Below are 72,089 nucleotides of genomic sequence, written 5' to 3' on the forward strand. Positions count from 1 at the left end.
AGAAATAATAAAAAGATCAGGGATTATCAGGGGTTCCAGTGGATGGAGAGGTGAACAGGTGGGACACAAAGAATTTTAAGGGCAGTGATCCACTCTACATGATATTATAATGAAGGATATACGGCATTATGCACTGGTCAACATGTACTCAACTGACATTATCAGTTGTCACAATGTTTGGACTCATTTAGCAATGCTTATTAGTGAATAATATGTGGTGTAAATATTGATTATGATGACTCTTTAAACCTTAATAAAAATTTCTGAAAGCATCCTAGAGTTTTGCTACTATCTGTGATTTTTATAGGGAAAGCAAGCCAGTGTGCATTAGAGGAGGAAATATTTAGCTAGGAATCAGGAGACAAAACTTGTTGTCCTGATTCTGACCCTGGTTTGATAATTTTGAATAAGTCATTTTCCCATCCTCAATTCCAGTTCCTGAATCAATAAAACAATGGATTGGATCAGGTCATTTCAACAGTATTTTGCAGCTTTATCACTGAATATAAATCATCTATTTCACCACTGCTGAATGAAAATGAAGCGGTGATCAATAGACTCATGAATTTATTACACAGTGGAAATCAGCACACCCAAATGCGCTGCATGACCTGTTCAAGGTTATGCAGTGACTTAGTGGCTGAATAGAGACAAGGGCCGAGGTTTCCTCAATCCTAGTGTTGTGTCCCTCTCCATGTCACACTCTTGGAATATAGTCATTTAATATTCATCTAAGTAAAAGATGGTGGTGGTTTAGCCGTTAAGTGGTTTCCGACTCTGACCCATTGGACTGTAGCCCACCAGGCTCCTTTGTCCTCTGTCCATGGAATTTCCCAGGCAAGAATACTGGAATAGATGGTCATTTCCTTCTCCAGGGGAACCTTCCCAACCCAGGGGTTGAACCTAGATTTCCTGCATTGCAGGCAGATTTTTTTCTGGCTGAGCCACCGGGGAAGCCCAAGTAAGAAATGAAATTATCAAAAAGTACTAGCCTCTGATGGATAATCTTCAGATTGGGGCATTTTGTAACTGCAGAAACACTTGGATTTCCACAAAAGAATAATACATAGAAATTTCTAGTAAAGAGTAAAATTTAAATGAGTAACATGTATTTGATTCTCTCAGCCAGGCATGATGGGAAATAAGGGGACAGAATGGATGAGCACTGACTCTGGTGACAGCGTCACTTTCCCCCTCTGTGCTTCAGGTTTTCCACCTGACTAATGGAAAGAATGATACTGTGTTTGGTGTCAGGTTATGGGAAGTAAGGACTAGACCGTGGAAGGCACTTAGCACAGTAGCCTGGCGAGATCATGCTTAGTAAGTATTAGCTATTACTAACCCAAGTTTACACATGAGAAAACAGCCTCACAGTGGGCCTATGAGTACAGGAACTCTGAGTGAAGTAAATAGGAATTCTTTCTCTCCAGAACTTTCTACTCGGTCACAGAAAAATAAGGATACATGAAGAAAGCATACAGTTTGGATCCAGAAGACCCAGGTATGAATCCCTTTTCTGCTCTGTCCTCAACTTGTAACACTGAACACATTACTTCAGTGCTCTGATCCTTGTTTGATTCATCTATAAAGAGTTGATGGTGATATCTGTGCTACAAGTTGCCTATGAGGACCAAACTGTAAGTTTTCTATTACAGTGTCAGTTATTGTTGTCATCACTATTAATAGTTTAACTGGCTTATGGAGTCAGACTTGGTGAAGTGAGGGTGCGCCCTGACCTGGTGGCCATGGAGATGACTCAGTAGAATAGTCATGCCAGTGCCTCTGGGTACAGAGGGTCCACAGTCACCCAGTACAGTCCCTTGTGTGAGAGAGCTCTTCAAAGCACAGGGGAAGGGCAGCTCTGTTAGGCAGGGAGAGGGACTCACACAGACAGATAAGTTATAAGAGATCTTTCAGTGGCTTTAAAGTAGCTCAAACTACCCAGCCTTGATGAAAGACATCTGAGGCTTGTGTGATCGGGCTGCTGAATTCCTAGGGTAGGTCCTTAAAGATTTATAGACAGTAGCAGGGTCTCCAGTTAGTTCTCTAAGATATAGAATGATTTTTATGTAAATTTGCCCAAACACCCCTTCAAAGAACTCTTCAATGGCATGTAGGGGATGAAGGGATAAAGACAAAGCTCTTTCACAAGGAGTGCACAATTGACTTTTTCAGCATGTTGGAAGCCCTGCCTGCCTTTCCCCTTCATCTGGCATCTTCCTTCCCTTACAGTCTCCAGACAGTCTGTCTTAGCGCTTCCTCCATCACAGCCCCTTTCATGTTCTGCTTTCTCTGAAACGCAACTCTCCTTTCCTGCCCTCTTGCTGGTTCGCTTCTGCATAACCCTGACAACTCAGGTGGATCATTACTTTGTCACTAAATGTTCATTTTTTTCTGAGTTACAGAATTATGGATGGTTTGTGGCTTTCTTATTTTTACATTAATGTATTTATTTTTAAAAATAAATGATACAGTCAGTTATTTATTCAATTTTATACAGTAAATATTCATTGTACACCTTCTATGGGATAACATTATTCTAAAGAGTAAGTATCAGTTCAGTTCAGTCGCTCAGTCGTGTCCAACTCTTTGCGACTCCATGAATCGCAGCATGCTAGACCTCCCTATCCATCACCAATTCCCGGAGTTCACTCAGACTCACATCCATTGAGTCAGTGATGCCATCCAGCCATCTCATCCTCTGTCATCCCCTTCTCCTCCTGCCCCCAATTCCTCCCAGCATCAGAGTCTTTTCCAATGAGTCAACTCTTCACATGAGGTGGCCAAAGTACTGGAGTTTCAGCTTTAGCATTATTCCTTCTAAAGAAATCCCAGAGCTTATCTCCTTCAGAATGGACTGGTTGGATCTCCTTGCATATAGAAAGGGACAAAACAAATATTTGCTTTTATGACACTTATATCCTAGTGGAAGAAACAGACAGCAAACAGTTAAAGGAACTAAAATATCAGGCAGTGAGAATCAGGAATTTAAATACTAATTTATTACTGAAACCAGAAGAGAAAGGCCACTGAACAACTAACACATTTCGGCTTCCCTGATAGCTCAGCTGGTAAAGAATCCACCTGCAGCACAGGAGATCCTGGCTCAATTCCTGAGTCAGGAAGATCCCCTGGAGAAGGCAAAGGGTACACTCCAGTATTCTTGGGCTTCCCTGGTGGCTCAGATAATAAAGAATCTGCCTGCAGTGGAGGAGACCCAGATTTGATCCCTGGGTTGGGAAGATCCCCTGGAAATGGAAAGGCTACCCACTCCAGTATTTTTGCCTGGAGAATTCCATGGACAGAGGAGACTGATGGGCTACAGTCCATGGGGTTGCAAAGAGTTAGACATGACTGAAAGACTTTCACTTTCAGAACATATTTAAAAGATAGTCGTACAAGACAGTTTACTTGAATTAAGAGTTTTTATGAAGCAGTTCAAAGATCTGAGAAGGTTTATCTTGCCAAAGAAGAAATATGTTGTTTAGTTGCTTAGTCACGTTCAGCTCTCTGCAGTCCCATGTACTGTAGCCTGCCAGGTTCCTCTGTCCATAGAATTCTCCAGGCAAGAATACAGGAGTGGGTTGCTATTTCCTTCTGCAGGGGATATTCCTGACCCAATACTAACTGAAGAGTCATCATTTCAAGAAGTAGAAGCTGATCTTCGCAAATCCAAAGAGCAGATTTCAAACCATGGGTTCCAAGTTGCAGGGAGACAATATTTGATTCACAATTTAGAACAGCACAGTGATTACAGCTGTTGGAATATATAACATACTGCCTTAGTAACGGGGGAACTTAGTCATAAATGGAATCAACACTGAGGGCAAAGTGGTACAGGAACTCACATGTCTTTTGGACACTCACCTGGATAATACACCACATTTATTTTCATAAGAATCTACCCTTCCATCAAGTAAATCCACGTCCTGTCACATAAGAATTCATGGGCATGATGACAAGAGAAAGATATTGATTAGATATCCATAATGTTCTATCTAAGATGTATTATGCTACAAGTGTTGCACATATACCTAGGATTTATGTGTATTTCTTTTAGAATTAACAGCAACAAATATGTATTTTTCTGTTTAAAATTGAATTAGAGTAAAAATCCAGCCCACAGCTGAACTGCTTCTTGTTTTCCTATTAATTAAGGGGGTGTAAGGAAGGAGGCAGAAAGTGAAGAGGAACTAAAAAGCCTCTTGATGAAAGTGAAAGAGGAGAGTGAAAAAGTTGGCTTAAAGCTCAACATTCAGAAAATTAAGATCATGGCATCTGGTCCCATCACTTCATGGCAGATAGATGGGGAAACAGTGGAAAAAGTGTCAGACTTTATTTTTTCAGGCTCCAAAATCACTGCAGATGGTGATTGCAGCCATGAAATTAAAAGACGCTTATTCCTTGGAAGGAAAGTTATGACATACCTAGATAGCATATTGAAAAGCACAGCTATTACTTTGCCAACAAAAGTCCATCTAGTCAAGGCTATGGTTTTTCTAGTGGTCATGTATGGATGTGAGAATTGGACTGTGAAGAAAGCTGAGCACCAAAGAACTGATGCTTTTGAACTGTGGTGTTGGAGAAGACTCTTGAGAGCCCCTTGGACTGCAAGGGGATCCAACCAGTCCATCCTAAAAGAGATCAGTCTTGGGTGTTCATTGGAGGGACTGATATTGAAGCTGAAACTCCAATATTTTGGCCACCTCATGCGAAGAGTTGACTCATTGGAAAAGACTCTGATGCTGGGAGGGATTGGGGGAAGGAGGAGAAGGGGATGACAGAGGATGAGATGGCTGGATGGCATCACTGACTCAATGGAGAAGAGTTTGGGTGAACTCCGGGAGTTGGTGACGGACAGGGAGGCCTGGCATGCTGTGATTCATGGTGTCACAAAGAGTCAGACATGACTGAGTGACTGAACTGAACTGAAGGAAACCAGAATTGAAAGAGACATGTGTACCCCAATGTTCATCACAGCACTGTTTATAACAGCCAGGACATGGAAGCAACCTAGATGTCCATCAGCAGATGAATAGATAAGAAAGCTGTGGTACATATACACAATGGAATATTACTCAGCCATTAAAAAGAATACATTTGAATCAGTTCTAATGAGGTGGATGAAACTGGAGCCTCTTATACAGAGTGAAGTAAGCCAGAGAGAAAAACACCAATACAGTATACTAATGCATATATATGGAATTTAGAAAGATGGTAACGATAATCCTGTATGCGGGACAGAAAAAGAGACACAGATGTATAGAACAGTCTTTTGGACTCTGGGAGAGGGTGAGGGTGGGATGCTTTGGGAGAATGGCCTTGAAATATGTATATTATCATATGTGAAATGAATTGCCAGTCCAGGGTTGATGCATGATACAGGGTGCTTGGGGCTGGAGCACTGGGATGACCCAGAGGGATGGGATGGGGAGGGAGGTGGGAGGGGGGTTCAGGATGGGGAACACATGTACACCCATGGCAGATTCATGTCAATGTATGGCAAAACCAATACAATATTGTAAAGTAATTAGCCTCCAATTAAAATAAATAAATTTGTATTAAAGAAGGGGGGTGTAAAACTACTTTGATTTTCACCAATAATTTAAATGATTTAGAGTTTGCTAAGAATTTTTTTCTTTTTTATTTCTAACTGTAGATTTCAAGGGAAAGGTTTTTTTTAATAATGAAAGTAGCTTAATTATTAAAACAGCTCTTTGCCACAAATAGATCTTCAGCCTTGGAAATAATTGCCTTTATTCTTTTTAGTCCTCCCAAACAAACTCAGAGAAATGCCCTACAGATTATAGAGAATTTAGATTGTTGTATTCAGACCCAGTTATGCTTTTTTAAAAAAACTAAATTTATTTTTCGTTGGAAGATAACTTCTATACAATGTTGTGTTGGTTTCTGCCATACATCAACATGAATCAGCATAGGTGTACATATGTTCCCTCCCTCTTGAACTTTCCTCCCTCCTCACACCCCATCCCACCCCTCCACGTTGTCACAGAGCTCCAGGTTGAGCTCTTGGTGTTATACAACAACTTCCCAGTAGCTATCTATTTTACATTTGGTAATGTGTCTATTTCAGTGCTACTCTCTCAATTTGTCCATAATCGTGTTCTCCTTCCCCTGCTGTGTCCAAAGTCTGTTCTCTATGCCCGAGTCTCTATTTTTCCCCTGCAGATAGGTTCATCAGTACCATTTGTCTAGATTTCATATGTATATGTTAATGCGCGATATTTGTTTTTCCCTTTCTGACTTACTTCATTCTGTGTATTGGCTCTGTCGACAGACATAGACTTAGTCATTCTTGAAACCAGAGAAAAATAACTTATAGCATTCCATCCTGTCCATCTTCTCACATATACTAAGTGGTGGGCTTAAGAGTTGGAGTCTTATAGCCTGGCTTCCTGGCCAGGATGTTGCCCATTTTACTTGGCCAAGAATCTTAAGGTGGCTAAAGGCTGTTGAGTTTAGGGTACATGAGAGGAAGCTTTGGGGTTATCTCATTCAGTGCTTGGAGGGTCAGCCTATAGCTCATCTTTTCTCTCCTCCAAGGTGCTAGCAGGGGGAGGTTACAATCAAGGAAAACTAGTAGGTATCAGCCCCACTCCAGTACTCTTGCCTGGAAAATCCCATGGATGGAGGTGCCTGGTAGGCTGCACTCCATGGGGTCGCTGGGAGTTGAACACGACTGAGTGATTTCACTTTCACTTTTCACTTTCATGCATTGGAGGAGGAAATGGCAACCCACTCAGTGTTCTTGCCTGGAGAATCCCAGGGATGGGGGAGCCTGGTGGGCTGCCGTCTATGGGGTCGCACGGAGTTGGACATGACTGAAGTGACTTAGCAGCAGCAGCAGCAGTAGGTATCAGAAACCATCTATATTGATGGTTGGTAATACAAGATAGTCCATAAATGTTTGGCTCTCTGGCAAAAGCTGAAGTGGAAAATAGTAGTTTTCCTGGGATTGATGTGGATTCCTCTTCTGTACATTGGAACATGCAGTCCTTCATACAAGGGTAATGAGAGGTCCATCTGGGTCCAGAGCCCAAATGCAGTTACCATATTGCTGCATGGACTAAGACAGAAGTCGGCTTCACACCAGTCATTGTCAGGGCAGAGGCAGGAGGAATGGTAACCTCATTCCAAAAAGAGCCACTGCCTGAGCTGTGGGCAAACGTGGTCAATGTCAGTGACCCTCCCCACCTTGAAAGGAGACTGTGAAAGGGAAGAAAACTTGAGTGTGGTATGTGAAATGAAATATTGTCTGCTCTACACTCTACCCATAAACAAGTCTATTCCAAATGCAAATTTCTGAGCCCAGGTGAAACAAAGCAGGCTATCTGGAAGTCATCAGCTACTTCCTCCCCTTAAGTGCCAAGGAGCTGGGGGGATATGAGAAGCTGCCATTCACCACAACTGTCATTTCTTATGGTGATGAGAAATTAGTATGTAAACAATAAAGAAAGCAGGATTGGCCCCAGATAGCTAGATGGGAAAAATTTTCAGCAAGCCTAGGGGCTTGCATCTTCCCCATACATAGAATATCATTAAGTCTCTTCATGTGAGAGATTGTTTTCTCTTAATTAGCAGTAATCTTTTCATATTCAGATTACCTGCCCCTTGCTGCAAATTTTTATGTAGCCTGGCTCCTTCCCTGCTTCCTAGGAGTTTTCTTGGGGTCACTTGAGATACTGTCCTGACCTCTAGTCCTAACATTCCCACTGAATATAAACTAACCCTCAACTTTTAGGCTGTGCGTATTTTTCAGTGGTCAGGTAAGAGCAAACCTAGAGAGGGAAGGACTGACCCTTTCCTTACATCGCTGTTCCAGCACTGAACGGATTATTGGTCTGAGAAATTATCTTTTTTAGGGAAAGAAAAAAGAAATGCTAACTTTTCAGTAACAGACTTTTGAATCCCACCAACGTGAAAAATTTCCATCTGAATAGATGCATTAAAAAAAAATGTTTTGTTCTGGCTGGAAAGAAAAGCTTATACATCGCAAAAAGGTACACAATGAAGCTTTAAAGGAAAGAAGCTTAAAAATATTTATTTGAATTTGCCTTCTTTGCCCTCCTGGCATTTTAAAAATGAGGAAACTTGTCTAGAAGGAAAGCAACCTGCCCAATGTAACCAGTCAATTAACATCAGAGCTGGATCTAGACCTGGGTTCTTTCTGGACAAAATTCGTAAGCTCTGGATGAAAACTTTTCATTAGAGAATACCTAAATTCACATTGATCCTGATGACACTGACCTCCACTTGTCATTTTAAACGATGCTTTTCTTATTCCACTGCAAAATTTCTCATTTCCATAATAAATAATTTATTAACTTGTTAGGACCAAACGGGACAGACTCAGGGGGAGGCTAGGCCTGAGAAAAGCTGAGGCTCTGGGAACTCCCGCAGGCAGTGTAGCTCGACCAATCAGAAAAAATCCCCATAGCCCCGGGCTGCGCCAGACCCGAGCCAATCCAGATAGGGATGCGAGGTTTAAAAGTCCCCCGCGCGCGTATGGTTTAACCAATCAGCTATGCTGTTACAGAAACAACCGTCTGTATAAAAGTATATGTGATTCAGAGCTCAGGGCCTTTGTCAGATTCCACTGTGCTGGATGAAACCTAGGCCCGGGCTCGAGCTTGTAATAAACCCCTTTATGCTTTTGCATTGCTGTGGACATCTTATTCTCTCAGTTTTGGGGACTCGGACTCTGGGCACAACAAACTAAGCAGAGCCAAAACAAAATCCTCCCTGATTTAAATGCTGGCATGACAGTGACCAGCAGATAGACTGGGTTTCCATTGAAGGATTGGGTTTCCTTTTCCAACTATAAATTCCCTTTTTTCCCAAGACTATTTCATTGCTCAGTCCAGAAGTTTAGATGACAGAGTTTATAAGAAATATGGCTCTGGGGTGTAATCTAGTGAAGCTTTTTTTCTCAAGGAGAACTGAAACCTGTTATTAAGCTGTGAGAAGACTTATGTTGAAAGGACTTACTTTTTCCCCTACTGAGATCAGGAGCTTCTGTTAGGGGCCCGAGTTTCCCCTAACATAAAACTTCAAAGGAATCAATTACTGATACTCAGATCTTCTATCTCTTTTTTGTTGTTTAAGACTGAGTATTTTTAGCTTTGGGATGCCCTTTTTCTTTTCTTTTCCCTCTTCAAGCTATCAGAGAGTAGGGAATGGGAAGCCCCACAGTAACCACTGTAGACACATCAATCAAGAGAGGGCTGCATGGACTCTTTCCTACCATCAAACCATTTTTTCTCCCAGGTTACTTATGCCTCGGTTGTCAATCTTTACATTATGCAATGAAATTCAGCATTGTATGTTGAAAGTAAAAGAGATTGTCTGTATTTTCCCACTTATTTTTGAATCCCAAGCATCTTTACTACATTTACAATAATGTAATGAGGATGTTCAGGATTACAAAGAAAATGGCAACACAACTAACATTTCCATAACTTTTGTGTATTTGGGGACCAGGAAAAGGCTTTTATTCATTCATTTCATAGATGTGTGGTGAGGACTGGATGGGTGCCAGGCAGGGTCTAGAACTGAAAGTAAAGCAGCAAATAAAATAAAAAAGACCCTTCCTTTTTTGTGGCACTTACATTCCAATGAAATCTGTTACATGTATGACCTTGTTTATTTGAATGAATATACTCATTTAGGAAAAGAATCTTCCTCCAATGCGGGAGACCCAGGTTCCACCCCTGGGTCGGGAAGACGCCCTGGAGAAGAGAATGGCTACCCACTCCAGTATTCTTGCCTGGAAAATTCCATGGACAGAGGAGCCTGGTGGGCTTCAGTCTATGGGGTCACAAAGAGTTGGACACGACTGAACAACTAACTTTTTCACTTTTTTTTCATTCATCTAGTCCCTACTAGAAAGTTCAGGTGCAGGTATGACTATTTCTTCAGTTTTATAGAAGAGGAAACTAAGACTCAAAGAAGTTAAATACTGTGTCCAAGATTCCAAAGTTAAAATGAGATCAAGCTGAGATTTGAACCCAGAAATAGGATTTTACAGCCTGTGCTTTGAACCACATTATCTCCTTGAATCCTCAGTATCATCTTCCCTGTGATTGCCTAATCACTACATTTTACATATGACAAAATGAGAGGTTACTATCACAAAATGCCACATCTGGGATTTGACTACTATAGATTTGTAGTACAGTCTAAAGTCAGGAAATATTGTTCTTTTTTTTCTCAAGATTGCTTTGGCTATTTGGGGCCTTTTATGTTTCCATGTAAACTGCCAGATAGTTTGTTCTCATTCCGTGAAAAATGTCATGAGTATTTTGATAAGGATTGCATTAAATCTGTCTGTAGATTGCTTTCTGTAGTATGGATATTTTAGCAATATTAATTCTCCCAATCAAGACTAGAGATCTCTTCAAGAAAATTAGAGATATCAAGGGAATGTTTCACGCAAAGATGGGCTCAATAAAGGACAGAAATGGTATGGACATAACAGAAGCAGAAGATATTAAGAAGAGATGGCAAGAATACACAGAAGAACTGTACAAAAAAGATCTTCACCCAGATAATCATGATGGTGTGATCACTCATCTATAACCAGACATCTTGGAATGTGAAGTCAAGTGGGCCTTAGAAAGCATCACTATGAACAAAGCTAGTAGAGGTGATGGAATTCCAGTAGAGCTATTTCAAATCCTGACAGATGATGCTGTGAAAGTGCTGAACTCAATATGCCAGCATATTTGGAAAACTCAGCAATGGCCACAGGACTGGAAAATGTCAGTTTTCATTCCAATTCCAAAGAAAGGCAATGCCAAAGAATGCTCAAACTACCACACAATTGCACTCATCTCACACACTAGTAAAGTAATGCTCAAAATTCTCCAAGTTAGGCTTCAGCAATATGTGAACTGTGAAATTCCAGATGTTCAAGCTGGTTTTAGAAAAGGCAGAGGAACCAGAGATCAAATGGCCAACATCCACTGGATCATGGAAAAAGCAAGAAAGAGTTCCAGAAAAACATCTATTTCTGCTTTATTGACTATGCCAAAGCCTTTGACTGTGTGGATCACAATAAACTGTGGAAAATTCTGAGAGAGATGGGAATACCAGACCACCTGACCTGCCTCTTGAGAAATCTGTAGGCAGGCCAGGAAGCAACAGTTAGAACTGGACATGGAACAACAGACTGGTTCCAAATAGGAAAAGGAGTACGTCAAGGCTGTATATTGTCACCTTGCTTATTTAACTTCTATGCAGAGCACATCATGAGAAACGCTGGACTGGAAGAAACATAAGCTGGAATCAAGATTGCTGGGAGAAATATCAATCACCTCAGATATGCAGATGACACCACCCTTATGGCACAAAGTGAAGAGGAACTAAAAAGCCTCTTGATGAAATTAAAAGAGGAGAGTGAAAAAGTTGGCTTAAAGCTCAACATTCAGAAAACGAAGATCATGGCATCCGGTCCCATCACTCCATGGGAAATAAATGGAGAAACAGTGGAAACAGTGTCTGACTTTATTTTCGGGGGGCTCCAAAATCACTGCAGATAGTGATTGCAGCCATGAAATTAAAGACACTTACTCCTTGGAAGAAAAGTTATGACCAACCTAGATAGCATATTCAAAAGCGGAGATATTACTTTGCCGACTAAGGTCCGTCTAGTCAAGGCTATGGTTTTTCCAGTAGTCATGTACGGATGTGAGAAATGGACTGTGAAGAAGGCTGAGCACTGAAGAATTGCTGCTTTTGAATTGTGGTGTTGGAGAAGACTCTTGAGAGTCCCTTGGACTGCAAGGATATCCAACCAGTCCATTCTGAAGGAGATCAGCCCTGGGATTTCTTTGGAAGGAGTGATGCTAAAGCTGAAACTCCAGTACTTTGGCCACCTCATGCGAAGAGTTGACTCATTGGAAAAGACTTTGATGCTGGGAGGGATTGGGGGCAGGAGGAGAAGGGGCCGACAGAGGATGAGATGACTGGACGGCATCACTGACTCGATGGACGTGAGTCTGAGTGAACTCCGGGAGTTGGTGATGGTCAGGGAGGCCTGGCGTGCTGCGATTCATGGGGTCGCAGAGTCGGACACGACTGAGCGACTGAACTGAACTAAACTGATGAACACAAGGTATCTTTCTATTTATTCATATGATCTTCAATTTCTTTTATCAATATTTTATAGTTTTCAAAGTATAGATCTTTAATCTCCTTAGTTAAGTTTATTCTTAGGTATTTATTCTTTTTGATATGATTTTGAAGGGGATTTGTTTTTGTTGTTTTCTCTTTCCAGTAGTTCATCATTAGTGCGGATTTGAATTTAGGACTTCCGTGGTTTAATCCACTCATTATTCCATCAGATATGTAGGGGAACACATACACATGGGCACACACACACACAAACAGCTTCTACCTCTAATATGCTTTTAACATATGAATGATAGGGATCAGGAGGGACATAAATTCTTTGTGAAAATGGTTGGGGCTACCATTTATAAATGAAGAAAATCTCCCTCTCCCATTTTTCATATCAGAGATGTCATTTCTGTGTATTATATTATGTATTTGAAATACAGCAGGATTCATTTGCTTATGTTCACATTTTTAGATTTTTTTCTTTCATTCCAACTGTGTTGATTTCACTGTATATATGTTTTAATCTATAGAGCATTAACATGTTCTAAAAGGCAAAACTATGCAAAAAATGTATTCAGATAAACTCTTCCACTTAGTTTTTCTTTCATCTCCTGCAGATAACCAATTTGCTTTTTGGGTTTTTGTTTATTTATTTGTTTGTTTATTCTTCTTATATTTCATCTTGCAACAGTAAGCAGATATGTGATCTTATTTTATTTTACCATCTTTTTACCCCAAAGTTATCACATTATACATACGTTGTGCTTTTTCACTTAAGAATATATCCCAGAAGTCACTCCATATCAGTTCATAGATTCCTTCCTCACTCATCTTTACAGCTGTGTAGCCCTCCATTCTGTAAATGGAGCAATGTATTTAATCAGTATCCTATACGTGAGCATTTAGGTTAATTCTAACATCTTGCAATTACCAATGATATTGCCAATAATAGCCATGTGTGTGTGCTCAGTCCCTCAGTTATGTCTGACTGTTTGCAACCCCATGGACTGTAGCCCACCAGGTTTCCCTGTCCATGGGTTTTTCCAGGTAAGAATACTGGAATAGGTTGCCATTTCCTCTCCAGGAGATCTTCCTGACCCAGAGATCAAATCTGTGACTCCTACTTGGCAGATGGATTCTTTTCCCCTGAGCCACCAGGGAAGCCAAAATAATAGCCACATGCAAATTTATTTTCATAATGTTGGACATTTATCATCATTTAAATCCTTAGAAGATTTTTAGGTTAAGACGAAAATTCTTAGTGGATCTTGTGATAAAGAAGTAAATAAATGTGTAGTTGTGTTAGATATTGCTAAATTTCTTTCCACTGTTACATCAGTTTTTATTTTCATCAACATTTTATTGTCAACTCTTTTTCTACAGTTTTTTAGAGTGGATTTTTATCAAGCTTTTGAATGTCTTGCCAATCAAATTGGTTAGAAATGATATTTTCATGTAGATTTTAATTTGCACTTCTTATACTATGAAAGGTATTGAATACTTTTTCATATGTTTCAGTTCAGGTCAGTTGCTCAGTCGTGTTTGACTCTTTGCAACCCCATGGACTGCAGCATGCCAAGCTTCCTTGTCCATCACCACTCCCGGAGCTTGCTCAAACTCATGTCCATCGAGTCAGTGATGCCATCCAACCATCTCATCCTCTGTTGTCCCTTTCTCCTCCTGTCTTCACTCTTTCCCAGCATCAGGCTCTTTTCTAATGAATCAGTTCTTCACATCAGGTGGCCAAAGTATTGGAGCTTCAGCTTTAGCATAGTCCTTCCAATGAATATTCAGGGTTGATTTCCTTTAGGATTGACTGATTTGATCTTCTTGCCATCCAAGGGACTCTCAAGAGTCTTCTCCAGCATCACAGTTCAAAAGAATTAATTCTGTGGTGCTCAATCTTCCTTATGGTCCAACTCTTACAGCCATACACGACTACTGGAAAAACCATAGTCTTGACTATACAGACATTTGTTGGCAAAGTAACATTTCTGCTTTTTAATATGCTGTCTATGTTTGTCACAGCTTTTATTCCAAGGAGCAAGCATCTTTTAAAAGCCATGTAATATATTTTGGGGCTTTTTAAACGTATCTTGCAATTTTTGGTTTTTCGCCTCACAATTAAAAATAAACTCTTTATATGTACTGATTACATTAAAAAAGAAACAATGTCTTTGTTTCAGTGTTACTAGTCATCTAGAATATTCACTACAACTTTTTTTCTCCCAATCCATTCATTTTCTTGTGACTTTATTTTATTTACCATGATTTTTCACATTTTAAAAATTTTAATGGCAAATTTATCTTTTAAAAAAATAGTGATGGATTTAGTGTCATGGACAGCCTTTCCTTTTACTCAGGTTATTAAAGAATTTTCTTCTAATACTTGGATAGTTGTATATTTGGTACATTTGTTTGTTCTAATAGGAATTTACTCTTACATATGATGTGAGAAAATGATATAATTTATACTTTTCAAAAGGATATTCAGTTATTTTAAAACAATCTATTAAAAACTTCTTTCCCCATTAATATGAGATACTACCTTTTTATATGCTAAGTTTTCATATATAATTCAATGTGTTTCTAGACTTGTTTCATTCCATTGGCATTCTGTCTATTCATACATTAGCATGGGTTAGTAGGCATGGCTGTATGTTTCAGTTGTCCCACAACTTCTTTAGCCATTCATCTGTCAATGGACATCAAAGTTGCTTCCATGTCTTCTCTATTGTAAATAGTGCTGCTATGAACATTGTGGGTACATACATCTTTTTCAGTTATGGTTTTCTCAGCGTATATGCCCAGTAGTGAGGTCATATGGTAGTTTATTCCTAGTTCTTTAAAGAGTCTTCATACTTTGCTCCATAGAGGCTGTATCAATTTACAGTACATGTGAATGATGGAATATTACTCAGACACAAAAAGGAACACATTTGAGTCTGTTCTAGTGACATGGATGAACCTAGAGCCAGTTATACAGAGTGAAGAAAGTCAGAAAAAGAAAAACAAATATCATATATTAACACACACATATATGATGTTCAAGTTGATTTTAGAAAAGGCAGAGGAACCAGAGATTAAATTGCCAATATCCGCTGGATCATGGAAAAAGCAAGAGAGTTCCAGAAAAACATCTATTTCTGCTTTATTGACTATGCCAAAGCCTTTGACTGTGTGGATCACAATAAACTGTGGAAAATTCTGAAAGAGATGGGAATACCAGACCACCTGACCTGCCTCTTGAGAAATCTGTATGCACGTCAGGAAGCAACAGTTAGAACTGGACATGGAACAACAGACTGGTTCCAAATGGGAAAAGGAGTACATCAAGGCTGTATATTGTCACCCTGCTTATTTAACATCAATGCAGAGTACATCATGAGAAACGCTGGACTGGAAGAAACATAAGCTGGAATCAAGATTGCTGGGAGAAATATCAATCACCTCAGATATGCAGATGACACCACCCTTATGGCACAAAGTGAAGAGGAACTAAAAAGCCTCTTGATGAAATTAAAAGAGGAGAGTGAAAAAGTTGGCTTAAAGCTCAACATTCAGAAAACAAAGATCATGGCATCCGGTCCCATCATTGCATGGGTAATAGACGGGAAAACAGTGGAAACAGTGTCAGACTTTATTTTTTTGGGCTCCAAAATCACTGCAGATGGTGACTGCAGCCATGAAATTAAAAGACGCTTACTCCTTGGAAGAAAAGCTATGACCAACCTAGATAGCATATTCAAAAGCAGAGACATTACTTTGCCTACTAAGGTCTGTCTAGTCAAGGTTTTCCGGTAGTCATGTACGGATGTGAGAGTTGGACTGTGAAGAAGGCTGAGCGCTGAAGAATTGATGCTTTTGAACTGTGGTGTTGGAGAAGACTCTTGAGAGTCCCTTGGACTGCAAGGAGATCCAACCAGTCCATTCTGAAGGAGTTGAGCCCTGGGATTTCTTTGGAAAGAATGATGCTGAAGCTGAAACTCCAGTACTTTGGCCACCTCATGCGAAGTGTTGACTCATTGGAAAAAACTCTGATGCTAGGAGGGATTGGGGGCAGGAGGAGAAGGGGACGACCAAGGATGAGATGGCTGGATGGCATCACTGACTCGATGGGCGTGAGTCTGAGTGAACTCCGGGAGTTGGTGATGGACAGGGAGGCCTGGCATGCTGCAATTCATGGGGTCGCAAAGAGTCGGACATGACTGAGCAACTGAACTGAACTGAACTGATATGTGTGTGTATGTATATATATATATCGAACCTAGAAAAAATGGTGCTAATGAACCTATTTACAAGACAGAAATAGATAGGCAGATATAGAGAGCAAAGTTTCAACACAGAAGAGAAAGGAGAGGGTGGAATAAATTTAGAGAGTAGCATTGACACATATACGTTATCATACAGACAATATATAGTTAATGGGAGTTGCTATCTATAATGGGAATTATAGGAAGTTGCCCTGTAATATAGGGAGCTCAACCTAGTGTTCTTTTACAATCTAGAGGGGTAAGATTGGGTGGGTAGTGGGGAACAGGTTCAAGAAGGAGTAGATGTATGTATACTTATGGCTGATTCACATTGTTGTATGGCAGAAGCCAACACAATATTGTAAGGCAATTATCCTCCAATTAAAAATAAAGTTAAAAAAGAAACTAAAAAAAAAAAAAAAAACTTAGGAAAAAAACTGGTTCTCCCTCTGCATGGTCTTTCTTTTACAATATTGTTATAACTATTACAATATGTTTACTTTCTCCATATGGATTTTAGTATCAACTTGCCCAATTATAGTAAAAGAAAAGAAAAAAGAAAAAAATGTATAGTTGCTAATTATATCTGACTTTTTGCAATTCCATGGACTGTAGCCCACCAGGCTCCTCTGGGTTTCCATTCCCTTCTCCAGGGAATCTTCCCAACCCAGGGATCAAACCCGGGTCTTCTGCATTGCAGGCGGATTCTTTACCATCTGAGCTACCAGGAAAACCCATAGTAAAAGAGTTTATGTCTTTATTGGAATAAATTAAACTTTCTCCCAGTCAATCTTTAGTTTCTTAGAGCCCATCTTTTAATATATTCTTCAGAAAGAGCTCAAGAATATGATATTCCTTGAGTTCTTATTAATACATGTTCAAAACCAGCCTTGTTACTTGAATAATGGTTTGTCCTATGTCCTTGAGTTATTTATAAAATTCCCACTGAAGCATTGCTTTATATTTGTTCTTGAGAAGTCTGAGGAATAGATATCATAGACTTGTCCAAACCCACAGAATGTACAAACCAGGAATGAACTATAATATAAAGTGTGGGCTTTGGGTGATTATTTGTGTCAGAACAGTTTCATTAATTGTAATAAGTATACCACTCTGGTGAAAATGTTAGTGTTAGTCACTCAGTTGTGTCTGACTCTTTGTGACCCCGTGAACTGTAGCCCGCCAGTCCTCTGTCCATGGAATTCTCCAGGCAAGAATACTGGAGTGTGCAGCCACTCCCTTCTCCAGTGGGTCTTCCTGACCCAGGGATCAAACCCAGATCTCCCACATTGCAGGCAGATTCTTTACCGTCTGAGCCACAGGTGGGGGATATTAATTATGGGAAAGGCTAGGCATGCATGGTGGAGAAGGCAATGGCACCCCACTCCAGTACTCTTGCCTGGAAAATCCCATGGATGGAGGAGCCTGGTAGGCTGCAGTCCATGGGGTCACTGAGTCGCACACGACTGCTCGACTTCACTTTCACTTTTTACTTTCATGCATTGGAGAAGGCAATGGCAGCCCACTCCAGTGTTCTTGCCTGGAGAATCCCAGGGACGGGGGAGCCTGGTGGGCTACCATCTCTGGGGTTGCGCAGAGTCGGACACAACTGAAGCGACTTAGCAGTAGCAGCAGGCATGCATGGAGGTGGTGGTATATGGGAAATCTGTATAACCTCTTTTAAATGTTGCTGTGAACCTAAAACGGCCCTAAACAAACAAAGTGTTAATCTAAAAAATCACTCTGGTTACTAGAATTAGGGTGGAGGCAGATATCCCAGCGAGGATGCTGTTACTGTAGTAACCCAAGAGATGACGGAGGTTTAGACAAGTATGTAGTTAAGAATACAGTGAGAGGAATATTTTCAGATGCTTGATTTAGAAATCTGGCACATTCTATGCATCAAGCTTTTGAAACAACCATAAAATAAGTTAGTGTTAGTCATCTGTCTCAGGGGGATACCTGTACTTTCATCTTATATTTAATTTTCAAGTAATATTTTTGTATGAATTACATATCAGAGCTGGAGAGACTCTTAGTGGTTCAGACTTTATAACTGAAATCAGTCATCTTTAGTAGAACTTGGAAAGGAGAGGGACCTGGTAAAACTCATCATGAATCTGAACAGTTCAGTCATAAGCTAATTATCAGGTTACACAGAGCTTCTCGAAGAAGCAGCCTGACAGTTTCAGAACAAATTGTGCCTGTCTTGAAATTCTAATAGTGCTTCTGCTTCCTCCAATTCTGCCTCCTTCGTTCTAGATAAATGCCGGAACTCGCACTATGCAATATAGAATAATGCTCCATAAAATTTTGTCAAATCCCTACTTGGAGCTAGAGAGCTGGAATAACTAAGTTTGAAACTGTGTACAGTCTGTTCAGGCTTGTCTTGGTGGAAGGAATTGAAAAATAAGAGCTACTTTATGAGATTATTTTCTCTTCCTTATTTTTAACTGGAGACTCAAATCATTCTCTAGAGTAATCACTTGCAGTTTAGTGTCCACCAGCAACTTTTGGTTTTTCCCTGTTATTTGTAGGCATGTTTGATAAACAGACACAGTAAAGTGTCTTAATACTTAGAGATGTATGATGATGAGTAAGGGAGATGAAAAGAAACTGAAAATGCAATGTACAATATAAGCAAAGGTATAATAAAACTGGAATATTCATGTATGTCCTGCCCATGGTGTTGGACATTGGCAATTCATTCTAGAAGTCATGAAAATTGATCCATATCCAGATTTACCTAGTAAATTTGTTTCTGGGACTTTAGCCTAAGGAAATAACTTAAAGCTAGAAAATAGAGGGAAAATAGTACTATAAGCCTGGGCATATTTAATTATAAGCTTTTATGAAGGAAGCAGCCCAAACTCCATATTGTCCCAGTCAGAAATGGATGTGTAGGGTATGGTGAAGAAAGGAAGCCATTCCTAGCACTTCCTTTTTGTCTAATCATCAGGGACTCCTACTGGGTTTTTGTTTGTTTGTTTGTTTGATTTTTCTTGGTTTGTCCAACTATGTAAATTTCATGTGTGCCATATTATGTTTAGAATTCTGTAGTGCTACAGTCCATAGGGTCACAAAGAGTCTAACATGGCAAAAGTGAATTGCTTAGCAAGCACGCACAGTACTCTATAGCATGCTCACCTTCAATGGTTCAGTTTCCACCTGTAACCATATTGTCCACCTCTTTTCCCTATTGACCGCACTCCCCTTCCCTTCTGGTCACCGCTACTTTCTTCTCTTCTTCTGTGCGTTTGTTTTTATTTGGTTTGGTTTGTTAATATATGATGTTTCTTTTATTTTCCATATTCCAGATATGAGTGAAATCATATGGCATTTGTCTCTCTCCATCTGACTCATTTCATTTAGCATAATACCCTCAAAGTCCATCTATGTTGTAACAAGTGGCAAGCTTTCTTCTTTTATTGTGGCTGAGCACCCCACTCCAGTACTCTTGCCTGGAAAATCCCATGGATGGAGGATCCTGGTAGGCTGCAGTCCATGGGGTCGCTAAGAGTCAGATACGACTGAATGACTTCACTTTCACTTTTCACTTTCATGCATTGGAGAAGGAAATGGCAACCCACTCCAGTGTTCTTGCCTGGAGAATCCCAGGGATGGGGGAACCTGCTGGGCTGCCGTCTATGGGGTCGCACCGAGTCAGACACGACTGAAGCAACTTAGCAGCAGCAGTATTCAGATATATATATATATATATACACATATATTTTCATCCATTCATATATTGAGGGGCACTTAAGTTGTTTCCACATCTTGGCTAATGTAAACAATGTTGTAGTAAACATAGGGGTGCATGTATATGTATACATATATATTTTATTTTAAACTTTTTATTTTATATTGGAGTATAGTTGATTAACAATGTTCTGATGGTTTCAGGTGGACAGCAAAGAGACTCAGCCATACATATACATGTATCTGCGTGCGTGCGTGCTCAGTCGTGTCTGACTCTTTGCAACCCTATGGACTGTAGCCCACCAGGCTCTTCTGTCCATGGGGATTCTCCAGGCAAGAACACCGGAGTGGATTCCCATGACATCCTCCAGGGGATCTTCCCGACCCAGGGATCTTCGTGACCCAGGGATTGAACCTGCGTCTCCTATGTCACCTGCATTGGCAGGTGGGTTCTCTACCACTAGCTCCACTTGGGAAACCCTTACATATATTGATTCTCCCCCAAACCCTACTCCCATTCAGTCTGCCATGTTACACTGAGCAGAGTTTCATGTGCTATACAGTAGGTGTTTGTTGGTTATCCATTTTAAATATAGCAGTGTGTAATTTGATCCCATACTCCCCAACTAACCCTTCGCATCATCTTTCCACCCCAGTAACCATAAGTTTGTTCTTTAAGTCTGTGAGTCTGTTTGGTTTTATAAATAATTTCATCTGTATCACTTCACTTTAGATTCCATATATAAGCATGTCATGATATTTCTCCTTCTCTGTCTTACGTCACTCTAGGCCCATCCTTGGATGACAATCTCTAGGCCCATCCATGTTGCTGCAAATGGCATTATTTTATTCTCTTTAATTGCTGAGTAATATTCCATTTTATATATGTGCTACTTTACCCATTCCTCTGTTGATGGACATTTAGGCTGCTTCCATATCTTGGCTATTGTGAACAGCGCTACCATGAACAGTGGGGTGCATGTGTTCTTTGGACTGCATTTTCTTCTTGATATATGCTCAGGAGTGGTGATGCAGGCTCATATGGTAGCTTTATTTTTAATTTTTTAAGGAACCTCCATACTCTTCTCCATAGTGCCTGTACCAATTTACATTCCCAACAACAATGTAGGAGGGTTCCCTTCTCTCTACATCCTCTCCAGCATTTTATATTTTTGAATTAGTGTTTTCATATTCTTTGGATAAATACCCAGAAATGGAATAGCTTGGATTGTATAGTAGTTCTATTCTTGATTTTTTGAAAAATCTCCATACTGTTTTCCATATGATACAGTGGCTTTCTGTATGTGAAGTAGCTGCACAAATTTACACTCCCACCAACAGTGTATGAGAGTTCCCTTTTCTCCAGATACTCTCTGCTATTTGTTATTTCTTGCCTTTTTGATAACACTTAAACAGGTGTGAGGTAATATTCCATTGTAGTTTGACTTGCATTTCCCTAATTATTAGTTATATTGGATATCTCTTCATATGTCTTTGGCCATCTGTACATCATCTTTGGAAAAATAAATGTCTAACAAATCCTCTTTCCATTTTTTAATCAGGTAGTTTGTATGTTTGATGCTGATTTGTATGAGTTCTTTATACATTTTGTATATGAATCCCTTATTAGATATGTGATTTGTAGATATCTTCTCCAAAAGGTTGCCTTTTCATTTTGTTGATGGTTTTCTTTGCTGTGCAAAAGCTTTTTAGTTTGACGTAGTCTCATTTGATTATTTTTTACTTTTGTTTCCCTTGCCTGAGAAGATGTATCCAGAAAGATATTGGTAAGATTCATGTCAAAGAGCATATACCTAAGTTTTCTTCTAGGGGTCTTCTGGTTTTAGATCTTACTTTCAAGTCTTCAATCAATTTTGAGTTGATTTTTGTGCATGGTATGAGATAGTGGTCTAGTTTTATTCTCTTACATGTGGCTGTCCAGTTTCCCCAACACCATTTATTGACAAGACTGTCCTCCCTCCGTGGTATGTTCTTTGCTCCTTTGTTGTAAATTAATTGTCTACATATGTGTGGGTTTATTTCTGAGCTCTCAATTGTTTTTCGTAGATCTATGTTTTTCTGCCAATATTATGCTGTTTTGATTATCATAGTTTTGTATGATAATTAGAAATCATTGAATCTTATATCTCCTGCTTTGTTCTTTTTCCCCCAGAATTGCTTTGGCTATTTGGGGAGTTTTCAGTTCCATGTAAATTTTAAGATTTTTCTAGTGTGAGTATTTGTGCACAGAGTCGGATATAACTTAGTAACTGAACAACAGCATCAACAACATTTGCTCTAGGGTGGGTATTTGACCAAAGACCAGTGAGTCCATGGTTGAAGGTGAGTCTTTATGCAATGGCCTCATTCACATACATGAGCTAGATAAATTTCATGTTTCATGAAACTGAACTTAGAACTTTAAGAGAATTAGGCAGCTGATCCAGGAGGAAGTGAGGCCAGAGACACCATGATGGGTGCAGTAAAACAAGGACTCTCTGAGCCAAAACCATAAGGACCCTGGGAGCTTGTGTTTTTCTTTTTCTTTTATATGTTTAGATATAGGAATGGAAAGGAATTATCTCACTCATTGTGCCTTTATGTAATCTTCGACTCTGGGAAGCAGACAGGAGGAATGTAATGAGCAAACTGAAGTTCAGAGGTTTTAATTTCTTCAAAGCTATACAAGCAGAGTGGAAACTTGACCCTAGCTTGTTTGGTTGAAGCAGCTTGGTTCCAGCAGTGCCCATGCACTGCCAGGTGAAATAACAGAATTACAAGAAAATGAGAGTGAAATGATATCTAGAGAGTTAACAGAGTTCAAGCTAACAGAAAAGCTATTTTATTCTTTTGAAAAAACCTTAGGTTTCAGTAAGTTATTATTCTTTATTAATTCACACTAATTGGAGGAAAAGCTGATTATAATTCATGGAAACAGAAGTTTGTCTCATTTTTATAGAAATGAGATTTTGTTAACTGTAGCACTTGAGGTAGCTGCAAATAGTGTGTGTGTCCTTGGGCAGTGTCTTTAGTGATTCAGTAGGAATAGTATGTGAGTGCATTTAAACATGATCTAGGATGCCTAGAACATTTGTTTGATGAACTTAAAAATCATAAATGATTTACAAATTAAAGCCATCTTAGTGTTGTTTGGATTTCAGAGTGTACATGTAATGGCAGTTTCCTGGCTTAAATTAAAAAACCTAATATTTGGGGGGATTTACTATATGCCAGAAACTGTACCAAGAATTTTATACATTTTTATGTTGCCCCTCATTTCATACTTACAACAACTTCATGTGAAAACTGTTACTGTCTTCCCCCTTCTTACACTTAAGGAAATTTAGGGTCAGAGAAATTAAGCAACATTTTCTTAATCACAGAGTTTCTAGAGCTTTCATTTAAACACAAGTTTTCCTGACTCCAGAAGCTTTATTTGTTTTGATTAATCACCAGTTGATATCTTGGAGTAGTTAAGAATTTTTTTTTTCCCCTAATTTTACTGTTATCAGAGATAGCAACATTTTCTCACAAGTCACTGGGACTGTTTGCCCAAGAGAGTGCATTTACTGAGTCTAGGATGCTGAGTCATTGTGTCTTTTTTCCCTAGCCCAACTGTCAGTGTTCTAGTTCATTCCTTTCTTTGAGAAAAGCAGCAGCCTCTTAACTGGTCTCTTTGTCCTCTGTATTGAACTCTGCAATCCATTCTCCTTATACTATCCAGAATTATCTTCAACTACCCCAGCCTCTCTCTCTCTCACTCTCTCTCTCTTTTTTTTTTCAAGATAATTATCTAAGCATTCTTGTGTACAAGAGCCTTCATTCCCAGGCCTTGCTGATTTAGCTGAGAGCATGCAGCCCATCTCCTTTTTCTATACTTGACATTTTCACAAGGCAGAACTTATGTTTAGGAACATCTTTCCAATACTTTGGCCACTCAGTGTGCAAAACTGCTTCACTGGAAAAGATCCCGATGCTGGGAAAGATTGAAGGCAGAAGGAGAAGGGGGTGGCAGAAGATGAGATGGTTAGAAAGCATCACTAACTCAATGGACATGAAGTTGAGCAAACTTCCAGTGATGGTGGAAGACAGAGAAGCCTGGTGTGCTGCAGTCCATGGGGTTGCAAAGGGTCAGACATGACTTAGTGACTGAACAACAATAAACATCTTTCAGCACGCACTTTGCTCAATCTAGTCCTTCTACCTAGCATTTCATCTCTCTACAGTCCCAAACTCTTGGAAATTCTAAAGACTTGGCTCCGGTGTCAACTTTCTCTAACCCAAAGACTACCTTAAATATGCCTATTTGCTCATTTATGAACCTGTGCTACACATTAAGTTAGTTGCCCTGTCATCTCCGACTCTGCAACCCCATGAAGTGTAGCCTGCCCCGCTCCTCTGTCCATGGAATTCTCCAAGCAAGGGTCCTGGAGTGGGTTGCCATTTCCTTCTCTAGGGGATCTTCCCAACTCAGAGATCAAACCCAGATCTTCTGCAATGTAGGCAGATTCTTTACCAACTGAGCCACTAGGGAAGGGCTACATATTATCCAGGCCTTATTTCCAGTGGGATAATTTTGCCTGTGCTAATTTGTCTTCCATCTCTTTATCTACCATATTTAACTTAGTGCCTGACACAGAGTAAACTCTCAGTTAAGTTTTGCTCGACTAGGTCTGATATGAACCTAAGATCAAAGTCTTTAACCCTGCCCCAGTGATTCAGTTTTCAGTACAGTTTGTTGAGAGGCGATTCCTCCTGACATTTCTACACATCTGCTTTCAGCTTTTGTTCTGGAAGGTTCTTTTAAGGATGTCGGTGTAGCAAACAACTTTGAAAGGGAGTGGTAGAGTCTCCTTCTAAGATTAAAAAAAAAAAAAAAGGCAGATTTGTTTCCTGACTGAGTAGTCTCTCCCTCTGGGGAAAATGTTGGGGAGACTTGCTAAATAGGCTTGTAAGCAGCCTCTTACAACACTAGGGGCTTCCTAAACTTGAGTTCTCAGCAATGACCCAAACCCAGTCTGTGAAGCACACACTGGGAGCCCTTCACATCACCTTTGTAGGACTGGGGGAGCAAGAGGCACTGATACAACCATGAAACTCCTGAGCCTGTTGTGCTGTGAATAATAAACCCTTTGTCTCTGACCTAGGAATCACATGATTTCTGGCAAGAGGTATGGAACAGTGGCAGGCTCATTTGTTGGCTTTCGAGTGGGATGAAATTTCAGATGCTCCACAGTTCTGTACAGGGTTGGTCTCTAATGTGTCAAATTACCTCCCCTCCAGAGCCACAGACATCTTAGATATGCCAAGATATTATTCCAACTCGCTCAATTTTATGGAGATCCAAAGAGGTGAAATGATTTTTCCAAGGTTGCACAGCTTATTAACTGTTATGCGGAAGCTGAGCAGTGTCTTGCAAAGATGGTGGACTCTGGGATCATTTCAGATTACAGTAATGTCACTTATTAGCTTCAGATATTTATTTAACCTCTCTGAGCTGTGGCTTACTCATCTGTAAAATGGAGTTAATAGATCTCTGTCAGAGGGTTGTTGAGAGCAAAGAATCCAAGGTGATGAACTATGAAGCTGCCTAATGAGACAATCTAGGGTCTTAAGCCTTCTTTTCTTTCTTGGCAGGTATAAAAATAAGACTCAGCTCTAATGAGGTCATCTGAAATTTCTAAGTCCTGCTTTTCTGTGAAACTGAAACAAAGTCTTCATTCTCATTGATTCTGGTTCTAGTCTACAGGCTCCCAGTCATTCCTCAGAAGGAGCAGAAGGAATGCTGACCAGAGCATCATAAATGAAGTTGTGTGAAACGGACTCTATGGGAGTAAGCCCTGCGTTTAATCCTGCAAAGAATCTCAGGTAAGGCTGACTTCTGGCCAAGTCTGTTTCTCTCAGATTCTATGACTCTGAGCTGTTTAATTCCTCTGTCTTCAGTATAAATGGGATTGAAAGGACTAATTTGCCTCATAGAAGTGTTAAATGCATTAATTAAGAGCTTTGATAATTCACAGGGTTTCACTAAAGTTGGTTAAAATTCCAGTATGTGTGGGCCCACACTGAGTTCCAGGTGTGCCTTTTTCCTACACTTTTCTTTTTCCCTGTTCTGAACGGCGAGGCAATTCTTGTCAGCTCTGAGGCATATCCTGCCATTTTCACCTACTGAGAAACTCAGTCTTAATAAATTTTGAAAGCAGATTAATTCTCTCTCGTGGTGGATTTCACTGTCAGTTTTCAAGTTTGGAACAACGTGGAACATACTTCACTGTTATTTTCTTACATTTCACAGCATTAAGAAAAGCCATGCCTCCCCCAAACCCCCAGACTTTCAAATCTGTAACCATTTTCTGTAGAATTTACTCCCTAGAAGCTACAACTTGTTGGAATTTCCCCTAAAATTCTGAACACAGCCAGCCAGACTAAATAATAGATCTTTCCATGAAGGAGAGCGAACCTTCTTCCTACCTTAGGAGGAATAATGACCAAAGTATGAAGTTCTTCCTGGAGAAGGAAATGGCAACCCACTCCAGTATTCTTGCCTGGAGAAGCCCATGGACAGAGGAGCCTGGCGGGCTACAGTCCATAAAGTCGTAAAGAGGTCATAAAGAGTCAGACACGACTGAGTGACTAACAACGAATGAAGTTCGACCAATCATCCATTTGTGCCCCTTTCTGTGCAAACCCCAACGGCAAATGTCCTTCACAAACCAAAGATGTCGGCTGGTCCTTGGACCAACATGGAGTAATTGAGAAAATCCCGAAGAGCCAACCCATCCTGGGTCCTTGAAGTGAAAAAAAAGAAGCTTTAAACTCAGTTCTTCTCCTGCATAAGCTTGCAGTCAAGGTTGTAATATGAAATAGACATAATACATTGCAATACTCTACTGCTGCTGCTGCTAAGTCACTTCAGTCATGTCTGACTCTGTGTGACCCGATAGACAGCAGCCCACCAGGGTCCTCTGTCCACGGGATTCTCTAGGCAAGAATACTGGAGTGGGTTGCCAATTCCATCTCCCGCAATACTCTATGGAAGGCTACTAATTGCAAGTGATTCTCTAGGACCCTCCTCCATAGTGGCCCCAAAGAGGAGGGAGTGATCCCAGGTGATATGGAAGAAAAGAGGAAGAAAATGTATTCCTCTCATTATAGGCAAACCCTATGCATCATTTAATTCAAACGATTTTTATAGCAACAATCACCATGTACAGTCTTTAGAAAGGCACCGGAGAATGTTTGCTTATTTAAATTGAATGGAACTGAACTGAGTAAAGTAATGATCAGAATTTTCCAAGCGAGGCTTCAGCAAAATGTGAACCATGAATGTCCAGATGTTCAAGCTGGTTTTAGAAAAGGCAGAGGAATCAGAGATCAAATTGCCAACATCCATTGGATCATGGAAAAAGCAAGAGAGTTCCAGAAAAACATCTATTTCTGCTTTATTGACCATGCCAAAGCCTTGACTGCATGGATCACAATAAACTGTGGAAAATTCTGAAAGAGATGGGAATACCAAACCACCTGACCTGCCTCTTGAGAAACCTATATGCAGGTCAGGCAACAACAGTTAGAACTGGACATGGAACAAGAGATTGGTTCCAAATAGGAAAAGGAGTATGTCAAGGCTGTATATTGTCACCCTGGTTATTTAACTTCTATGCAGAGTACATCATGAGAAATGCTGGACTGGAAGAAACACAAGCTGGAATCGAGATTGCTGGGAGAAATATCAATAACCTCAGATATGCAGATGACATCACCCTTATGGCAGAAAGTGAAGAGGAACTGAAAAGCCTCTTGATGAAAGTGAAGGGAGAGTGAAAAAGTTGGCTTAAAGCTCAACATTCAGAAAACTAAGATCATGGCATCTGGTCCCATCATTTCTTGGGAAATAGATAGGAAAAGAGTGTCAGACTTTATTTTGGGGGGCTCCAAAATCACTGCAGATAGTGATTGCAGCCATGAAATTAAAAGACACTTACTCCTTGGAAGGAAAGTTATGATCAACCTAGATAGCATATTCAAAAGCAGAGACATTACTTTGCCAACAAAGGTCCATCTAGTCAAGGCTATGGCTTTTCCAGTGGTCATGTATGGATGAGAGTTGAACTGTGAATAAAACTGAGTGCCAAAGAATTGATGCTTTTGAATTGTGGTGTTGGAGAAGACTCTTAAGAGTCCCTTGGACTGCAAGGAGATCCAACCAGTCCATCCTAAAGGAAATCAGTCCTGGGTGTCCATTGGAAGGACTGATGCTAAAGCTGAAACTCCAATACTTTGGCCACCTCATGCGAATAGCTGACTCATTGGAAAAGACTCTGATGCTGGGAGGGATTGGGGGCAGGAGGAGAAGGGGACAACAGAGGAGAGATGGCTGAATAGCATTACCGACTCGATGGACATGAGTTTGAGTGAACTCCGGGAGTTGGTAATGAACAGGGAGGCCTGGCTCCAGGAGTTGATAATGAACAAGGAGGCCTGGCGTGCTGCGATTCATGGGGTCGCAGAGAGTCCGACACGACTGAGCGAGTGAACTGAACTGAACTGAACTGAAACAATGATGCTTTTGTAGGTTATCTAAATGGAAATGGAGATGTATAGTCACTGCTTTACACAAATATAATTTTAAACATTTCTCAAGATAAATTCCTAGTGTGTTTCTGGTCCCAGAATGAGGGAGCAGAAGGCAAGTGTGCGGTTGAATTATATGAGTTTTCAGGACTCCACAAACTATAGGTGAGGAATTTGAATTTCTCTGCAGGTTGCCGCCATCTGTGAAAGTCTCTGGCTATTTTTTGTTGTTGCTGTTGTTTAGTCGCTATGTCGTGTCCAACTCTTTTGTGACCCCACAGATGTAGCCCTCCAGGCTCCTCTGTCCATGGGATTTCCCAGGCAAGAATACTGGTGTGGGTTGTCATTTCCATCTCCAGGGGATCTTCCTAGACCAGAGATTGAACCCGGGTCTCCTGCTTGGCAGGCAGATTCTTTATCATGGAGCCATCTGAGAAGATCTTAGCTATTTTTACCTTCCTTTTCTCTGTGATTTTTGCTTTCATGGACCACAGAAACCGTATGCTTCAAGAAGACAAAATGTCTCTTTCCTTTTGAAAGTTTATGGCTTCAGACCATACACTGGGCCAGCTCCAAATGCATAGTCAAGCCATACTTATGGGTAAAACTTTAAAACTGGTGAAGTTTCTTTGAGTTGCCTAAGGATTTCACTGCCCTCTTCATCATCAGCCATGATACTCAATTAAGTTCCTTTAGACATTTTTTTTCTTGATCATGAAATCATCCTATAGTAAAAGTTGCAAAATGATAACCCACAAAGTAAAACTACTCTGTAAATGTGCTGTGTTTGGTCTCCATACATGTTTTTTAATGGATTAATTTAAGATTATTTATAAATCTAGAGATAATTAGATATTAGCTATTTAGGTATTTAGAAGGAGAAGAAGATATCAGAGGATAAGATGGCTGGATGGCATCACTGAGGCAATGGACATGAATCTGGGCAAATCTGGGGAGATAGTGAGGGACAGGAAGGCCTAGAGTGCTGCAGTCCATGGGGTCACAAAGAGTCTGACACAACTGGGCAACTGAACAACAACAACATACATCTAGAGATGTCACTTAAGAATGTGAGCTTGGGACTTCTTAGAATATTAAAATATGACATCACACTAGACTTATCTTCCTTCAGGTAACTGTTGGCTGGTGCTAAACAGAGGTATCTCCTTTGCATGAGATCTTTACTGTTCTAATCTCCAGAAATCCTTCCAATTCTTAATGTCCCTGTAGCAGGGTTGGATGTTGATTTTAATTTGCTGTAATGATGGGTTGTTTTCTTCATGTAGTAGAGTTCAGTGGAAAGCAAAATAATTCTTTTATCTGTACTTCTACCGCAAGTGAGAAAAGAGAAGATAGGCCATAAACATGTTTAACTAGTTCTTCCAAATGGCTCAGACGGTAAAGCGTCTGCCTACAATGTGGGAGATCCGGGTTCGATTCCTGGGTTGGGAAGATCCCCTGGAGAAGGAAATGGCAATCCACTCCAGCACTCTTGCCTGGAAAATCCATGGACAGAGGAGCCTGATAGTCCATGGGGTCGCAAAGAGCTGGACACGACTGAGCGACTTCACTTTCCAAAGTATTAGCAATTAATCCAAGTACATGGTGGCTAGCAGGGAATGAAAGAAAAATATGCTCGTGGAGCTGACATTCAAGTGGGGATCTAGACAACAGACAAGTAAACTGGTAATTAAGATAATTTGAGGGAACAGAAGAGTGCCATAAAGAAAATAAAATAGAATAATGTAGAATGAAAAAAAATTGGAAAAGTAGAGGGGTTGATACCAGAAAGGGAAGTGGAAGAAGACAGAAAGCTCAAGAAGCAACTTGCCAGGAAAGAGTTCGAATTATATTCAAAGTGTAGTGAGCAACTATTGTAAAATTTTAAAAAGCAGAAGCAACTGGACCTGATTTGTTCTTTGAAACATCACTGTGCTTGATATGATAAAAGGGACTCTCAAGGGGAAACAGAAGAGCTGATAGTCCAGAGACAAGGTAGGGTTTGTGCTAGTCTTGTAGATGGTGAGAAATGGTCAGATCAGAGGTATGTTCTGGAGATATTACCAATAAAGCTTACTGTTGGACTGAGCTCAGTGTATATAAGAAAGAGAAAGATTAAGTAATGATGCTTTGGGCTTGAGTACCTGGATGGGTGAGATAGGAAATGTAAAATGGGAGTGGCAGTGAGGCTGGATGGGACAGAAGGAGATTTGAGGAACAGTGGAAACACTGGCACTTGCAGCCATATAGGCCAGAGATGGTTATTACACATCAAAGTGTGGATGTTTGGTGCACAGTAGGGTATCAGAGCGTGAAACTCAAGGAAGAGGTTTGGGCTGAAGGAATTTAGGGTTTGGGGTTGAATGAGATTAGGAAAGGGTGTAAAGAAAAAAGAAAAAAAATGTGGGTAGAGAAATATTCTTGGGTCCTCCCAATGTTTAACGTGGAAGATGAGGCTCGGAAGATTTACTGGGAGAGGACAACCAGTTGAGGATAGCATTGGGGGGGAAGAGATTTTCTACCCTTCTAAGTTCTTCTGGCTGGTCTGGGAATTAGATGGCCGTGAGATAGTGAGAGAGAGTTACAGGAGAAAATCAAACAGAAGGATAATAACATGCATATTTGGGAGAAACTAGGAAAACTGAGTAACTTGCCAAAATGGCCTAAATCCTCACTTTAAATACCATCTTCAGCTAAAGACAGAAGAGGATATTGTGGGATGTTGGGACTTGACAGGGAAGTAAGGCAATTCACATGGAGATGGAAAAAGTTTGGTAAACAAGCTTTTACTGGGCTGTTCAGAGACAATGGGACACAGATAACTCTGGAATAGCCATCATCCATCTGGAGAGGAAAGACAAAGACTCTCAGAAACAGTCAGTGTTATTGTTGAGTCAACCAACCCCAAAATAGCTGACCTCCGTGTTTCATTATGTGAGATAATGTTCCTAGACTTTAAACAAACTGGGTTTTCCACATGTATGATTCCTAGCTGATATACTTTCCATGACCACTCTAGATACATTAGCCAAGTACCTGGCCCCACAACCCCAAGTTAATGTTTTCTTCTTTGCTTGTAATGATCTGATATTCCTAGAGAGGAGAATGGCTATCCACTCTAGTACTCCTGCCTGGAAAATTGCATGGACAGAGGAGCCTGGCAGGCTCTAGTCCATGAAGTTACAAAAAGTCAGATATTTTCTGATATGACCGTGTTTGTTTAAGTGGTTTTGGTCCTGCTTCCTCTTATCGAAATTGAACTCCATGAAGCAGGTATCAGCCTGCTTTCTATATTCCTGAGACCTCCGGGTCTAGGATCCTACCTGCCAAGTGTATGGATGTGTGCAGAGGTAAAAAGGAGCTGAGAATCAGAAGTTGAGACACCTTCCCAGTCATGTCCATGCTGCCCAGTAGCAGCATGCCACTGGGAAAGTCTCTGAACCTCTCAGAACTTAACTACCTCGTCCACACAGAACTATAATGAGGGTCAGATGAAAGGTCTCAGGAGAGGGCTTTATAAATGGAACAGTAAAGTTCCCAAAACACCCTTTATGACTAACACATGGTTTTCACTCAAATAACTCAGTGCTATTATTGTTTAAGGTCATAAAAGAATGTCCCTTAAGAAAAATATTCAAATTGAACTTTCCAAATACATAACTGACATGAATTAGAAATGCCATACCATTCTAGTGCTGTAAACTTTGCTTTTCTGGAGTATTAAATGTAGATTTTTTTACTTTTCTGGACACTATAATGAGCTTTTTCTCCTAAGATATTCTGTAAGAAGTTTTCAAATTCCTGACAAAAAGGTCAGACTTGCCAAGGGCAGCAATAGATCTGAAGGGGGAAGGAAGGTTTTGTCATTCCTACTCTACTGGCAATAAAAATCTATTGTTTTTTAAAAAAATCACATCTCGATGTCTTTCCTGTGATTTCTGTTTTTAAAAATTCAAATCCAGTCCTTATTAGGGTAATGGGGCAGGGAGAAGAGAACATTTCTCTTAATATTTTCTTTTATTCACCAATTCACAGATCAGACTAACCCACACAAAGCCAAGTGGATATTTATTTCTACCAGTGGCCCAGAGGGTGATAGTATTCCTGATCTAATAATTGCCATGTAATCCCTCAACAAGGCAGATTAAAGAGGGAGAAAATAGTATCTTATGTATAGCTAATATAGGAATCAACTAAACCTACTTAGGAACAAGCCCTATTGTAGTTTGGGGTTCTAGGTGTATTCACTGGTGTGATCTCCCAGGTAGGCAACCCTTTATAAGGCTATCATTTGTATTAGACTATTGCAAATGGCATGCTTATGAAGAAATTATTTTTATTTTTAATGCTAATATGCTTGTTAAAATTTAGCTAAATATTTCTCAGATACCAGATGGCAAGTTTAAAATATAACAATACATTTTTTTTATCCAGGTGTTTAATCTGGAACATAGCTGTGATCTGTGAAGTCTACACAGAGGCACATCCATTTCGTTTATAAGAAAGATCATCAGAAAATTATTCTGAATTCATTCATTTGTACTCTAGAAGTAGTTATAATAAAAAGCTTTGTCCCTATGTGGAAAAATATCAGCAGCTTCAGAATCTCTTCATTTAACTCATTCCTTTATACTGAAGAAGAGTGAGGTAGATGTGTTCAGATGTATTTGTGACATTTGATGGAAATGAAACCAAAATTTAGGGCAAATGCAGCCCTACAGCTCTTCTCTTGGGATTCCAGATGATCTCTGTGAAAACAGCAGAAAATAAAATGAAAAATGTAATAATAATAACCCTGCCTGCTTATTAGCTGTGTCGGTACTCACATGGTCTGAGACAGGGCACTGGTTTCCACCTTCCACCAGGGCTTGAGTCCAAGTGTTACCATTCTCTTCCTTCCTCACAGAATAAGGAAAGTGGAGAGAGAAGGAGCTGATCATGCTGCAAGGGGCCCTCTAGTCTGTATGTGCCACTATTCAATGCACATTGGCTGTCTCGACTAATAAAAGTGAAGTCACTTAGTCATGTACGACTCTTTGCGACCCCGTGAACTGTAGCCCTACCAGGCTCCTCCGTCCATGGGATTCTCTAGGCAAGAATACTGGAATGGGTTGCCATTTCCTTCTCCAGGGGATCTTCCTGACCCAGGGATCGAACCCAGGTCTCCCACATTGCGGGCAGACGCTTTTCCCTCTGAGCCACCAGGGAAGCCCTCTCGACTAATAATTGGGGCAGAATTAATACTCCAGCCTTTTTGCCATTTGATGGGAAGCTCTCCTCTCATGATAGGTGGAGGAACCCGAGGTTGTGTGGGCAGACAGGAGGATAAAGGAAGTATGCTCTTTCCCTTCTACGGATGCCCCTGCTTTCATTGTGAAGATGCAAAAACAACCTCAGAGGGGGCAGATTTTTTTCTCTAAGATTCACAGTAGGTAAGAGTTTGAAGTCAGGTCTGCATGATTCTAATTGATTCCAAATGGTCCACTTGTCTTCCTCCCCTGCCCTGTGCTGTTTCCCCACATTACCCTTTATTTGGCTTCCTAATGTGCAGTGACTGAGGGACAAAAAATGACAGGTGGTGAAGGAATTGCTGCAGGCACGCACAGACAACTGCCCAGAGGGGCAGAAATGTCACACCAGATCCTTGTGAATGACTCACAGCTACCCATGGGATTTTATTTTTATAAACATACAAAAGAACTACCCCCACCACCACCCACACAGGTCACTACTTGGCATTTACTGTAGGAAGCAATGATTCCATATTCTTCCACAACATCTAAGTTCATCCATCACGTTACAACTCAAAATAATATTGATAACCAAAAATATATTGGCTACCAAGAGAAATATTCAGCAGAGTTTATTTTGAAAGGCAAGAAAGGTTATAACAAAGAGATTCTATAAGCGTATTTCATGACGTACAAGTAATTCAAAATTGAATTTCTGAACAGAAGAGGGTTTACTGGCCAGATGAGGTTTTGAACTACTGTATTTTATGTAACCTTTTAGGTGATTCATACTGCATATTAGCATATGAAATCATAAATATGATAATAAATAAGCTTTTTTTATTTTTGCATTGCCCAAATTTGTTTGACCTTAAAAAACCTTTCATCACCCTCATAATACAAGTCACAGAACTAGATTTCAAGAAAATACACTATGGAAAATGAAGCATAATAAATTATAGAAATATTTAACTCAGAATATGTAAATCTAAATTTTCTCCTTTAAAATCTTTTTAGAAAGGAAAGTGCTGGTACTTAACAGGGTAAACTCCAGGAGCATTCCCTAGATGGCATGTCTGTTTCACCTTAAGGACCATTCTCGTTCTTTTCCAGATAAAATAGTTACAGAGACTTAACATATTTGCTCTAGAGGCTATTCCTCTCATTTTTAAAATACATATGTTTAGCTTCAATGCTCAGACCTGTCCCTCAGTCCATAAAAGGACTGACTGGTCTGACATGGTAATTATTGTACCAGAAAGAAGAGAAAGAAAGAACATTACATTTAAACTGTAGTGAACATCAAGAAGAAAATAAATAAACACTATTTTCTGCATTTTAAGCAAATGCCACATCAAGGAATCTCATAGACCATCACAAACCCAGTAATCAAAGGCCAGGCACTTTCCTTGGCTGTATTCAGTGCTTTCTGTTGTGAATAAATGCAATGAAGCATTTGAAGCTGCCAAGTGAACAACCCAGAAAATACATGAAATCTTTTTTTATCTCTCTCTACAGCAAATCAGTGACTCTGTGTTCCTCTCCTACACTTTGTCTGACAAGCAGCATTTTTTATATAAAAGACAGATGAACGAGTTAATGAATGTTGTACAGACACAGTGTTGATAGTTACCTGCCAGCTGTGAGAAACTGGAGAGAAGATGAGAGCTTAGCATCTGAGTAACCCTTATCACTCAAACCAGAGGATTTTGAAATATAGTGATTTTTCATGTCTGATGGCAGAAGGTCCCAGTGATTCTTTATTGTTACCAGAGAGCAGTAACCCCTTGAATCCGCCAGTGAAACAACTCCCAAGCTCCTTGTCCCTGGAATATTTTATCTACAGGGCACTCCAGCTTGCTAAGAAGTCCTATTTATGTCAGGGAAGTAGATGTCGTTGTGGAGAGATCAGAGTTAGTGCCCATCAGAAACTTACCAGGATGTTTGATGCTGCCATGAATGATCCCAGAACTGAATTCTCTTCTTATTTTTCCATGCCCTATTTTAGACAAAATTTCTAGGACATCCTGGCTCTCTCTCTCTCTCTCTCGACACCCCCACCATCCTGAACTTCTAAAATTGTCACTGATCTGTTACCTGGGAAGCCTTTGATTCTCCATACCTGGTCCAAGGCTGAAAAGGATCTGACATATTAGATGGTTAGATTCGCTGTCTGTCCCTGGGGACTGCAGTTCTGTGCCTTTAGAAAGTGTCACTAACTTCCTGTTGAACTCCTCCTCCTCCCAGCATGCCGCTGAATTGGTGCTGCACTTGCTGTGGGAAGCTAGCACAGAGAGCAGGGGAGGGCAGCAGAGAGAACAGGGCTGGGCACAGATCATGGTACGGCACAGAAAACACTTCAGATACCATGCTCACAAGGAGACATCAGAGGTTGTAAAATCCTGGGATCTGGAACTGAGATAGGGCCCAAACCAACTGATGTAGGTAGGCTGTGAATAGACTAATGGAATTTTGGCGACTGTATAGAACAGCCCCATAGTGCCTTTTACTGGGCAGTTAAGGTCACACTTGGGTGATACACTAGCTTAAAGACACAATGCCCAGTATAAACATACAAAATAAATTCCTAAAAGAGGGGATAGAGATCTGTGAATCTCTTTCTGTTTTGTAAGTTGATTTGTATCATTTCTTAGAAAATGAAATGATGATTGTTGAGGGAAGGGATTAGGGATAGACGTGTGCACACTGCTATATTTAAAATGGATAACCAATAGCACGTGTATAGCACGTGGAACTCTGCTCAATATTATGTGGCAGCCTGGCTGGGAGGGGGCCTTGGCGGAGAATGGAAACATGTATATGTATGGCTAAGTCCCTTCGCTGTTAAACTGAAACTATCACAACATTGTGAATTGGCTATATGACATAAAAAGTTCAAAAGAAAAAAAAAAATGATGAGAACAGAATTCTGGGAAAGCAGTCTTTGAGTGAAAGGGTGATAGGGCAAAGAAAGTTAATATAGGCAGACCTCATTTTGTTGAACTTCACTTTATTGTTCTTTGCAAATATTGTATTTTTCTTTTTTAAAAATGGATGATTTGTAGCAAAACTTCATTGAGCAAATCTATTGGAATCATTTTTTTTCCAACAGCATTTTCTGCTTTTGTGTCTCAGTGTCACAGTAATTCTCAGAATATTTCAGATTTTTTAATGATCAGTTTATTTGTTTCAGTGATCAGCGATCTTTGACACTATGTATAATTGTTTTGGGGCACCACAAACCTTGCCCATATGATAGTGAGACAAATGGGTGTGTGTTCTGGCTGCTCCACCCACTAGCCATTCCTTGTCTCTCCTCCTCTTCTAGGGCCTCCTTATCTCCTGAGACATAATTATATTGAAATTAGGACAGATAATAACAATGGTTTCTAAGTCTACGGTGAAAAGAAGAGTCACATGTCCTGATTTAAATCAAAAGCTGGAAATGATTAAGCTTAGTGAGGAAGACATGTCCAAAGGACAAAGCTGTTTAAGATGGTTGTAGCCACTTGGCTATTTCAGAAGCTCTCTTATTCTCATTTGGTTTATTCCTCAGGCAAATTGGGAATAATAAACTAAGGTAATCAAAAAAATTTTGAAGTAGATCCCTTGGTTCCTTGTGCCCATGAATTAACTTTCCAGGTGTGCAAAATATATATTAAGAATGTGAGGGAAAGGAGAAACTCACCCTGTGCGGAAGGCCTTCTTAATAACTTTGTCAAAAGGAGGTGTGGAAACCTTAATTCAGATGAAATTGCCAGGCAGAATGTGCAGAGCATACCTGAGTCTTAAGATTTCCATTCCCAGATTAGAAAACAATTCAAGTCAGCTGTTAGGTCTATCAATATAAAATAGATTTCAGAGACCTGATTTGATTTTAAAATATCAGACTCCAGAAACCAATTTATGGAGGGGAATTGGTGTGAATAACAAGCTCTAATCTTATAAGCTTGTGGATGAGGTATTCTTTCATCCGGTTCTACTCAGTGTTTTATATTAAAGCCTGTTACAAAATACTTGCTATGTATTCGTGTAGACAGATTTTACCTTGCTTTGGTAACAATTATTTTGTTATACAGATCTCTTCTTTATGAGAACTGCATCTTCTGAGGCACTAACATGATAGTCTGGGCCATCCTAATGTGGTGTGGAAAGGGGCAACGTATGAACAGAGCAATGTTAACGAGTCTCTAGCTTCCTCATGTAGAAACATTTGGAAAAACTGAGGCCACAGTTTTGCAGGCACTTTTAGGTATCATTGGTCTTTTATTAAAAAAAAAAAAAAAACTTTTATTGTTTTTGTATTGGATTAGAGCCAATTAGCAATGTGGTATTTTCAGGAAACTATCAAAACAGCAAAGGGATTCAGCCATACATATACATAGGACAGTGAAGATGTATCAGGGCCCTGTGGTTTCAGAAAATACCCTGGATATTTTGTGTATTGTATGCAAGTGTTGCAAATTCTCTACCTCTGCTGTTCCACAGCAATGGGACCACCTTTCAGTGTGTCAACAGTGGTTGTGAAAACATCTCTCTTCCTGCAGCTCTAGCTTCTGACCTTCTTCCCAGCCCTCTGCTCTCATCCTCCCCTATTTCCAGTCACAAAGATTGTCACCTGGTTCTCAAAGCAGCTGCAACATTTCTGCCTCTCTGGTTTTTCCACAACTTTCCTGCCATCTCCACGATAGTCTCGAGTGTTTTCTTTCCAGGAATAGTATTTATAGTCTGAGTTTCAACACTGCTAATGCTTTCCCACTCCTAGAGCCTCTCTGTCTGTTTAGTGTGAATGAACTGTCTTTTTCACTTTATGGATATTTCCTTTGATTCTGAGTATGTGTTTGTAGTGCTAAAACCTCTCAATTCTAACATACTGGGCTAGGCCCCTCCTTTCTCTACCATTGTTGTAGTTGTTCAGTTGCTAAGTCATGTCCGACTCTTTGCAACCCCATGGATTGCAGCACTCCAGGCGTCTCTGTCTGTCAATATCACCCTGAGTTTGATCAAACTCATGTCCATTGAGTCAATGATACCATCCAATCATCTCATCCTCTGTCACTCCCTTCTCCTTCTGCCCTCAATCTTCCCCAGCAACAGGGTCTTTTCCAATAAGTCAGCTTTTCACATCAGGTGGCCAAAGTATTAGAGCTTCAGCATCAGTCCTTCCAAGGAATATTCAGGATTGATTTCCTTTAGAATTGACTGGTTAGATCTCATTACTGTCCAAGGGACTCTTAAGAGTCTTCTCCAACACCACTGTTCAAAAGCATCAATTCTTTGGCCCTCAGCCTTTTTTACGGTCCAACTCTCACATTCCTCTGTGACTACTGGAAAAACCACAGCTTTGACTAAATAGACCTTTGTTGGCAAAGTGATGTCTCTGCCTTTTGATACACTGTCTAGGTTTGTTATAGCTTTTGTTCCAAGGAGCAAGTGTCTTTTAATTTCATGGTTGCAGTTACCATCTGCAGTGATTTTGGAGCACTCCCAAAATAATATCTGTCACTGTTTCCACTTTTTTTCCCATCTATTTGCAATGAAGTGATAGGACAGGATACCAAGATCTTAGTTTTTTAAATGTTGAATTTTAAGCTGGGTTTTTCACTCTCCTCTTTCACTTTCATCAAGAGGATCTTTAGTTCCTCTTCACTTTCTGTCATTAAAATGGTGTCATCTGCATATCTGAGGTTGTGATAGATTGCCAGCATTCAATTTTCCTTCCATACGGGAGTTGTGGTGAAACTAATGGAGTTGACTAATGAAAAAGGAATTGATGTGTTAATTTTCCATGCATCACTGGTGTATTTCGGAAGCAGTTCTGTCACCTGATTGTACCTTGCTTAGGCTAGCACTAAAATTTCTGTTACATAATTAGGAAAGGCATGGTTGCCAAGAAACTGGATAACATATGAAGACAAACTTCCTCGTACTGAGGTTAGAATAAACAGGAGTGAAGATGATGGAGAAAATCTTTACTTGTTCTGTTATAGTGATATCGAGATTAGGTTTTCATTTCACTGATTCGATGTTGGTTCCTATGTGGCAGGGACACTATGCTTTAGAGCCAAGACCAATCTCTACATCATGCATTCCTGTGAATCTCTGAATTAATTCATGTTTTACTCAAGCGATAGTTACACAGCATGACAAGTGAAAAGCTTGGAAGAGATTTTGTGATACAGAGTTCTTAGCCCAATAGCAGCCTCTCTCTGTAGGAAGAAATGAATCTTAAGGATTGAACTCTCATCATGCAGCCTCCACATCTGTCAGGCATGGGGCTGAAGACATTCACACACATTTTATCATGGAAAACTCAAAAGTTCTTCAGAAGAGGTATTAGTGTTCTAGGTTTATAGAGAAGGAAACTTTCAGAAGAGGTATTAGTGTTCTAGGTTTATAGAGAAGGAAACTGAAGATCAGAGAATAGTACTTATATGAATCACACTTCTAGTTGATAGGTAAAGTCAGGATCCAAATCCAGGACTTTCTGTTAAAGTCTGCACTCTTTTTTTCTGCAAAAAGCTCCATGGAAATCTTGAGTATGTTAAGTCCTGCCTGACTTGTACAAGTGCTGTGTGAGTGCAAGGAAATAAAACACCACTGGAGGATTCATGCACAAGAGAGCATGATTGTAATAGCAATACGAAGGTAAAAGAGAGGGAGGACAATTGAGGAAAAGGAACAGGCATCAAGAGAGCCATTTGATGAGTGACTTTTCTATACAATGTGACCAAAGGAACTAGTCCTCTCTTCCCTCTTAGGACTCTTCTTGGAACTCAAGGCTAGCGTGGTCTGGCAGCAGCTGTCTTAGTCCTTTGATGCATCTCACTGGTCAAGTTGAGTTTCTTGATATAATTTTCATTTGCTTTGTGGATAAATGGCATCTCATGACTGCTGGTCTGTTTCACTATAGTATTTCTTTCTTCATCTCATCCAGCCTTGAACATCATCCAGGAACTTGTGGGCACTGAGTCTCTCAGCTCTGTGGATAGGCAGCGAAGAATGAGATGCAGTCACATTCCCTCCTCTCTCAATCCTTAATTAAGCTACTGAAGCCCCTATGTTTTCTTCAGCAGTTCAGGCCAATGAAGAAGCATCTGTCTCTAGAGAAGTACTGACTACTAGAACTTTCTGTGAGGATAGAAATATCTTATATAGGTGTTGCCCAATTAGATAGCCACCAGCCACATGTGGTGACTGAGTACTTAAACTCTTATAGATAATTTTAATAATATTTCATTTTAATTAACCTGAATTAAATTTAAATAGCTATATGTGGTTAGTGGCTGCCATATTTGTCAGTGCAGTTTAAGGGATCCTGAGTATTGATATAGTTTGTCTTCCTCAGGTATCTGGAGAGTGATATTTACCCCAACATTGTTGACCTTCCTTTTGTAAATAGTTCATTGTTTCCCTATGCCTGGAAAGGTCTGAAGACACATGCAAATTTCAGATTCTACACTGTCACTAGTTTGCTACTCCAAAGACAATGACCTTGACGTTACCAAATTCTATGATCTCTACTTTATGCTTAACTTACTCAAACACTCAGAAACATTTATGTCCAACTCTTTGTGACCCCATGGACTGTAGCCTGCCAACTTCCTCTGTCCATGGGATTTCCCAGGCAAGAATACTGCAGTGGAGGCCATTCCCTTCTCCAGGGATCTTCTCTACTCAGAGTTTGAACTTAGGTCTCCAGCATTGGCAGGCGGGTTCTTTAGCACTGAGCCATCAGGGAAGCTCATTACATTGACTATTCTCTCATATTGAAATCCATGATTCCCTCGACTTTGGGGACACTATACTCTTCTTATTCTCCCCCTATTTCCCTGATTCTTCTTTCTTAGTCTTCTCTAAGACTTCTCTTAGTCTTCTTTTTTTTTCCTTTCTCAATTTTAACCCAACTGTGACAGCCAAAATATTAATCTTTGTTAACACTCCAATTCACTTAGCATTGAATAATATCTATTTGTTGATGATCTAATACTTATTCCCAGCTCCAACCTCTTTCAGGAGGCAGACTCAGACTAGTATATGTGAGGCTTTCTTGACATATCCATTTAAATGTCAAATATGCATCTAAAAATGAATATTTGAAACAGAACTCTTGGTTCTCCCCCAAATGCTACTTCTACCCATTCTAAAACAGTACTTCCATCCATTCTGTTCTCTCCTATATCAGTTAATGGTTTCACCATCCTTTCAGTTTCTTAAGTCAAAACTTTGGTGTTATCCTTGATTACTCATTTTACACACTTCTGCATGAGCAATGCAACATCAAGTCCTCTTGACTTTTCATCCAAAACATTTTGCCAATAGAGCCTCTTCTCTTCATTTCTAATGCTATGACCCAAATTTAAGCCACCACCATTTCTCTTCTCACTTCACCATTTCTTACTTGGACTATTGAAATAATTTCCTGAGTGCTTAGCTGCTCCATGGCTTATATTTAAGTCTTTAAAAAAAAAAAAAAAGAAAAATCCAATGTCTTTCTCTGGGGCAGGAAGTCCTTCACAATCCAGGTTCCAGTTTCCTCTCTCTAACCTCATCTCCTGCCAGTTCTCTACTCTCTCACACAACTCTAGTCACATTCATTTGCTTTCCATTCTTTGATCACATGAAATTCATACACACCATGAGCCTTAAACCTGGTGTTTCTCTGGCTGCAACGCTTTATACCCTCATCTTTGTGTGGATGATTCCATTTTATAATTAGGATCTTGGAAGAAAAACAAAGTCCTTGGCATGGTCACTGATGACCGCTGAGTCTAAGGAGCACCTTGGTTTCTCTCAATCACCTCACCTCAACAGCACTGGTCACCTGAGCTGTTTTGATTGTGTTCATTTTATGTCTTCCTCCTGCCCCCAGAACATAAGCTCAAGACAAGTAAGAATCATATCTTGGTCATAAGCTGTATCCTCAAAGACTAAGATAGTGCCTAACACAGTGGCACTATGTATTAAATATTTATTGAATAAGTAAACTAATGAATCTTGAATGCAGAAATAATTTAATAAAATGTATAAAAATCTTCTGAACTCCTGCATCATTTAATCTGTAAAAGCATCTTGTAAGTCAGTAGACTATTATGCACATGTTGAGCTCAGAGAAGCCTTGTGATGGTCTCAGATTAAAAAATCTTGATGTGTGAGGGACATGGTCATAGTTTTTCTCCATTTAATATTAATTTCAAGTAGTATTTAGCTTAAAAGACAACACATAGTATGCACCTAAAATATGTACACTGAATGGAGTAATTATATCATAGTGAAAAAGCTGGGCCATGCCTTATTTTAATTCACAGCACATTGTAATTAGTAGATAGTCATGTACATTTAATGTAAGATTGAATAAAAAAGTGAACTAATGAATGTTACTTAGTTTTCTTCCATCTGTAATATTTAATCTTTCTACATCATGCTTTAAAATGGTTATTAGTTATAATTTGTTATCTAATTGAATTAGTACTGGTGACATTTTTAAACAGACTATCACGATAACTTTTGAGACATGTGAAGTATCAAGATTACAGATTTGGTATTCACTGATCCAATATATGTTGAACTTCAGCAGCAATGCCTGAATATGAATTAAAAGTTAGACTAATTGGAGAGAATTCTGGGAATGTGGCTATAGCAAAGACACATTTTTTTTTAAATTTTAATCTGAGTACCCACATGATAACCAATAGAAATATTAGATAACAAAACCAAAGCGTGAAAGTCACTCAGTCATGTTGAGACTGCAGGTACTGTAGCTTGCCAGGCTCCTCTGTCCGTGGAATTCTCCAGGCCAGAATACTGGAGTGGGTAGTCATTCCCTTCTCCAGAGGATCTTCCAAACCCAGGGATCGAATCCCTGTCTCCCTTATTGCAGGCAGATTCTTTACTATCTGAGGTACCAGGGAAGTCCAAGAATACTACAGTGGGTAGCCTATCCCTTCTCCAGTGGATCTTCCCAATCTAGGAATCAAACTGGGGTCTCCTGCATTGCAGGTGGATTCTTTACCAGCTGAGCTACCAGGGAAGCCCCTATGGACAAATTTGTAACAAAACTCAGTAACAGATATTCCCACAGTTCCCAGAATACAACCCTGCAAGGACAATTCATCAACAGCTATGGACCAGAGTAGCATCAACATCTGTGTTGACATCAATAGGCAGAGGCAAAGACAACAGCAGAGAGAAGCAGCAAGGCTTCTGAAGGACCTGAGACTAGAGTCTCAAACTAGCCAAAAGGTGTTTGCTTTAAAATGCTGTGAACCAATTTGAGAACAGCAGCTGAGGCTGACATAGTACCACCCACTGTAGTAGCAGAATCTGTAGTAATGCCTAAAGGTACTATTGACTGCCATGAAAATTTAAAACCAAGCCACCACGGCATCCTTCCAGGATTAAGCACCATGCCACTGAGATGATTCAGTGTTGAGCAGGTTAGAAATAAGAGGGGAAGGTGTAAAAATTCTAAATAAAGTACTAGGGAAAAATACCAAGAGGTCTCAGAAAGAAGGTTGCCATATCTTTGAACACTCCATGAAAATATGAGAGGAGGGGGAGCTGTGAGTAATATTCTGAATGCCATCTCTTTCTAATATTTGAAGGAAAGGATCAAGTATTTATTCTAACTATATATGTATACATATGTATATATGAGGAATGAGGATCAAGTATATATTCTAAGTATATATGAACTATAACAAACACTAAGTTTACAGAAGGTTGTGAGACATTTTCATTTCATAAAAATATCCCAACTAGTAAATGAAAAGAAAATGAAAGAAATAGAATATCAATCCTTAGCAATCCCCAATGAATTGATGGATATAGGTGTTGGCCATTAACATTTGCTGATATCGTAATGAGTGAAACCCAGGCATCATGTGCCTACTTATGAAAGAGTATCACACCACCTCTAGTCTTACCAGAGGTACTGAATATGAAACAAATTAAGCTTCTGAATGCAGATGCTAATTTGCAAGAAGTACAGAGGACAGAAGTTGTTCAACTGCACCGTAAGTATACAATCAGCAAAATCTAGACTGTGGGAAACTGCAAGTGAAATGACTTGGTTTTTTTCATCAGATCTAAGGAAATGGAAAGGATAGAGGGTGAAAACTGTAGATTAAAATAGACTGAAGGATATCACGTAGTTTTAGACTAAAAGATTAAGCTATAGTTTATAAGGATTTGCAGGCTTCTCAGGTGGCTCAGTGGTAAAGAATCTGCCTGCAGGAGACACAGGTTCTATCTCTGGTCAAGAAGATCCCCTGGAGTAAGAAATGACAATCCACCCCAGTATTCTTGCCTGGGAAACCCCATGGACAGAGGAGCCTAGTGGGCTACAGTCGATGGGATTGCAGAGAGTTGAACACAACTTAGTGACTGAGCATGCATGCATAAGGATGTGTACTTGGATAACAGCATTAAAGAAAGTGATTATGAAAATCAGATCAAGGGACAAGGTTTGGGTTATCTTTGGAATGAGGGGCAAAGTCTGGGTTATCTGGTAAAGTTTTCTTTTCTTTCATGACTTAGATTGTCATTAGTGTGTGTGTGTGTGTGTGTGTGTGTGCATGCACGCGTGTGCTCTGATGTGTCCCATTCATTGCAACTTCATGGACCATAGCCTGCTAGGCTACCTTATAATAACTCATTAAGTGATACATTTTATGATTTTTTTGTGTTAATATATTTTATGTTACCAAAAAAAAAGATTTAAAAAATGTACTAGTCAATGTTTTAGATTTCTGAGAAATGGTGAGAACTATAGAAAGATTTCCAGAGACAAGGTGCTGCTATTTGATTCTTGGATACTGTAAACATTAGGGAGAACCTTGGGGACCTGAGTGAATAAATGACCACCGGAAGAGGCCAAAGCACTGCCGTGTCTTCATTCACTGTCTCCTTGGGGTCTTCAGGGCTGATACTGTGTCATAAACATTTTGAGAGGGGTGAGGAAAGCTCTGCCTAAAAAGGATACTAGGGGCTAATCACTATGCTTTTCCAAAGGAAAGTCAGCAGGTATTCAAAGGAGAGCCTGAAGAGGCTGAAGGAGGTGCTGAGTCACTGAGAAATGCAGCTAATTAGTGTGCCAGGCTCTCCACCAGGTCCCTTAGAAATGCAAAAACTCAGGCTGCTGTAAGATTCCAACGGTCAGCTTCTCTTTTCCTGAAGCATAAACAAGTCACAGAGAAGACAATTCTCTCTGAGAGTATAATTACCTAATACTTCAGTGCTGGGGAGAAGAAAAGGTAGGACAATGAGTAAACCAAACTTCTCCAAAGAATCTATTCTTTAATTAGTTGTCTAGGACGATCCTGAACGTACTCACTGGCCCAGACTCAGATGTAGCTTTGATCAATTCCATGAAGTGGTGCCACCATTTCTCAACTCACATCTCCAGAATCTCTTGCACTGAGGCGGATTCTTTACTGCTGAGCTATTGGGGAAGCCTCCTTATAGCACCATCAGTTCAGTTCAGTCGCACAGTCATGTCCAACTCTTTGCGACTCCATGAACTGCAACACGCCAGGCCTCCCTGTCCATCACAACTCCCAGAGTTCACTCAGACTCACTTCCATCGAATCAGTGATGCCATCCAGCCATCTCATCCTCTGTCATCCCCTTCTCCTCCCACCCCTATTCCCCTCCCAGCATCAGTCTTTTCCAATGAGTCAACTCTTCACATGAGGTGGCCAAAGTATTGGAGTTTCAGCTTTAGCATCAGTCCTTCCAAAGAACACCCAGGGCTGATCTCCTTTAGGATGGACTGGTTGGATCTCCTTGCAGTCCAAGGGACTCTCAAGAGTCTTCTCCAACACCACAGTTCAAAAGCATCAATTCTTCGGTACCAGCTTTCTTCACAGTCCAGCTTTCATCCATACATGACCACTGGAAAAACCATAGCCTTGGCTAGACAGACCTTTGTCAGCAAAGTAACGTCTCTGCTTTTGAATATGCTATCTAGGTTGGTCATAACTTTCCGTCCAAGGAGCAAGCATCTTTTAATTTCATGGCTGCAATCACCATCTGCAATGATTTTGGAGCCCACAAAAATAAGGTCTGACACTGTTTCCACTGTTTCCCCATCTATTTCCCATGAAGTGATGGGGCCAGATGCCATGCACCATAGTTAGACCAAAATCCTTGGAATCTGAGTTTAAATCTTAGCTCTGCCACTGGCTAGCTGGGTGACTTTGAGCAAGATAGTTCGCTTGTGTATTGCTAAATTCTCTTTTCTGTTAAGTGGGACAAATAACATTAGGTACTACCATAATGAGTGATGGCAAATATCAATGACTAACACTTGCGCTTCAAAAAGGCATTTACATAGTAAGCATTCAACATAGTTAACATTCTTTAGAAGGTGCAATAAAATCTGTGTTTTCGTGTGATGTTGATGGGGGACTCTTAGAGCTTTACGATTCTTTAGAAAGCTTGTGGCAATCTGTATCATGATCATAAAATATTTTCACACTTTAACCTGCTCATTACCTCTGGGACTATTTCAAAGAGACATAAATATGAATGTGCTCATTGAGGTATTACTTCCAATAGTAAATAATTAGAACCATGATCAATATTTTAAAACACACCGAGATTAATAGCTATCTAGTGGAATATTTTAATGTTGCTCTTAAAAGTTATGCAGACTGCATAAAAACATGAAAACAACCTCTGTAGTAGGAAATAAAAATTCAAGATTTGTTCATTTTTTTACCAAACTTACAAATTTATTTATTTACATATATATGTATATAAAAATTCAAGATTTAGTGAGGCAAAATGTATTTGGTATGTCCATGGTATTCTTCAGGCAAGAATATTGGAGTGGGTTGCCATACCATCCTCCAGGGGATCTTCCCGACCCAGGAATCCAACCTGTGTCTCCTGCACTGCAGGCGGATTCTTTACTGCTGAACCACTGGGGAAGCCAGCGTGTTGCTATTGGCATCTAGCACCAATAGGTCAGAAATACTGTTAAACATCTATCAATTCACAGGAACATCCTCCACAACAAACAATCCATTTCCTAATATCCATATTCCTGCTGCTTAGAATCCGTGCAGTAGGGGTACACATCTATCTATCAGAGTACCACAGAGATCAAGTTAAGGCTTTCCATCTGGCTCAGATGGAAAAGAGTCTGCCTGCAGTGCTAGAGACCTGGGTTCGATTCCTGGGATCGGGAAGATCCCCTGAAGAAGGAAATGGCAATCCACTCTGGTATTCTTGCCTGGAAAATTCCATGGACAGAGGAACCTGGCAAGCTACAGTCCATGGGGTCGCAAAGAGTTGGACATGGCTGAGCACCTAACAAGTTATCACTGGAAGGAAAAGGCAATTCTGTTAAAGAGAAATCTAGTTCTTCGGGAAATATTATAGAAACTCAGGAGTGATTGAATTTATCTGATGGCTCAGGTGTAATTCAACTTGGGTATATCACATTGGCATTGACATGGGGGTACTTAATTCAGATTTTGAATCTCCCATTAATTTATCTCTTGATGAAACAGACCACAGACGAGACCACCCTGACCTCCAGCAGCCACTATGCTTAAGTCCTCTTGGGCTGGGCACTTCAGAACTTTGGCCATACGTTTTCCCCCTTGACCTTGTTCTACTCCAGCCTCAAGGACAGCCTGCCCAGAGGCAGAGAGTGGAGGAAAGAGGCTTTGTTTTTGTTTTTGTTTTTTTTTTCATTTGAAGGATAACTGCTTTACAGAATTTTATTGTTTTCTGTCAAACATCAACATGAATCAGCCATATATGTACAGAAAGTGAAAGTGAAGTTGCTCTGTTGTGTCTGACTCTTTGCAACCCCATGGACTATAGCCTACCAGGCTTCTCTGTCCATGAGATTTTCCAGGCAAGGATACTGGAGTGGGTTGCTATTTCCTTCTCTAGGAGATCTTCCCAACCCAGGGGTCAAACCTGGGTCTCACACATTGTAGGCCGATGCTTTACCATCTGAGACACCAGGGAAGTCATATATGTACAAAGGCTTTATGAAAGAGAAATTATTGCACTTTGAAACTTTCCTCTAAGAGAATAAGTACCTCCTGTTCTTCTAGCTCCAGGTTGGAGGTCTTGCTCCAACCTCCTGTTCAGAGGCCACTCGTGGGATCCAGAGCAGGGACAAATGCCCCCTTTGTCTCTTCTCGCCCCCAGGCCAGTGCTTTCTGGATGCCTCCTGTCTTTTCTTTCTTGACACCCACCCCCTCCACTACCATTGATTGTGTGAGTACATATGTGTGTGTGGACACAGAAACATATTCATAAGGGACACACACAGAAAAAAAAGGCTATTTTTTTCAGTTGCAAAGTTGCGAGCCATAAATATATGTGTTCTCGAGGAAATATGTGGAAAGAAATATCCTTAGGTGCCCTGACACTTTGCTTTTCACCTCTCTTCCAGTCTCCCCACCATGCAAGACACACACACACACACAGTTGAGTAGTCATGGGCAAGTCATTTCTCCTTTCTTTGCCTCATTAACCTATATAGAGAGTGGAGTACAGCTTTCCTGCAGGTCAGTTCTTGCTTAATAAATGTGTATGTGTGTGTGTGTATGTGTCCATTGTTCTTTAGGGCACACTGTAACCATACATACAGAATCTGTATCTCTGTGAGTCTCCTTTATTATACTTAATACCTAAATTGCTCACTGTGGAGAAATCCATCTTAATAAGATAAGATTATTGGCTCAACTTTATGGATCTTCCTTTGGCCTTTGGGTATGAACAGGAATTAGTTATGACTGAGCTTCAGGAGCTCAACAAAGGCCCTTAACTAATGGTATTCATTCAGAACTGGTATCTTCAGACTATACAGAGGAGCAGGGTCAATATAAATTTCTCTTATCAGGCAATGATAACAGAAAAGGTCCTATCTTTATTTAAAATGCATTCCTTTGTGATAGGATATCACTTTGGAATGATAACGCATGCTCTCCTGTTTTGGATAATAGAAACAAAATCATCTTTTTAGATGCAGATTTTATAGTTTTGTTATCACAAATTCAAAGGATATCATTTAGTCAATAGCTGCTGCTGTCATGGTTCTGCCACAAAAAGTGTGTGTTTGTTAGTTGCTCAGTCGTGTCCCCGACTCTGTGGACTATAACCCTCCAAGCTTCTCTGTCCATGGGATTTTTCCAGGCAAGAATACTAGTGAGTGAGTGAGTGATTGAAGTCTCTCAGTTGTGTCCAACTCTTTGCGACCCCGTGGACTGTAGCCCACCAGGCTCCTCAGTCCATGGGATTCTCCAGCCAAGAATACTGGAGTGGGTTACCATTTCCTTCTCCAGGGGATCTTTCCAACCCAAAGATCGAACCTGGGTCTCCTGCATTGCAGGCAGACACTTTATGCTCTGAGCCACCAGGGAATAAAGTGGGCTGCTATTTCCTTCTCCAGGGAATCTTCCTGACTCAGCAATTGAACCCTGGTTTCTTGCATTACAGGCAGTTTCTTTACAGTCTGAGCCACCAGGGAAGCACTCTGACACAAAAGGGGTCTACAAATCAACTTGACCAAGACAAAAGTCACTGTTCATGAAAGCGGAGACCAATTTTTAATTATTATGTTACTAATAACACACTTCAGTTCGGTTCAGTCGCTCAGTTGTGTCCGACTCTTTGCGACCCCATGAATTGCAGCACGCCAGGCCTCCCTGTTCATCACCACCTCCCAGAGTTCACTTAAACTCACGTCCATCAAGTCAGTGATGCCATCCAGCCATCTCATCCTTTGTCGTCCCCTTTTCCTCCTGCCCCCAATCCCTCCCAGCATCAGAGTCTTTTCCAATGAGTCAATTCTTCGCATGAGGTGGCCAAAGTAGTAACACACTGAAAGTTAATTGACCCAGTTATTATTAGGTATCTTTTGTAACTGCTAACATTGGTGTGTACAGCAGAGTGCTTTGTCTGTGGCTGTAGGACTCATACTTCTGAAGCTCAAGTCTTGTTCACTTCTTGATGACTGTGCAAACTTGGGCAATACATTAAATCTCACTAAGCTACAATTTCCTTCTCTTCACAATAGGGATATTAATAACTCATACCTCACAGAGTTGTGAGGATTAAATACATTAACGGGCTATTATTACTGCAATGCTGAAAAGTTATCAGTTGTTCTTATTGTGGTGTTCCAGCTGAGAAGATCTTGCTTGGAGAGAACAGAAGTTTCTTTTTTTTTTTTTTTTTTTTAGAACAGAAGTTTTAAAATCAGTGAATTGAAAAGCTCTTTGGAAACCTGAATGTTTTTGTTATGAATACAACAAATCAATGTTGAAGAAATCCTCTTATGTCCTTTCATCACCTTGAATTTGCACCTAATCTATGGCCCTATCACTTTCCTTTGATTTTTACTCCTTTGTGGTTGATGATGCTATTTAACCATCTCATCCTATGCTGTCCTGTTAAACATTCATCCATGGAAAGAATGGATTCTTTTTCATCATTAGATCCCTATATTTCCTTGGGCAAAATAATTAACAAATATGTGTAGATATGACTTTTCAGTATTATCACTAAGAACTTTATATTTATGTGTTTCATTTCAGCTATTATCATTTGAGCTATCTTAAAATATTGCTACATAGACCATGGTAATGATCAAAGCAAACCACGTAGAATCCTCCTGCCTCTCTAATTATTATGATTTACGTATCTTCGGTATAATATGTACTGGTTAGAAAAAGTTTTCTTATGCTGTATATTTTTTGTCAACTATGGCATATTGATTAGTTGTGCTTGTCCTAGGCATGTTCAGATAAGGTCAGTCAGTCATACATTAGAGCGCTAGTTCCCATATGGTATATGAACATACCACCCTCCAAACCTCTGATTCCTGAAGGATCAGGAAAGTTAGACTCTAACATTGCTCCACCACAGATTAGCTCTGTGACCTTGAGTATGTACCTTAAATTTTCGGAGCCTTGGATTTCTCATTGATAAAAGGGTATAGGATGGACACATTTCTCAATTATATTCTCACTTCAGTATATTTTGATTGTTAATTATATGTGATGAAAACTTTAAAAGAATCATTTTCATGGGTATATATCAAATTGTGACATTTGAAAGGAAAACAATTTATTGTTGTTCAGTCTCTAAGCCATGTCTGACAATTTGTGACCCAACGGGCTGTAGCCTGCCAGGCTCCTCTGTCCTCCACTATCTCCCGGAGTTTGCTCAAATTCATGTCCTTTGAGTTGATGATGCTATTTAACCATCTCATCCTCTGCTGCCCTCTTCTCCTTTTGCCTTAAGTCTCTCCCAGTATCAGAGTCTTTTCCAGTGAGTCGGCTCTTCACATCAGGTGACCTACGTATTGGATGGAGCTTCAGCTTCAGCATCAGTCCTTCCAATGAATATTCAGGATTGATTTCCTTTAGGATTGATTGGTTTGATCTCTTTACTGTCCAAGGGAGTCTCAAGAGTTTTCTCTGGTACCTCAACTCGAAAGCATCAATTCTGTGCTCAGCCTTGTTTATGGCCCAACTCTCACATCTGTACATGACTACTATGGAAAAAACCATAGCTTTGTTATAGCTTTCCTTCCAAGGAGCAAGTGTCTTTTAAATATAATTAATAGGCATATTACTTAGGTATGCTGGTGGTGGTTTAGCTTTATAACCAACATATCAAAGTTTGAACTATTTTCAGGATAATTGGTACCTATATACATTTTAAGCATGATATGATTTATATGGGAGTTTTGATAGAATCTATGGAAATGAAAAAAGATGATTTATTGTTCTAATTTTTCTAGGAACTCAAGTCTACAGCATATTAGGATTTCTAATATATGCCTTTCCCACCAAGATTTGCAGATGGAGATTTTAAAGGGAGAGGTCCTCGGTCATCTAAATGTGCTTGAGGCACATATCTTGCCAATGGTTAGATCTTCTGCATTTTCATTCCCCAATCAAGCAAAAGGAGCTGTAACCTGGCTATGCATGTGTGTCCTTGTGCATGTACAAAGTTTCGTCAGCCATCCATGCTTTGAGTGCTAATCCTCGAAAGAAACAGAATACAACATACAAATCAATGAAGGGATATTTGATATTGTCTAAAGGATTTTTCTAAGAATTGTTTGTATCAGCAACAGAGAGAAATGTTAGTAACCTCAAACTACAACTCAGTTAAAAACATTTTTCAAATATGAAGAAAATTTTCAACAAGCAGAAACCTCTTTTGTGTGAAATTATGGAAAACTATGGAAGGAAATATTATTAGAGGTAAGTTAAGCATCCCAAAATGTTTGTAAAACTTGCCTTAGACCGAAGGGTGAACAGCAGAGAAACATAAAGATGCAAAATGGTTAGTGAGATAGTTGAAACAATTGTTATAGGCCTTAATACTCACCTCTGGCCAGGAATCTAGTACCCCTCTGATGGAGGAGAAAAGCCATCTCCTTCAATTCATTTCTTCTTCCTGATGTCTGTCCTGTATCAAGTTGGGAAGGCATACCCTGAGTTCAGAGATATCCTTCTTAGGAAGTTCTATGATATCCTCTTTGTTTTGCTTATGTAAATAATGGCTTAGGAAAGATGTTGAGCCAAGTATTGATGTAAAACATATACAGAGAAAACTATCCTGAAAAAATCTGATTGCCACTAATGAAAATGTTCTCATACACATTCTTTGAAGGTACCAGGAGCTGTCAGTCACAGTCTAAATGTAGATGAGTTTAATCAAAAAGTTCCACTAGAAATGCTTTATTTCTTGTTGAAGCAAGCTTTTTATGTCCCAGGCCCTGACCTGTAAGTTGAGGGAAGTGTGCAGTATGAAGTTTTCTATATATGAAGAAACCACACTCTACCTCCAAAGAAAGCTGGCTCTACCTCCATAAATTAACAAAATGACACAGGTCCATAGTTGTGTTATGACAGACCATTAACTTTTCCTATCTAAGCCCCAATCTATTCTGTAAAAGATAAATGCCACCTACTTCAGAGGATAGTGTATTAGATAGCTAAAAATGCCATAATAACACCCTAGACAAGGTGGCTTTAAACAACAGAAATCTACGTTTTCACAGTTCTGGAAGTCCAAGATTGAGATATTGACAGAGCTGGTTTCTGGTGAGACTTCTTTTCCTGATTTGTGTTTAGACAGTTGCCTTTTCTCTGTGTCCTCACAGGCCCTTGTCTCTGAGTACATGTGCTCCTCTGAGTATTTCCCTCTTCTTATAAGGACACCAGTCCTATAGGATTAGGGCCCTACCCTCATGACCTCAGTTCAGTTCAGTCGCTCAGTCGTGTCCGATTCTTTGAGACCCCATGAATCGCAGCACGCCAGTCCATCACCAACTCCTGGAGTTCACTCAGACTCCCGTCCATCGAATCAGTGATGCCATCCAGGCATCTCATCCTCTGTTGTCCCCTTCTCCTCCTGACCCCAATCCCTCCCAGCATCGGGGTCTTTTCCAATGAGTCAACTCTTTGCATGAGGTGGCCAAAGTACTGGAGTTTCAGCTTCAGCATCATTCCTTCCAAAGAAATCCCAGGGTTGATCTCCTTCAGAATGGACTAATTGGATCTCCTTGCAGTCCAAGGGACTCTCAAGAGTCTTCTCCAACACCACAAAAAGCATCAATTCTTCGGCACTCAGCTTTTTTCACAGTCCAACTCTCACATTCATACATGAACACTGGAAAAACCATAGCCTTGACTGGACGGAACTTGTTGACAGAGTAATGTCTCTGCTTTTCAACATGATATCTAGGTTGGTCATAACTTTCCTTCCAAGGAGTAAACGTCTTTTAATTTCATGGCTGCAATCACCATCTGCAGTGATTTTGGAGTCCCCCAAAATAAAGTCTGACACAGTTTCCACTGTTTCCCCATCCATTTCCCATGAAATGATGGGACCAGATGCCATGATCTTTGTTTTCTGAATGTTGAGCTTTAAGCCAACTTTTTCACTCTCCTCTTTCACTTTCAATAGGCTTTTGAGTTCCTCTTCACTTTCTGCCATAAGGGTGGTGTCATCTGCATATCTGAGGTTATTGATATTTCTCCCAGCAATCTTGATTCCAGCATGTGTTTCTTCCAGCCCAGCGTTTCTCATGATGTACCCTGCATATAAGTTAAATAAGCAGGGTGATAGTATACAGCCTTGATGTACTCCTTTTCCTATTTGGAACCAGTCTGTTGTTCCATGTCCAGTTCTAACTGTTGCTTCCTGACCTGCATACAGATTTCTCAAGAGGCAGGTCAGGTGGTCTGGTATTCCCATCTCTTCCAGAATTTTCCACAGTTTATTGTAATCCACACAATCAAAGGCTTTGGCATAGCCAATAAAACAGAAATAGATGTTTTTCTGGAACTCTCTTGCTTTTTCTATGATCCAGCAGATGATGGCAATTTGATCTCTGGTCCCTCTGCCTTTTCTAAAACCAGCTTGAACATCTGGAAGTTCATGGTTCACATATTGCTGAAGCCTGGCTTGGAGAATTTTGAGCATTACTTTACTAGCATGTGAGATGAGTGCAACTGTGTGGTCGTTTGAGCATTGTTTGGCATTGCCTTTCTTTGAGATTGGAATGAAAACTGACCTTTTCCAGTCCTGTGGTCACTGCTGAGTTTTCCAAGTTTGCTGGCATATTGAGTGCAGCACTTTCACAGCGTCATCTTTCAGGATTTGGAATAGCTCAACTGGAATTCCATCACCTCCACTAGCTTTGTTTGGTAGTGATGCTTTCTAAGGCCCACTTGACTTCACATTCCAAGATGTCTGGCTCTAGGAGAGTGATCACACCATCGTGATTATCTGGGTCATGAAGATCTTTTTTGTACAGTTCTTCTGTGTATTCTTGCCACCTCTTAATATCTTCTGCTTCTGTTAGGTCCATACCATCTCTGTCCTTTATCAAGCCCATCTTTGCATGAAATGTTCCCTTAGTATCTCTAATTTTCTTGAAGAGATCTCTAGTCTTTCCCATTCTGTTGTTTTCCTCTATTTCTTTGCATTGATCGCTGAAGAAAGCTTTCTTATCTCTTCTTGCTATTCTTTGGAACTCTGCATTCAGATGCTTATATCTTTCCTTTTCTCCTTTGCTTTCCTCCTCTCTTCTTTTCACAGCTATTTGTAAGGCCTCCTCAGACAGCCATTTTGCTTTTTTGCATTTCTTTTCCATGGGGATGGTCTTGATCCCTGTCTCCTGGACAATGTCACGAACTTCTGTCCATAATTCATCAGGCACTCTATCTATCAGATCTAGGCCCTTAAATCTATTTCTCACTTCCACTGTATAATCATAAGGGATTTAATTTAGGTCATACCTGAATGGTCTAGTGGTTTTCCCTACTTTCTTGAAGTCTGAATTTGGCAATAAGGAGTTCATGATCTGAGCCACAGTCAGCTCGTGGTCTTCTTTTTGTTGATTGTATAGAGCTTCTCCATCTTTGGCTGCAAAGAATAGAATCAATCTGATTTCGGTGTTGACCATCTGGTAATGTCCATGTGTAGAGTCTTCTCTTGTGTTGTTGGATAGGGTGTTTGCTATGACCAGTGCATTTTCTTGGCAAAACTCTATTAGCCTTTGCCCTGCTCCATTCCGTATTCCAAGGCCAAATTTGCCTGTTACTCCAGGTGTTTCTTGACTTCCTACTTTTGCATTCCAGTCCCCTATAATGAAAAGGATATCTTTTTTGGGTGTTACTTCTAAAAGGTCTTGTAGGTCTTCATAGAACCGTTCAACTTCAGCTTCTTCAGTGTTACTTGTTGGGGCATAGACTTGGATTACTGTGATATTGAATGGTTTGCCTTGGAAATGAACAGAGATCATTCTGTCGTTTTTGAGATTGCATCCAAGTACTGCTTTTCGGACTCTTTTGTTGACCATAGTGGGTACTCCATTTCTTCTAAGGGATTCCTGCCCGCAGTAGTGGATATAATGGTCATCTGAGTTAAATTCAGCTATTCCAGTCCATTTTAGTTCACTGATTTTTAGAATGTTGTTCACTCTTGCCATCTCTTGTTTGACCACTTCCAATTTGCCTTGATTCATGGACCTGACATTCCAGGTTCCTATGCAATATTGCTCTTTACAGCATTGGACCTTGCTTCTATCACCAGTCACATCCACAGCTGGGTATTGTTTTTGCTTTGGCTCCATCCCTTCATTCTTTCTGGAGTTATTTCTCCACTGATCTCCAGTAGCATATTGGGCACCTACTGATCTGGGGAGTTCCTCTTTCAGTATCCTATCATTTTTCCTTTTCATACTGTTCATGGGGTTCTCAAGGCAAGAATACTGAAGTGGTTTGCCATTCCCTTCTCCAGTGGACCACATTCTGTCAGATCTCTCCACCATGACCCACCCATCTTGGGTTGCCCCATGGGCACGGCTTAGTTTCATTGAGTTAGACAAGGCTGTGGTCCTAGTGTGATTAAATTAACTAGCTTTCTGTGATTATGTTTTCAGTGTGTCTGCCCTCTGATGCCCTCTTGCAACACCTACAGTCTTACTTGGGCTTCTCTTACCTTAGACGTGGGGTATGTCTTCACGGCTCATGACCTCATTTAACCTTAATTCCCTCCTGAAAGGCCCTGTCTCTAAATATGGTCACAATGGGGATAAACACCTTAACATATGAATTTTAGTGAGACATATTTCAGTTCATAACTGAGGTTATGTGGACTATAGAGAAAACATATGCAAAGTACCTAAAACAATGCCTCATGCATTACAGATTGACTCTCAGTTATATTGATATTTTTATTTAAAAACTTGACAGCCCTAGTGAGCAATTAAAACATGCAGGTCTAAGGGTCAGACTTTGGATAATAGTGACCCCATTCTAGCAAGGCTATACAATTTGTAGTTATAATTATCCCTCATTTATAGAGGTACAATTGGTTAGTAGATCCCAGGGCTCATAAGGTCACAGTCAGCTTCTGAGTCAATTAGGCTCTTTCCAGAGCCCTGGATCTGTTAATTCCATCTCAGGCCTGAACTAGCATACTCAATTATCATTTTACCATAGAGCCACCCATCCCGGGGAACAGCCCCTACCATTTGTCTTTATGAAGCTTGACCACACCTGAAGGAAGGTCTGCAAAGTGGTCATCTACCAGACAGATAGATTTGATAGAAAACTTTGGTCACAGACCTTGGTCCCATATCCGTGGGAACTGTTCCAACGATAGAGATATGTGGGCTGATTAAAACTGTACTGCGCTCTGAAAACTGAAGATTGAAGATAGTACATATGAGAGCTAGGAATACCTAATTTGTCTTTAAATTTGATTTGTCCCCTGATTTAAAAGCTCCTAGCATAAAACCACTTAACCATGAAAAGCTAATATTCACACTCTCAGTCAGATGCTGACCAGAAAATGGTTATTTTAGCCTCAGACTTGGAGGGGCACATATGAAGCCTAGGAGTGCACACATTCCTTTGGCTCCCTGAGTTGCTATCTAGGGAAGATCAGACTGAACACTCAAGCATAACTGCATCGTCTGGACACTTAAAGGTAGTTAACTCCAGCCTCCTCATTTTTTTCTCTTTTTTCTCATCTCAATTATACCTCAAAACATATAAATTATTGAGCCAAAGAACCTAAGGGCTAGAAGGGAAACTGGTGATAGTATGTTGAATATATCAAGAAGGAATAGAAACTCAGTAAGATGTGGTATACTCTCTGAGGATGCCCAACATCTCAGCATGAAGCAGAGATGTGATTAAAAAGCACATCTCTTGAATCTCAGACCAGAACTCTGCTTCAGGCTGCGGTTATACACAGTGAGAACTAGGTTTAATTTATTCCATGTACCAAGCCTATTATAACTTGCATTATTTAGAGAAAAATTTTTTTAAAAAATTATTCATGAGAATTAAATGGAGAAATGCATTGGATCGTTGAAAAGAAATTGTTCGAAATTTCTTTTCAAACAGTTGTAGACATACCTCTCAGACAGTCCCCAAGATTCCCTCCCCATATAACTCTTTCCCTTTGAGTGTAGGCAGGACTTGTGACAATGATGGGGTATCACTCCCAAGAGTAGCCTGGAAGTAGCTTTGCAAGGCAAAGCTTAAGGGATTTTGCAGATGTAATTAAGGTCTCTAATCAATTGATTCTGAGTGCATCAAAAGGGATATTGTTCTCATTAAGCCTAACCTTGTCAGGTGAATTATTAAGGAAGTCAAAGGGATCTGAAGGGAGATTATTTTGCTGGACTTCAAAAAGCAGGCCACTCTAAAGTTCTACAGATTCAAGAAGAATTCTTTCACCAATCATGTGAGATTAGAAGACAACCTGAGTATCAGATGAGACCGTAGTCCTGGCTGACCCCTTGTGAGACCAGAGGAGAGGACTAAGAGGGGTAATAAATGGATGCTGTTTTAGCTTCTAATTTTATGATAATGTGTTACAATTCACAACTAAACCAGATTTTGGCACCTAGAAGTGGAGTGGTGCTGTAGCAAAAATCTAAAAAGACAAGAGAGTGGCTTTGGAATTAGACAATGAACAGAAACTGGAAGAATTTTGAGGAGTATAATAGAGAAAGCCTGAATTTTCTTGAACAGACTGTTGGAAGAATTATGAACATTGAGGGTGCTCTTAGTGAGGGCTTAGAAGGAAGTACATAACATGCTACCAAAAACTGGTAAATAAATAAAGCAGCAGAAACTTAGTGAAATTGCCTTGGGGTTATATGGAAAGCCAACTCACCAGTGTTATACCTGGTTACTCACAAAGGAAATTTCCAAGATGCAGCCTATTTTCTTCTTCTTGCTCATAGTAAAATATGAGAGGAGAGAGATAAATTGAGGGATGAACTGTTAAAAGAAAACTAAAATAAGACTGTATGATTTTGAAAATTTGGCCTGAAACAGGTTCTGTTCAACTCTTGAGCTAGGAATGTTTTTTTCATTTTTATTTTTAAAGAACTGATTTTTTAAAAGAAAAAGAAAACAAAAAGGAAGAATATGCCATATATGTGACTTGCAAAATAGAAAATAACTACTATCTAGCCCTTTACAGGAGAAGGTAATGGCACCCCACTCCTGTACTCTTGCCTGGAAAATCCCATGGATGGAGGAGCCTGGTAGGCTGTAGTCCATGGGGTCGCTAAGAGTCGGACACGACTGAACGACTTCCCTTTCACTTTTCACTTTCATGCATTGGAGACGGAAATGGCAACCCACTCCAGTGTTCTTGCCTGGAGAATCCCCGGGACGGGGGAACCTGGTGGGCTTCCGTCTATGAGGTCGCAGAGTCGGACACGACTGAAGCAACTTAGCAGCAGCAGCCCTTTACAGAAATGGTTTGGCCACCTCTGTCCTAGAAGATGAAAGTAAAACCTCTCAGAGTAAGGCAGTATGTCTCTAGGATGCCTCTATAGTCATAGCAGGGTGGAAATAAAAGGTAATGGATGATGTATTTTGAACAAAGAGAAAACCAGAATCTTAACAGCCTCAACTCTACTGATGGGAGGAAATTTTAGGAAACTCTGGCCCATTTTCCAGCCTTTAGTTAGAGCTGTATCTAATCCACTTGGATAAATTCTAGAACAAGGACAGCCTGTCACACAGCATCTTCTTGTGTTTGTCAATTTCCAGAATATAAATCCTACAGTGTTTAATCTGGAGACACCATTAAGGATTCTGTTCAAACCACTTCACTTAACTGATTAGAAATCTATGGACAAGGGTGGAGGAGACTAACCTATTATTTAGGGTAGATGCTCAGCTGCTATAACAAAAGACTCAACAAAACAAAAATGGTTTAAATGAAACAATTGTATTTCTCCATTTTATGGGGGTGTAAGCCTGGGTAGCTCAGGGCCTGAGGAGCTACTCTTACGCTATTTCCAACAAGAGACTTCTGTCTGTAGTCTAGTTTGTCCCTAGACATCTGCTCTAGGCAGTGGTGGAAGGAGAAAGAGAAAGTGAAAAGTAAACAGCTTCTTCCTTAAGCGGCAACATTTCACCTTAATCACCCAGCAGCAACATTTCAAATTTGCCAGATTATAATGACATAGCCACACCTTGTTGCAAAGGAGTCTGGGTATATAATGTCTATCTAGGAAACTCTGCTAAAACTTGGAAAGTTTTACTACTTAAGAAATAAAAGGGGAGTGGGTGCTAGGATGCAGTTGCTCTCTGTCACAAAACAAAATTCTGAAAGTAAAGGGTAAAGTTTAAGACTTTTTGTGCTCATTTCACATCCTTGGAAGTAGAATCTGAATTTCCTGAACCACAGAATAGAGCAATTTGAAGATTATTAAAAGTCATTTAGATCAAGAGCCTCAACTTATGACTACATCTAAAAAATAAAAAATGGCTTGATTGATATCCCACTCTCAGACAATGATAGAGCTGATGATTGTCTATAAGCCTGTGCTTCCATCATTGCACATGCAGACCACAGCACGTAGCATAGGGTACTACTATAAATATTCCAAAAAAATTATGAGGAAAAGATGGAGGAAAAATGAACAAAATGGAAAGAAAAGGGAGAAGAGAAGGATAGAAAGAATAATGAAAAGAATAAGTTGAAACACTGGCAGAGATGATATGCTTTTTGGAGACACACCTATTTTTCCCTTTCCTGCTTGTCTGATTTATCCTGAGCATGGCTGCACCATGGCATCAGGATATCCCTAGGGCAAATTGTAGTCTGGCTTTCAGCCGACTAGATGAGGTGGCTCATCGTGTACCACAAAGGACTTACATGCAAGATGGATAAGTCCCAATCAGTGATGCTACCAGATATGGCAGTGGACACTGGAATGTGGTGGTCATCACCCATGTGAGAGAACTTCATATGGTGGTAGGCACTGGGCATGTGATGGGCACACTTTGGTCACATAAATCAGGGTGAATAATCAAAACTCCTAAGACAAGGGAATAATGGGTATGAGGAAGGGCTAGCTCAGGAATTCAGGCAGCTCTGATTAATATTTCCTCTTGAGATTGATCTGACCAATGAGGAAACTGAACTAAAGATAACCAGATATCCTCAGAAAGAATCTTGCAGACTTAAAGGGGCCATGAGCTATGAATGGACAAGATTTCTACTTAAAGCTAAAGCTCTCAGAAAGTTCAAGACATATAGAGATTCACTGGAGATAATTCATAATTCATAACTCAAAAATCCATTTTTTCTTTCCATATCATTGCCCTGGGTCCTGGATTCTGAAGCATGAAGAATTTAGATCAGTGGAGAGGAGAAGAGAGGCAAATTTGGTTTAAAAGGATAGAAGAAAGCACACAATGAAGACTTTGGCATTTTTATCAGAGGAACTTTTTGTGACCCCAGGAGAGATCTAAACACTGAGACAGTCCTTCATCCTTCTGGAAACCGCAGGGAGACCCCCGAGGTAGTGGTGAATCGTGAGTGCCAGATTCCAGACCAGAGTTTTCAGTGTGCCAAAAGAGATCATATTTACACACATCCTAATAGGAACACTATGAGACAGCAGAAATATTTGATGAGAAAAGTAATTAACCAAACTAAATGTCCCTCTAAATCTCAATTGTTCTTAATAATAGCTAGTATCAATTTCTTACCAATTGTAGTCACTGTTCTAAGTACTTCACGTGTACCACTTTGAAACAACCATATTATCCCCATATTTTAAATGAAACTATTGCACAATGGTTAAGTAAAAAGCCTAGGCTGGAGTTATTTGGTTATTAAGTAGTAGAGCTGGAATTTGAACCTACTTGGCTCTACAACTTGCTTGCCAGGCCACTAAACTCTTCTGCTTGTCAGAACTGATAATATTTTTCTGTTTGGGGGTCTTTTCATCCATTGATCATTTTCTTTAGCCTGTTCTGTCTCCTTGGTAAAAGGTACGCTGTTTAATGTCGGGGACTGTGTTCATTTCCCTCAGGCCTTTTACCTAGTGCCAATCATAGAGTCAATATCTTGGAAATGCTTGATTGATGAATTGAAGTTAAACTTTTACAGTCAGGTTAAACATTCTCTGCACATTATTGTTCAATGGCAAATGTGAGCTCATCCTCACCAACTTCCTTTTCTACTTACCAGTAAATTGCCCAAGCATTATATTAAGAGCTAACAGCATCAGCTCCCATCCCATCTCTGTAGCTAAAGAGGTCGGAGTAGCAGTCATCAATAATGAGGGTGCTGCAACACCATTCTGACCTGAGCTGACACCAATGAGCCATCCTTGAAGAGTGAGTTTCTTTTTGGCTTCTTTTACTGGCAGCATTTCACCTTGTAGTCAGCTTCATCCTTTACTCTCTGGGATATTGCATTGCTGAGACCTAAGATTAGTTGCTCATGAAAGAATGAGTGGGTGTTTGCAGCAGGCTCTGTCAAAATCATTACCCATTCTCTTCGCAGCACTGCCTGGACCAAATGCCTAGATTCGTGACTGTGTTGAAAAAGTGGTGCTCAAATCCATTAATCCCATCCTTTAAAATAGATCTTTCCAGATGAAGAAGAAAAGTAGAAAACATTTTCTTTGCAGTTATTTTTGGAAAGTGACCGGAGAATATAAAGGGCACTCAATAACTCTTTGTTGAATAAATGTGTGAACGGGAAACCATTTGCAGAATTCTACATTATGAAGACCCCATTCCCAAAGGACTGGTCTTTTGCCAAAAATAATTTTCCCACGTCCGCCCACTTAATACCCTATCACCTTCCTCTTGTAAAATCTACCAACTCCAGCATGTATTTTGTCATTCACTCATTCATGATTCACTTAGTAAAGGCTTTTATTGATCAAAACCTATGTGAAGTTGCAATGCAAAGTTGACATAGATAAGTTCCTAGTGCCCAAAATGATCTGTTGGCGTCTATTCTTTGACTTCATGTTTCTGCATGGAATTGTTGATTTGCATGCATATTTTAGGAAGACCTTGAAAATTCCTGAAGTTCCTTGCCCCCAGTGGCAAAAGTGATCACAGGAAGAGCCTTTCTCATCTCAAGAACTTGATACCCTGGCCAAAGTTTATCAGACTAAAGATGTGTGGCTGTTTATAGATTAGAACACTACTCAGATTGTATCTTGTGGGAAATCTAAAGAGTGAGTTAGTCAGCAAAAACAAAAGTGGGTAGAAAAGTTATATACTTCACTCACTCCACCAAACAAAGAAAAAAAAAATGAGTAGGCATCTTTATTAGTCAGGAAAAGTTGTGCTATTCTGCAATAACAAATAAGTCCAATATCTCAGGATAACTTAACAAAGGTCTGTTTCCTATAAACACTTTTTGTTTAGTTCTCTGGTGTATACAGCTGTGGATGGCTTTACCACCTTATAGCCACACCATCGAAAGCATGCAGATGTGGCCATGAGGCATGACTCTAGCCAAGGGAGCCTGTAGAATTATGCATAGACTTTTCATTACTTCAAGCTGAAAATAACATGTGTCACTTCTACTCAGATTTTATTTCCTAGGACTAGTCAAATGAATCCACATAATTGCATAAGGCTGAGAAATGTAAGGAACCAATATCTGGTAAGCATTACTCTGTCATATACAACAGATAATATATATTTATAACTTAGATGGTTACCATAATTTATAACATACATCATCAGAAAACCATTCAAAATTTAAAACTATAAGTGATGAGAGTTTTTTTTTTATGTAAAAGATGTTCTAGTACATTTTCTCCTTGTACTCTGTCTAGTCTTGCACATCCATTGGAGACCATGATTCCAGAGTTACTAACGTATCATGTCGTAGAGAGAGTCTGTCTCTGTAAGGCATGGCTGTATCACTGATGAAAAGAATTTCTCTTTTGTTGCCTTTCCCTACTCTCCTTACAATGAATTGCATTTTTCGAGATAATCTGAGTTTACTTTTGTTTCAGATGGCTTGAAAGAATTAAGCTAACAAAACTCTCCTCTGCCTAGCCTCTCTGGGACCCATTAGAACAATCTAATCTAGACATGCCATTAGCTGCTTTCTGACTCTAGAGAAAAAGCAATGTTCTGGCTGCTTGTTCTTTCTTGAGTGTTCCCCAAAATCCATGTGGATCGCTTATGCATATTTTTCTTTCCCTTCCCAGCACAGTGTCTGGCACATGCTATTTATTCAAAGATAATTCATTGACTCAATGGACATGAGTTTGAGCAAACTCTGGGAGACAGTGAAGGACAGTCTGATGTGCTGCAGTTCATAGCATCGCAAAGATTCTGATGCAACTTAATGACTGAACAACAAAAACAATCCAATGATGATCATTCAGCCTCAAGGCCAGGTTGATTCACAGGACAGTAATTCTTCCTACTTGTTGCCCTTCACACATGGTATCACGGATTTTTTTTTTTTTTTCAAGAAGAAAAGGACGTTGGATTTAATTCAGTGCAAAACTTTTATCACCCAGATGAGGAAAGTAGCAAATTGAGGCCCAGGTATGCTGAATAACTGGCCTAAGTTCAAACATTGATCTTGGTAGCAAAACCCATTATATAGTTGAGTTGTTTTGTCTCTTAGAACTTGGCAGGGATAGTGAGGGAGGGAGCACATAAAAAAGAAACACAAAATGTAAAAACAAACCCATAATTCTACTTAGTCTTTGTTTAGACCTTTCTCTGTCTTATGAAAATTGACATCAAAGATACAATGCTAATTAGAACTTCACATAAAAATAAGGATAAGAGAATGTTTGATGGAAGACTGGAAAACAAAATACTGTTTGAAGCAACCCTTCCATCTGTTTCAGAGAAGTCCAACATAATAAGCCCACCAGCATCTTCCTGCCACGTAATCTTAATTTAATCCAAGCAGTAAACTTCATATTTATAGTCCAGGCTATAGGAGAGGGAGATTTCATTTCCAAGGACTTCACCAAAGTGAGGACTTGATTCTACAAACCATCTAATTTTTCTGAAGGATTCTTGAAAATTTTCTGAGAATTTAATGATATTTGTAAGTCTCATTAAATGTTAAGTTATACCTATATTTAATGGAATTGTAATATTCATTGAATGACCAATTAAATTGAAATTTTATAATGAATGACAGAATTTATTAATTCATTCACGCAACAAATATTCAATGGGAATTTATTCTGTGCAGACACTCTTCTAAGTGCTGAGGATAAAACAATGAACAAGGCAGATATGTGTCTGTCCTTATCAATCTTACAGTCTTAGTCCCTGGGGATCCAAGTTTTGATTTCTCTGCATCTCTGGAGTCTATGTGAGACCTCCATCCTGTGCCTCAGTAAATCTTCAAGGGCAAATTTTGCACTTAATATTATAGTCTAGCTTCCTGGTACAGAGTTTAGAAGAAATGGCTTTGAAGTGATAACATCTGGGTGTGAATCCTAGCTCTGCTACTTACTAGCCCTATTTCTTTAGTTACTTTGGTTACATACAAACCCTGTCAGTTAGCTATTGCTGCACAAGAAAGCAGCCCACAACTTAATGGTGTAGCAAAGTAGACATTGATTTTTTTTTTCCTCAGGAGCTCATGGCTCAGTTGGGGCTCCACTGATCTGGGAAGACCTGCTAGCTTGAGCAAGTTCTTCTCATGAAGATAGAAAAATTTCTAGAGCTCTTAATCCACAGGATTGGGTAAGATGACATGTACGTGTGTGTTAGTTACTCAGTCGTGTTCGACTCTTTGTGACCCCATGGACTATAGCCTGCCAGGCTCCTCTGTCCATGGGATTCTCCAGGCAAGAACACTGGAGTAGGTTACCATTTCCTTCTCCAGGGAATCTTTCCGAACCAGGGATTGAACCCAGGTCTCCTGCATTACGAGCAGACTCTTTACCATCTGAGCCATTAGGGAAGGCTTGATGTGTATATGCTCACACCATATTCTCTACCAGTGACAGTTGTTATACTTCAAGTCTCCTCTTTGACATTTGAACAACTTCCTTGAATGTTACCTTGGTGTACTGTTCACTGACTCTTCCCTGCCTCATACCTTTTTACTGCTCTTTTGAAGCTCCCATTTCCTCTGATTAAACCAACTTCTGCCTCTTGAGAAGGGTCTGGACTTGGGATTTGTAATTACAGGACATTCTCTGAATCACCTCTGGGGGAACCTCTTGCCCAAACTCCACATCTTCCTTTCTAGGGCTTTCTGTCCCAGCTTGAGCATGGATACAGTGACCAGTCCCACTCCAGAAGCCCATCTGAGAGGCAAAATTCACAAACTGTGATGCTAAAGAAGGGTAGGATCACTCCTGTTGTGAATGCATAGTATAGATTTTCAAAACTTATCTTCATAGCAGTGTGTAAGGTCATTTATTACTCTCATCCAATAGATGAAGAAATTATTGGCAGGTATTAACTTTGTGAACTTTAAATATTAAATTAGAATGAAATAATATTTTCTGGGTTTTATGGGAATTTAAAAAATAACATCCCTCTTTTCCCCTCCCATATTCTGTATCGATGAGAGATAGATGAAGAAGTCAGATGAATGGAGATCTAAACACTAGTTTTAAAACTGACAGATGTGGGAAGGTGGCTAATAAATTTAGCAATGGTTGTCTACTACTACTGATTCCTAAGCTTAGACTGCAATAAGCTCTAGTAAAATCTGTTGTGGAAAATATCAGGTCTCCTTCTCAGGGGCTAGTCCTTCCACTTATGAGGAAGAGGGGACCAGAGATAAGCATATCATAGAAAGAGTGGGAAGAGTTTAGTTTGTGCAGCTTCTGTTTCCAAATTTGCCAGACAGTTGATTCCTTCTCCAGCAGAGAGGAATGAGAGGGGATCTGCAGAGATACAAGGAAGATTTTACTGTACAGTCTCTCTAGGTAGACCTGAAACAGAGAAAAGAATATGCCCCATAGCTCTTATTTCAACAGCCAAAGCAGATCAAAGCACTTCAGAATTCTCTTCATTTCCCATTGACTCTTAGGAGTGTGACAATTAGCCTAACACAGAAGGTGTATATGTTCCATCATTTCCATATTGTCCCCCATTAGTCATTCCATTAATAAAGGAGATTTATCCTGTGGATATCCTTTTATGACCTGATAAGGAATTCATTTTCCATTTTATAAATACAGTTTGGATAGGTTACACTTTCATAGACAAGGATGATATTATTTTCCACCTCTACATTTCTGTGATTGTCAGAAACACTATTATAGTTGCTGTTTTTCAGTCGCTCAGTCATGTCTGAGACTTTGCAACCCCACGGACTGCAGCACACCAGGCTCCCCTGTCCTTCACTATCTCCCAGAGTTTGCTCAAATTCATGTCCATTGAGTCGATGATGCTATCCAACCAGCTCATCCTCTGTCGCCCTCTTCTCCTCAGCCCTCAATCTTTTCCAGCATCAAGGTCTTTTTCAATAATTCAGCTCTTCACATCAGGTGGCCAAAGTAAGAAACATGGATACCATGAAATAATACATGAGTATACAAAAGATAGGGCTTCCCAGGTGGCTCCAGGGGTAAAGAATCAGCCTTCAATGCAGGAGACATAGGTTTGATCCCTAGGCTGGGACGATCCCTTAGAGGAAGGCATAGTAACCCACTCCAGCACTCTTTCCTGGAGAACCCCATGGACAGTGGGGCCTGGTGGGCTACAGTGCGTAGGGTCGCACAGATTTGGACCCGACTGAAGCGATTTAGCATACATACGAAAGATAAACATTTATGCCTACTCTCCTGTTGTACACCGAAGAAAGGGAATCCTTCTGATGCTCACATGAATATGGGCCAAAATAAAATGCCTTAAACATGCATTAATGGGGATCTTCTCTTCTTCCATGAAACCTCTTGAATTCACAAGGATAATGAAATGTCCCTTGAATTGTGCCCTTTGTGTCTTTGGTAGCTAGGGGGCTTTTCGGGTAGCTCACTTGGTAAAGAATCTACCTACAATGCAGGAGAGCCGGGTTAGATTCCTGGGTTGGGAAGATCCACTGGAGAAGGGATAGGCTACCCAAACCAGTATTCTTGGGCTTCCCTAGAGGCTAAGCTGGTAAAGAATTCACCTGCAATGGGAGACCTGGGTTCAATCCCTGGGTTGGGGAGATCCCCTGGAGAAGAGAACAGCGACCCACTCCAGTATTCCGGTCTGGAGAACTGTATAGTCCATGGGATCACAAAGGAAAGGACACGACTGAGAGACACTCACTTGTGTCTTTGTCTTTTCTGAGTAATCACGTGATCCTTAAAGAGCCATGACTTCTAGGGAGGAGAGTACTGGCCATACTAGCAATGGAGGCTTACAGAGGTTACCTGACTTGCTCCAGTTCACCATGTAAGTAAATTGCAAAGCTGGGATACAGATCTACAGCAATCTGCTTCCAAATGTGGTTCTTTTAGCCGACAGCATATTTCAATAATTATTATTCTTCACGCAAATCATCCAATTGTTGATGTTCTGAGGCAATAAATAATTTGGGAATGAAGATGGACGTTTGGAGAATGAAACCCATAATGTGTATAAGATACACATGCCTCTTTTGCTTAACCAGTCCCCCTTCTAAAGGCAGGGATGGAAAGGACATTAATTAGCAAAATCAGACAAACATCAGCTGAGCAACAGCTTTTTTCCCCTGCAAGCCCCAGTGTAAGTTTTCAAAGCAGGGGGCTGCAGTTTTCTTCACAGGCAGGTATTTTGTATCATCAGTTTCTCAGTTATATCAGCTGAAATTGCTGAGATGAGAAGTAAACATGGAAATTATTTGACCTCTGCATGACAGCCTGTCACTATGACCCCAGACTGCTCAGAATGACCAGCACCCAACACACTAGGCAGAAAGGGATTGTGTATACACTTTGCTGAGCACCTAATGTCAAACAAGCGTGGGCACTGTTATCTTGCAGTGACAGGGGACATGGGGACAGCAGGAAGCAGCCTTTCCAGTGTCTTCTCGGCCTTTCCTGGAAACATGCCTGTGAGCTTTTCTTATCTTCTGAACACAGTTGGGTTGCATTTGGAAGGCTAAGAAGTGAAGTGGTCTGCTCAAATTTACCCCCCAAAGGAGTGGGTCCTCAGTGGCTTGATACTGTGCAGAGGTATAAGCCCCTAGGACACACACACATGCACACACATACACACACCCTCTCTGTTCCTGGAAATTCCTTCTTTGTATTTCTTTATTACGCTTTCTCTGAGGCTTACAAAGCTTAAGCACAGGCATGATCTTAACCATGAAGATGATTAGCCACTTGGACAGGCAAGGGGACCAAGAGGATCAGTACTCTCCTCCCTAGAATTCATGGCTGTTTAAGGACCACGTGATTACTTAGAAAAGACAAAAACACAGACAGGGTACAGCTCAAGGGACATGTCATTATCTTTTGTCAAAGATCTGTGCTTTGGCCTAGGGCAGTGGAGTGGTAAGTGACAGGAGTCTCAGAGGCTTGAGTTTTCACTCTTCAAATACTGTATGCTGAAGCTTCACCTCGAGTCTCCAAGGTGAAAAAACAAGCAAGCTTAGGATGACTTGTTTTAATGAATAGCCCTCCCTTCTTTCTAACCACAGATTTCCTCAAGCCTCCAGAATGGATTCACGAGAGCATGTATTCTGAAAGGAAGCCACCTCATTGGGAAGTTTGACACAGGGCAATGAGAAAGCTCTATAGGAATGCCTTACTCCAGGAAAACAAGTAAACAAATGAAGTCATCACTGTTTCTTTTCTAAAAAGAGAATCCAACATGAAAAAGATAAACCCAATTTGTAAGCCAGTGCTTTCTGCCCAACTTCCTTAGTCTGAGTCGACTATGGAGACTGCTTTCTTAATAAAACCTTGTTTGGCCTTCTAGAATCAAAACAATCTTGTCTTTAATTGTGGAAGAGAAAACAGGACACTTTGTTCCAACAGTCTGTCTTTCTGATGCTTCATAACACACTCTGTGACAGAGAACTAAACTGCTAATCTCCACCTGATTCCACTCTTCCTCCCTCCCTTGCGCCCAGGTTTCAACACCCAGGGACCAGGCTATGTGCTGTGCCTGATTCTACACAGGGCACCACGCCTTAGGGAAAATAGGCAGATGGCTTTTTACAAAATCACTATGTCTTTATTTATGATCCTGTCTCCATCTAGAACCCTGCCCTCAAATCTTCATTGACAAGTTTCTTTTGATTATTCAAAGACCTCTCCCAATTCCACCTCATAGGGAAGGTTAGATGCTCAGTGCATTGGCAAGAGAATTTAGCCTTGTTGTGACCTGCAAGGAACAGAAATGTAGAAGTGACACATAGGCAACAAATAGACTAATAATGTACCTTTTTTGGAATATGGGTGGTATGTATTTTCTCAATTTATCAATTGACCAGTAAGAGCCATGAGAGGTGGTTAACATCACGGTCTGAGTTTTTATGAATAAGCACTAAGTCAGTTAGCACAATCAAGATAGAGAGAGGAGAACAGCTATGAATAATTTACTTGCTTAGAGAAATCACATGTTCTCGATGAGGGACCATCTGAGGAAGGTGTTCATGTGAGAACGCGTTTCAATATAAAGTGACAAGACTAGAAACAGTGTCTAAAAGTGTGCGTCATGATGAAGTTGTGAGGTGTGTACGTGCACACACACACTGGCCTGAACAGGGGTGTGATGGGGTTCTTATACTCTCCATAATCAAGTTCCACTTCCCGTGAATTAAAATACAAGAACATGCCTTAAAAACTCAATTTATTTTAGTTAATTGTATTTTGCTTCATAAAGCAGTTGGTATTGCTCAGAATCTCAGCTTTACCTTTTAATCAGAGCTCTTTTATGGCTTTAGAGAGAAAGAGAAGAGACAAAAAGGATGCTGGATGTGGACAGATTCCAGGACAGCACATAGGAACTGTGGTTTATGACGGGCTCCCAGCTCTCTTGATGTTTTCCCATTTCTTTTTTAAATAGAAGAGAAAAGACAAAACCCATATGCTTTCTGATCATTTTCCTCTTGGATAAAAATGATCTGCCTTCACACACTGCCCGTGATGGAGACAGATGGATCTTTCCATGTCGGAACTTACTCGATCTAGCCAATAACTCTGAAATAGGTATGAGCATTATTCCCATTTCACACAGGAGGGATCTGAGACACACTGTTCAAATTAATTCACCAAAGCCTCACAGCGAACAGCAAAGTTGGGACTCAAACCTGCCAAATGGTGCTTTGGTTTGTGGCCTTAACCATTACTCAGCACTGCCCTTCATCCCGAGTTCCAGCAACTAGCTGGCTGACCGTGTTCTTCTCTATGCCTGCACTGAGGGTAACAAACATCTCATATGTTATTGCTGAGTAAGAGTCAAGGGAG

General features: G+C 40.2%; 1 long non-coding RNA gene across 1 annotated transcript; it reads left to right on the plus strand.

Annotated features, from left to right (window-relative positions):
• Positions 1-1,312: 1,312 nt before the first annotated feature.
• Positions 1,313-33,460, plus strand: LOC120851929. The gene is made up of 3 exons (XR_005718442.1): positions 1,313-1,501; positions 25,843-25,961; positions 33,102-33,460. It is a non-coding gene; the product is annotated as an uncharacterized LOC120851929 (long non-coding RNA).
• The last annotated feature ends 38,629 nt before the right edge of the window (positions 33,461-72,089 follow it).

The sequence above is a fragment of the Oryx dammah genome, unplaced genomic scaffold, assembly GCF_014754425.2.
Source record: "Oryx dammah isolate SB20612 unplaced genomic scaffold, SCBI_Odam_1.1 HiC_scaffold_25, whole genome shotgun sequence".
NCBI classification, from domain to species: Eukaryota; Metazoa; Chordata; class Mammalia; order Artiodactyla; family Bovidae; genus Oryx; species Oryx dammah.